Genomic DNA, 72,089 nt, shown 5'->3' with positions numbered 1-72,089 from the left:
GTCACAGTACATGGATAATAAACACAATGGTGTCACAGTACAGGGATAATAAACAGAGTGATGTCACAGTACAGGGATAATAAACACAATGATGTCACAGTACTGGGATAATATACACAGTGTTGTCACAGTGCAGGGATAATAAACACAGTGATGTCACACTACATAGATAATAAATACAATGTTGTCACAGTGCAGGGATAATAAACACAGTGATGTCACAGTACATGGATAATAAACACAATGATGTCACAGTGCTGGGATAATAAACACAGTGATGTCACAGTACAGGGATAATAAACACAGTGATGACACAGTACAGGGTTAATAAACACAGTGATGTCACAGTACAGGGATAATACACAGTGATGTCACAGTACAGAGATAATAAACACAGTGATGTCAGAGTACAGCGATAATGTAAACAGTGATGTTACAGTACAGGGATAATAAACACAGTGATGTCACAGTACAGAGATAATTAACACAGTGATGTCATAGTTCAGGTATAATAAAGATAATTTTGTCACTGTATAGGGAAAATAAACACAGTGATGTCACAGTACAGACATAATACACACAGAGATGTCACAGAACAGGTATAATACAAACAGTGATGTCACAGTACAGGGATTATAAACACAATAATGTCACCGTACTGGGATAATAAACACAGTGATGTCACAGTACAGGGATAATTTACACACTGATGTTACACAACAGAGATAATAAACACAGTGATGTCACAGTACAGGGATTATATACACAGTGATGTCACAGTAAAGGGATAAAAAACACAATGATGTCACAGCACAGGGATAATAAACACAATGATGTCACAGTACAGGGATAATAAACACAGTGATATCACAGAACTGGGATAATATACACAGTGATGTCCCAGTACAGGGATAATAAACACAGTGATGTCAAAGTACATGGATAATATACACAATGATGTCAGAGTACAGGGATAATAAACACAGTGATGTCACAGTACAGGGATAATAAACACAATGATGTTACTTTGCTGGGATAATAAACACAGTGATGTCACAGTACAGGGATAATAAACACAGTGATGTCACAGTACAGGGTTAAAAAACACATTGATGTCACAGTGCAGGGATAATACACAGTGATGTCACAGTACAGAGATAATAAACACAGTGATGTCACAGTACAGCGATAGTATACTCAGTGATGTCACAGTACAGGGATAATAAACACAGTGATGTCACAGTACAGAGATTATAAACACAGTGATGTCATAGTACAGGGATAATAAACATAATGTTGTCACAGTATAGGGATAATAAACACAGTGATGTCACAGTACAGAGATAATAAACACAGTGATGTCACAGTACAGGTATAATACACACAGTGATATCACAGTACAGGGATAATAAACACAGTGATGTCACAGTACAGGGATAATAAACACAGTGATGTCACAGTACAGGGATAATACACAGTGATGTCACAGTACAGAGATAATAAACACAGTGATGTCACAGTACAGCGATAATATACACAGTGATGTCACAGTACAGGGATAATAAAAACAGTGATTTCACAGTACAGAGATAATAAACACAGTAATGTCATAGTGCAAGGATAATAAACACAGTGATGTCACAGTACTGGTATAATAAACACAGTGATGTCACAGTACAGGGATAATAAACACAATGATGTCACAGTACAGAGATAATAAACTCAGTGATGTCGCAGTTTAAGTATAATACACACAGTGATGTCACAGTACAGGGATAATAAACACAGTGATGTCACAGTACAGGGATTATAAACACAATAATGTCACAGTACTGGTATAATAAAAACAGTGATGTCACAGTACTGGGATTATTAACACACTGATGTCACAGAACAGAGATAATAAACACAGTGATGTCACAGTACAGGGATTAAATACACAATGATGTCACAGTACAGGGATAATAAACACAGTGATGTCACAGTACAGGGATTACATACACATTGATGTCACAGTACAGGGATAATAAACACAGTGATGTCACACTACAGGGATAATTAACACACTGATGTCACAGAACAGAGATAATAAACACAGTGATGTCACAGTACAGGGATTATATACACAGTGATGTCACCGTACAGGGATAATAAACACAATGATGTCACAGTACAGGGATAATAAACACAGTGATGTCACAGTACAGGGATAATAAAAACAATGATGTCACAGTACAGGGATAATAAACACATTGATGTCACAGTACTGGGATAATAAAAACAGTGATGTCACAGTACAGGGACAATAATAACAGTGATGTCACAGTACAGGGATAATATACAGTGATGTCACTGTACAGAGATAATAAACACAGTGATGTCACAGTACAGCGATAATATATACAGTGATGTCACAGTACAGGGATAATAAACACAGTGATGTCACAGTACAGAGATAATAAACACAGTGCTGTCATAGTGCAGGGATAATAAACACAGTGATGTCACAGTACAGGGATAAAAAACACAGTGATGTCACAGTACAGAGATAGCAAACACAGTGATGTCACAGTTTAGGTATAATACACACAGTGATGTCTCAGTACATTGATTATATACACAGTGATGTCACAGTACAGGGACAATAAACACAATGATGTCACAGTACAGGGTTAATAAACACAGTGATGTCACAGAACTGGGATAATATACACAGTGATGTCCCAGTACAGGGATAATAAACACAGTGATGTCACAGTACAGGGATAATAAACACAATGATGTCACAGTACAGCCATAATAAACACAGTGATGTCACAGTACAGGGATAATAAACACAATGATGTCACAGTACAGCCATAATAAACACAGTGATGTCACAGTACAGGGATAATAAACACAATGATGTTACATTGCTGGGATAATAAACACAGTGATGTCACAGTACAGGGATAATAAACACAGTGATGTCACAGTACAGGTTTAATAAACACAGTGATGTCACAGTACAGGGATAATACACAGTGATGTCACAGTACAGAGATAATAAACACAGTGATGTCACGGTACAGCGATAATATACACAGTGATGTCACAGTACAGGCATAATAAACACAGTGATGTCACAGTACAGAGATAATGAACACAGTGATGTCATAGTACAGGGATAATAAACATAATGTTGTCACAGTATAGGGATAAAAACACAGTGATGTCACAGTACAGAGATAATAAACACAGTGATGTCACAGTACAGGTATAATACACACAGTGATATCACAGTACAGGGATAATAAACACAGTGATGTCACAGTACAGGGATAATAAACACAGTGATGTCACAGTACAGGGATAATACACAGTGATGTCACAGTACAGAGATAATAAACACAGTGATGTCACAGTACAGTGATAATATACACAGTGATGTCACAGTACAGGGATAATAAAAACAGTGATGTCACAGTACAGAGATAATAAACACAGTGATGTCATAGTGCAGGGATAATAAACACAGTGATGTCACAGCACTGGTATAATAAACACAGTGATGTCACAGTGCAGGGATAATAAACACAGTGATGTCACAGCACAGAGATAATAAACTCAGTGATGTCGCAGTTTAGGTATAATACACACAGTGATGTCACAGTACAGGGATAATAAACAAAGTGATGTCACAGTGCAGGGATTATAAACACAATAATGTCACAGTACTGGGATAATAAACACAGTGATGTCACAGTACTGGGATAATTAACACACTGATGTCACAGAACAGAGATAATAAACACAGTGATGTCACAGTACAGGGATTATATATGCAGTGATGTCACAGTACAGGGATAATAACCACAATGATGTCACAATACAGGGATAATACACACAGTGATGTCACAGTGCAGGGATTATATACACAGTGATGTCACAGTACAGGGATAATAAACACAATGATGTCACAATACAGGGAAAATAAACACAGTGATGTCACAGTACAGGGATAATTAACACACTGATGTCACAGAACAGAGATAATAAACACAGTGATGTCACAGTAAAGGGATTATATACACATTGATGTCACCGTACAGGGATAATAAACACAATGATGTCAAAGTACAGGGATAATACACAGTGATATCACTGTACAGAGATAATAAACACAGTGATGTCACAGTGCAGCGATAATATATACAGTGATGTCACAGTACAGGGATAATAAACACAGTGATGTCACAGTACAGAGATAATAAACACAGTGATGTCATAGTGCAGGGATAATAAACACAGTGATGTCACAGTACAGGGATAATAAACACAGTGATGTCACAGTACAGAGATAATAAACACAGTGATGTCACAGTTTAGGTATAATACACACAGTGATGTCACAGTACAGGGATAATAAACACAGTTATGTCACAGTACAGGGATTATAAACACAATAATGTCACAGTACTGCGATAATAAACACAGTGATGTCACAGTACAGGGATAATTAACACACTGATGTCACAGTACAGAGATAACAAACACAGTGATGTCACAGTTTAGGTATAATACACACAGTGATGTCACAGTACATTGATAATAAACACAGTTATGTCACAGTACAGGGATTATAAACACAATAATGTCACAGTACTGCGATAATAAACACAGTGATGTCACTGTACAGGGATAATTAACACACTGATGTCACAGAACAGACATAATAAACAGTGATGTCTCAGTACATTGATTATATACACAGTGATGTCACAGTACAGGGACAATAAACACAATGATGTCACAGTACAGGGATAATAAACACAGTGATGTCACAGTACTGGGATAATAAACACAATGATGTCACAGTACAGGGATAATAAACACAGTGATGTCACAGTACTGGGATAATAAACACAGTGATGTCACAGTACTGGGATAATGATCACAGTGATGTCACAGTACAGGGATAATACACAGTGATGTCACAGTACAGAGATAATAAACACAGTGATGTCACAGTACAGCGATAATATACACAATGATGTCACAGTACAGGGATAATAAACACAGTGATGTCACAGTACAGGGATAATAAACACAGTGATGTCACAGTACAGGTTTAATAAACACAGTGATGTCACAGTACAGGGATAATACACAGTGATGTCACAGTACAGAGATAATAAACACAGTGATGTCACGGTACAGCGATAATATACACAGTGATGTCACAGTACAGGCATAATAAACACAGTGATGTCACAGTACAGAGATAATGAACACAGTGATGTCATAGTACAGGGATAATAAACATAATGTTGTCACAGTATAGGGATAAAAACACAGTGATGTCACAGTACAGAGATAATAAACACAGTGATGTCACAGTACAGGTATAATACACACAGTGATATCACAGTACAGGGATAATAAACACAGTGATGTCACAGTACAGGGATAATAAACACAGTGATGTCACAGTACAGGGATAATACACAGTGATGTCACAGTACAGAGATAATAAACACAGTGATGTCACAGTACAGTGATAATATACACAGTGATGTCACAGTACAGGGATAATAAAAACAGTGATGTCACAGTACAGAGATAATAAACACAGTGATGTCATAGTGCAGGGATAATAAACACAGTGATGACACAGTACAGGGTTAATAAACACAGTGATGTCACAGTACAGGGATAATACACAGTGATGTCACAGTACAGAGATAATAAACACAGTGATGTCAGAGTACAGCGATAATGTAAACAGTGATGTTACAGTACAGGGATAATAAACACAGTGATGTCACAGTACAGAGATAATTAACACAGTGATGTCATAGTTCAGGTATAATAAAGATAATTTTGTCACTGTATAGGGAAAATAAACACAGTGATGTCACAGTACAGACATAATACACACAGAGATGTCACAGAACAGGTATAATACAAACAGTGATGTCACAGTACAGGGATTATAAACACAATAATGTCACCGTACTGGGATACTAAACACAGTGATGTCACAGTACAGGGATAATTTACACACTGATGTTACACAACAGAGATAATAAACACAGTGATGTCACAGTACAGGGATTATATACACAGTGATGTCACAGTAAAGGGATAAAAAACACAATGATGTCACAGCACAGGGATAATAAACACAATGATGTCACAGTACAGGGATAATAAACACAGTGATATCACAGAACTGGGATAATATACACAGTGATGTCCCAGTACAGGGATAATAAACACAGTGATGTCAAAGTACATGGATAATATACACAATGATGTCAGAGTACAGGGATAATAAACACAGTGATGTCACAGTACAGGGATAATAAACACAATGATGTTACTTTGCTGGGATAATAAACACAGTGATGTCACAGTACAGGGATAATAAACACAGTGATGTCACAGTACAGGGTTAATAAACACATTGATGTCACAGTGCAGGGATAATACACAGTGATGTCACAGTACAGAGATAATAAACACAGTGATGTCACAGTACAGCGATAGTATACTCAGTGATGTCACAGTACAGGGATAATAAACACAGTGATGTCACAGTACAGAGATTATAAACACAGTGATGTCATAGTACAGGGATAATAAACATAATGTTGTCACAGTATAGGGATAATAAACACAGTGATGTCACAGTACAGAGATAATAAACACAGTGATGTCACAGTACAGGTATAATACACACAGTGATATCACAGTACAGGGATAATAAACACAGTGATGTCACAGTACAGGGATAATAAACACAGTGATGTCACAGTACAGGGATAATACACAGTGATGTCACAGTACAGAGATAATAAACACAGTGATGTCACAGTACAGCGATAATATACACAGTGATGTCACAGTACAGGGATAATAAAAACAGTGATTTCACAGTACAGAGATAATAAACACAGTAATGTCATAGTGCAAGGATAATAAACACAGTGATGTCACAGTACTGGTATAATAAACACAGTGATGTCACAGTACAGGGATAATAAACACAATGATGTCACAGTACAGAGATAATAAACTCAGTGATGTCGCAGTTTAAGTATAATACACACAGTGATGTCACAGTACAGGGATAATAAACACAGTGATGTCACAGTACAGGGATTATAAACACAATAATGTCACAGTACTGGTATAATAAAAACAGTGATGTCACAGTACTGGGATTATTAACACACTGATGTCACAGAACAGAGATAATAAACACAGTGATGTCACAGTACAGGGATTAAATACACAATGATGTCACAGTACAGGGATAATAAACACAGTGATGTCACAGTACAGGGATTACATACACATTGATGTCACAGTACAGGGATAATAAACACAGTGATGTCACACTACAGGGATAATTAACACACTGATGTCACAGAACAGAGATAATAAACACAGTGATGTCACAGTACAGGGATTATATACACAGTGATGTCACCGTACAGGGATAATAAACACAATGATGTCACAGTACAGGGATAATAAACACAGTGATGTCACAGTACAGGGATAATAAAAACAATGATGTCACAGTACAGGGATAATAAACACATTGATGTCACAGTACTGGGATAATAAAAACAGTGATGTCACAGTACAGGGACAATAATAACAGTGATGTCACAGTACAGGGATAATATACAGTGATGTCACTGTACAGAGATAATAAACACAGTGATGTCACAGTACAGCGATAATATATACAGTGATGTCACAGTACAGGGATAATAAACACAGTGATGTCACAGTACAGAGATAATAAACACAGTGCTGTCATAGTGCAGGGATAATAAACACAGTGATGTCACAGTACAGGGATAAAAAACACAGTGATGTCACAGTACAGAGATAGCAAACACAGTGATGTCACAGTTTAGGTATAATACACACAGTGATGTCTCAGTACATTGATTATATACACAGTGATGTCACAGTACAGGGACAATAAACACAATGATGTCACAGTACAGGGTTAATAAACACAGTGATGTCACAGAACTGGGATAATATACACAGTGATGTCCCAGTACAGGGATAATAAACACAGTGATGTCACAGTACAGGGATAATAAACACAATGATGTCACAGTACAGCCATAATAAACACAGTGATGTCACAGTACAGGGATAATAAACACAATGATGTCACAGTACAGCCATAATAAACACAGTGATGTCACAGTACAGGGATAATAAACACAATGATGTTACATTGCTGGGATAATAAACACAGTGATGTCACAGTACAGGGATAATAAACACAGTGATGTCACAGTACAGGTTTAATAAACACAGTGATGTCACAGTACAGGGATAATACACAGTGATGTCACAGTACAGAGATAATAAACACAGTGATGTCACGGTACAGCGATAATATACACAGTGATGTCACAGTACAGGCATAATAAACACAGTGATGTCACAGTACAGAGATAATGAACACAGTGATGTCATAGTACAGGGATAATAAACATAATGTTGTCACAGTATAGGGATAAAAACACAGTGATGTCACAGTACAGAGGTAATAAACACAGTGATGTCACAGTACAGGTATAATACACACAGTGATATCACAGTACAGGGATAATAAACACAGTGATGTCACAGTACAGGGATAATAAACACAGTGATGTCACAGTACAGGGATAATACACAGTGATGTCACAGTACAGAGATAATAAACACAGTGATGTCACAGTACAGTGATAATATACACAGTGATGTCACAGTACAGGGATAATAAAAACAGTGATGTCACAGTACAGAGATAATAAACACAGTGATGTCATAGTGCAGGGATAATAAACACAGTGATGTCACAGCACTGGTATAATAAACACAGTGATGTCACAGTGCAGGGATAATAAACACAGTGATGTCACAGCACAGAGATAATAAACTCAGTGATGTCGCAGTTTAGGTATAATACACACAGTGATGTCACAGTACAGGGATAATAAACAAAGTGATGTCACAGTGCAGGGATTATAAACACAATAATGTCACAGTACTGGGATAATAAACACAGTGATGTCACAGTACTGGGATAATTAACACACTGATGTCACAGAACAGAGATAATAAACACAGTGATGTCACAGTACAGGGATTATATATGCAGTGATGTCACAGTACAGGGATAATAACCACAATGATGTCACAGTACAGGGATAATACACACAGTGATGTCACAGTGCAGGGATTATATACACAGTGATGTCACAGTACAGGGATAATAAACACAATGATGTCACAATACAGGGAAAATAAACACAGTGATGTCACAGTACAGGGATAATTAACACACTGATGTCACAGAACAGAGATAATAAACACAGTGATGTCACAGTAAAGGGATTATATACACATTGATGTCACCGTACAGGGATAATAAACACAATGATGTCAAAGTACAGGGATAATACACAGTGATATCACTGTACAGAGATAATAAACACAGTGATGTCACAGTGCAGCGATAATATATACAGTGATGTCACAGTACAGGGATAATAAACACAGTGATGTCACAGTACAGAGATAATAAACACAGTGATGTCATAGTGCAGGGATAATAAACACAGTGATGTCACAGTACAGGGATAATAAACACAGTGATGTCACAGTACAGAGATAATAAACACAGTGATGTCACAGTTTAGGTATAATACACACAGTGATGTCACAGTACAGGGATAATAAACACAGTTATGTCACAGTACAGGGATTATAAACACAATAATGTCACAGTACTGCGATAATAAACACAGTGATGTCACAGTACAGGGATAATTAACACACTGATGTCACAGTACAGAGATAACAAACACAGTGATGTCACAGTTTAGGTATAATACACACAGTGATGTCACAGTACATTGATAATAAACACAGTTATGTCACAGTACAGGGATTATAAACACAATAATGTCACAGTACTGCGATAATAAACACAGTGATGTCACTGTACAGGGATAATTAACACACTGATGTCACAGAACAGACATAATAAACAGTGATGTCTCAGTACATTGATTATATACACAGTGATGTCACAGTACAGGGACAATAAACACAATGATGTCACAGTACAGGGATAATAAACACAGTGATGTCACAGTACTGGGATAATAAACACAATGATGTCACAGTACAGGGATAATAAACACAGTGATGTCACAGTACTGGGATAATAAACACAGTGATGTCACAGTACTGGGATAATGATCACAGTGATGTCACAGTACAGGGATAATACACAGTGATGTCACAGTACAGAGATAATAAACACAGTGATGTCACAGTACAGCGATAATATACACAATGATGTCACAGTACAGGGATAATAAACACAGTGATGTCACAGTACAGGGATAATAAACACAGTGATGTCACAGTACAGGTTTAATAAACACAGTGATGTCACAGTACAGGGATAATACACAGTGATGTCACAGTACAGAGATAATAAACACAGTGATGTCACGGTACAGCGATAATATACACAGTGATGTCACAGTACAGGCATAATAAACACAGTGATGTCACAGTACAGAGATAATGAACACAGTGATGTCATAGTACAGGGATAATAAACATAATGTTGTCACAGTATAGGGATAAAAACACAGTGATGTCACAGTACAGAGATAATAAACACAGTGATGTCACAGTACAGGTATAATACACACAGTGATATCACAGTACAGGGATAATAAACACAGTGATGTCACAGTACAGGGATAATAAACACAGTGATGTCACAGTACAGGGATAATACACAGTGATGTCACAGTACAGAGATAATAAACACAGTGATGTCACAGTACAGTGATAATATACACAGTGATGTCACAGTACAGGGATAATAAAAACAGTGATGTCACAGTACAGAGATAATAAACACAGTGATGTCATAGTGCAGGGATAATAAACACAGTGATGTCACAGCACTGGTATAATAAACACAGTGATGTCACAGTGCAGGGATAATAAACACAGTGATGTCACAGCACAGAGATAATAAACTCAGTGATGTCGCAGTTTAGGTATAATACACACAGTGATGTCACAGTACAGGGATAATAAACAAAGTGATGTCACAGTGCAGGGATTATAAACACAATAATGTCACAGTACTGGGATAATAAACACAGTGATGTCACAGTACTGGGATAATTAACACACTGATGTCACAGAACAGAGATAATAAACACAGTGATGTCACAGTACAGGGATTATATATGCAGTGATGTCACAGTACAGGGATAATAACCACAATGATGTCACAGTACAGGGATAATACACACAGTGATGTCACAGTGCAGGGATTATATACACAGTGATGTCACAGTACAGGGATAATAAACACAATGATGTCACAATACAGGGAAAATAAACACAGTGATGTCACAGTACAGGGATAATTAACACACTGATGTCACAGAACAGAGATAATAAACACAGTGATGTCACAGTAAAGGGATTATATACACATTGATGTCACCGTACAGGGATAATAAACACAATGATGTCAAAGTACAGGGATAATACACAGTGATATCACTGTACAGAGATAATAAACACAGTGATGTCACAGTGCAGCGATAATATATACAGTGATGTCACAGTACAGGGATAATAAACACAGTGATGTCACAGTACAGAGATAATAAACACAGTGATGTCATAGTGCAGGGATAATAAACACAGTGATGTCACAGTACAGGGATAATAAACACAGTGATGTCACAGTACAGAGATAATAAACACAGTGATGTCACAGTTTAGGTATAATACACACAGTGATGTCACAGTACAGGGATAATAAACACAGTTATGTCACAGTACAGGGATTATAAACACAATAATGTCACAGTACTGCGATAATAAACACAGTGATGTCACAGTACAGGGATAATTAACACACTGATGTCACAGTACAGAGATAACAAACACAGTGATGTCACAGTTTAGGTATAATACACACAGTGATGTCACAGTACATTGATAATAAACACAGTTATGTCACAGTACAGGGATTATAAACACAATAATGTCACAGTACTGCGATAATAAACACAGTGATGTCACTGTACAGGGATAATTAACACACTGATGTCACAGAACAGACATAATAAACAGTGATGTCTCAGTACATTGATTATATACACAGTGATGTCACAGTACAGGGACAATAAACACAATGATGTCACAGTACAGGGATAATAAACACAGTGATGTCACAGTACTGGGATAATAAACACAATGATGTCACAGTACAGGGATAATAAACACAGTGATGTCACAGTACTGGGATAATAAACACAGTGATGTCACAGTACTGGGATAATGATCACAGTGATGTCACAGTACAGGGATAATACACAGTGATGTCACAGTACAGAGATAATAAACACAGTGATGTCACAGTACAGCGATAATATACACAATGATGTCACAGTACAGGGATAATAAACACAGTGATGTCACAGTACAGAGATAATAAACACAGTGATGTCATAGTGCAGGGATAATAAACACAGTGATGTCACAGTACTGGGATAATAAACACAGTGGTGTCACAGTACAGAGATAATAAACACAGTGATGTCACAGTTTAGGTATAATACACACAGTGATGTCACAGTACAGGGATAATAAACACAGTTATGTCACAGTGCAGGGATTATAAACACAATAATGTCAGATTACTGCGATAATAAACACAGTGATGTCACAGTACAGGGAGAATTAACACACTGATGTCACAGAACAGACATAATAAACACAGTGATGTCACAGTACATTGATTATATACACAGTGATGTCACAGTACAGGGTTAATAAACACAATGATGTCACAGTACAGGGATAATAAACACAGTGATGTCACAGTACAGGGATAATAAACAGAATGATGTCACAGTGAAGGGATAATAAACACAGTGATGTCACAGTACTGGGATAATATACACAGTGATGTCACAGTACAGGGATAATAAACACAGTGATGTTACAGTACATGGATTATAAACAGAGTGATGTCACAGTACAGGGATAATAAACACAATGATGTCACAGTACTGGGATAATAAACACAGTGATGTCACAGTACAGGGTTAATAAACACAGTGATGTCACAGTACAGAGATAATAAACACAGTGATGTCACAGTACAGGGATAATACACAGTGATGTCACAGTACAGAGATAATAAACATAGTGATGTCACAGTACAGCGATAATAAACACAGTGATGTCACAGTACAGGGATAATAAACACAGTGATGTCATAGTACAGGGATAATAAGCACAATGTGGTCACAGTACAGGGATAATAAACACAGTGATGTCACAGTACAGAGATAATAAACACAGTGATGTCACAGTACAGAGATAATAAACACAGTGATGTCACAGTGCAGGGATAATAAACACAGTGATGTCACAGTACTGGTATAATAAATATAGTGATGTCACAGTACAGGGATAATAAACACATTGATGTCACGGTACAGAGATAATAAACACAGTGATGTCCCAGTACAGGGATAATAAACACAGTGATGTCACAGTACAGAGATAATAAACACAGTGATGTCACAGTAAAGTTATAATGTACACAGTGATGTCAAAGTACAGGGATAATAAACACAGTGATGTCACAGCACATGGAATATAAATACAGTGATGTCATAGTACGGGGATGATAAACCTAGTGATGTCATAGTATGATAAACCTACACACTTGATTAGGCTGAGTGTTCTTGTGCTCTCATTTGGAAATGGTGAGTTAATTGCTGTCAGATGCCTCTGGCAGTCCTATCTCCCAGAAACAAAAAGATCCTGTAGGCGACATCCTGGATTCTTCTCTCCTCTGATGTCTGAAGGTGGGATGTGAAGCACCTTATACACAAGAGATGGTTTGCCAGTCCAGGCTGTTGAGCTCACAGAGCATTGCCTACACTAAAAACAATTGTTTCCTCTTCTCAGTTCATGACTGGATATTTACATTCTTGTTAGCTCAAAATATAAACAAGAATTTTCCCATTCACTGACAGCAAGCAAAAAGTTTTAAAATGGTGTTTAAGTTTATGCATAAAAGAATGAAACTTCCAGAACTTTTCATATGAAGCAATCAAGCTGCAGGGGTTACATTAAATTTCATTATCTATTTTCTTATCCCACACAATTTATCAGAGATAATATAATAGGAATCCAAAATTGTTATCTAGCTGGAGTATGACAGGAAACTGGAGAAGCCCAAGAAAAAGCAATGAACGAAAGTAGGGAACCACACAAACTCCATACTTGCTGCCCACTTTGCTCCCTGTTAACATTTTTATTTCCTTTTTATCATTTGTGTATATTAATATAGCTGATTACGTTTTATCCTATTGTTTTTCTTTTCAATTGATATTGATTAAGGGCAATTTCATTCTTGTTGACCATATTTTATAAGTTTATTTTATAAATTCCCCAGAAATGAAATATTTGTTTCCAAGCTGATATTTCATTATTTTATGTTTTTCCTAATAAATTACCCAAGATCTTTTTTCAAGTTCTCACACAGTCATTCTTGGTATTCTTTAAGTGTTAAGAGCCAATCTCCCATGTGTTTGGCTGCTCATGTCTGTTATAAAGGCAACATTGTGAATGTATTCCCATGACCTCCCACCTACGTGCACTATCTTCTCACTATGGTGCATTCATGACAGTGCTCAACCATATTAGTTCAATTCTAAAATGACGTGATTCTAAGTGTTTTGTAGATATATATATGTACTGCATATACACCAATCAGCCATGACAATAAAGGGGTTCTCCACTACTCAGACAATCTCTCCTTAATTACTGTATTTCCTAGTGTAAAACAAAAATAACAGATACTCACCTCTCGCACCAGCGCCATTCCACCAATGTCAATGGTGCCGTGCTTAACACTTCACTCTCCTCAAGGAGAAATATTACCCATAGATACCGGTCTGGCGCCTCTCATCCAGCCAAACCAGAACTCACACTTTGCACTGATGATTGGCAGTACCCCGAAACACAGTGTCTGGATATTGAGTTCCTGGTATCCTAGGTCATGTGATAAGGCTCGTTAAAGGGTCACTATTGACTTTTAGGATTGTTACTTCCTGTAGGTGGCACTAGAGTTCTAGTCCTCTTCCTCTTTGAAGAGACAATTTGCAATGGTGATCTTATAATGTCAGCATTGTAACCAAGCAGAGGTAGCACCCCGGGTCCGAGTTTTGACCGAAAACAGTGTGAGCAAAGCAGCTTATCAATGACATCACTGAAACAGCGCTGGTGTGAGAGGTGAGTATGTTATTTTTATTTTACACAGGGGAATTCAGTATTTAAGAGCACGTTGTTTGAGAAGTGGACATCCCCTTTATAACATCTGATAATATTTTACAAGTCACCCTCGTGCCTACAAAATATTTTGACTTATTAAGGCCTGGTTATCATAAAATCTCTTAAAGTTCCCATAGTATCTAGTAGTGAGATATTAGCAGCAAAAGCTTTAAGTCCTGTGTATTGCTCGGTGTGGCCTCCAAGGATCGGACTTATTTTTCAGCAACGATTCGATTGAGAACTGGGGAATTTGGAAACAAGCCAACACCTTAGGCAAAGTACTGTTCATCAGTAAGCATGGGGGTAAGGCTATATGCATACTGTGCATTTTTTATGCATTTTCGTGGCATTTTTTCCACCCGGAAATGCACAAAAAATGCTATGTAATCCATGTGCCAGCTAATGCAATGACAATCCTGAAGTGCTGTGCATATGATCAGGAATTTTCCTGTCAGGATTGTCATTGCGTTTAAATCTGCAGCATGTCAATTCTTTGTGCGTTTCTCCAGCCTTTTTCCCCCATAGACTTGAATTGAGTTAGTCAAATCCGCAGAAAAAACGCAGGTATAAAAGTATTTGCGGATTTGCTGCGGAAGTCAAAAAGTCAAAAACACAGTACAAAGAATGGACCACGAGAGACTACTCCTCCCATCATCCGACGGCCGCTCCCGCTAGCGGGAGCAGGTGCGGCTGAGGGAAGCAATAGTCTCCTCAGCCAGCGTCTGTGCGCTATGTTTAAAAAACCCCATAAAAATAAATCTATATTAGAATAAAAAACACCTTATTCTCAACTGTCTGCCGTCCTCCCGATGTCCGACGGCGATCCAATCACCTGGCAGCCGGCAATACACTGATGGAAGCGCGATCGCTCCTGGCAGTGTACATTGCTGCGCTGCTGGGACTGAGTTCACCGGAGTTCGTCAGCTGACGAGCTCCGGTGCCCTCACTTATGGCATCGGTGCTAAGTGCGAATTTTCTCACGCAACACTGATGCAGTAAGTGAGGGCACCAGAGCTTATCAGCTGATCTTCATGGGATGGGGGCTCCCATGTGGTTCATTTGAGGACTTTCTTACATCCTATTATGATATGCATGGGGTGGGCCACACTGGTAGCATACATAGTGCACTAGGTTATCTTGCTCCCTCTGACTATGATGTTTTCTATTGCATATTGACTTCAAAATTGGGTGGTTTATTTGGATCCATCTGTTATGCCAGTCACTAAATATGCAGGGAGCTGAAGTAGGTTTGCATGCATAGCTACTATCCTTTTATATACTGATTCCTATGTGATGACTAGTGTTGAGCCACCCCCGTAGTGTTCGAGTTCGGTTCGGTTCGTCGAACACCCTTGTGTTCGCCGAACTGTTCGTCGAACTGTTCGTCGAACACCTTCGAACACCGATAAAACCAATGGCAGGCAAACAAAAACACATAGAAACACATAGAAAACACCTTCAAAGGTGTCCAAAAGCTGACAAACTACTCAGAAGACATAGCTAACACATGGAAAAGTGACAAGCACATATACTCATGTGAAAAGAAAAGAGGTGGAGGAGTAAAAGGAGGGGGGGACACAGATATAGGCATGTCATGCCCTTCTAAAATCCAAAAAGTGAGAAGCCGACACGGCCAGTCCGTTCCTGCCCGTGCCACCTCCGTGTCGCCGGGTTTGTGCCAGAGCCGCGGTGGACCCTGACGGCCAGCCCCCCTCTCCCAATACTGGATCCTGTACGCTGGTGGGTCGAGCGAACTCCCCCTGTGGTGGAGGCAGGTCTAAGCTTTTTAATTTAAATTGTCTCTCTAATTTGAATAAATACACTTTAAATCCTTTTACAAGGATCTATTGGAGGGCAAGTCTCATGCCAGCAGGCGCGTAATTCCAGCTCCAGTAGCGTCCACTAAAGCTGCTGCAGTTAAAAAGCTTTTATAAGGATTGAGCTCGGCGGTCCACTGCAAGGCGTCCTACCGCCAGTCCCAGCCCCTATGCCTTGGGGTGCCTCCTGATGCTCTTCACTGAGTATCCCGGGGTCCCGAAGCTTTTCCTTTGAAAAAATTAAGTGTCCAAACTACAGGTGGTGTAGCTTGCTTAACAGCTTGGATAATCCGCTGACTAGCAGACACTGCTAGTAGGCACAAAGTATTTCCTGGGCTAGATGCAGTTAAAAATTTGTAATTAGATACTCTCGTTGGATGCTGAGAAAGCATTCCAAAGAGTCTCCTGGCACGCTATATATTATTCTCTTAAAAAGCTTAGGGTAGGGGTCTAGGGGACCCTTTTATAGCCAAAATCACGGCCCTGGATCGCAATGCGTCAACTAGGCTGAAGATAAATGGAACTGTAGCACCCCGAGGGCTCGGTTGCTACAGAGGTATTGCACCTCACCCAGAGGTGTAATATCTCACTCTCAGGTAAGGATGGAGTGTGGATCAGGACCTCGACACCTGCATGCATTACACCACATTGCCGTGGGGCAGGGCGACCAATATGCCCCTGAGATGGGCACGACAGTCCTTGTCCCTGGCTGGAGTGGGGGGAGGGTAGACTGAGGAAGGGGAACCCTGTAGTGCAGGAGCAGGGAGGAAGCAGTTCCTGGGTGCATTGAGAAGGAAGTATAAAAGGTGGGCACCATCTTAGTTCAGTGCAGAGAAGTCCGAGCAGAAGTGACAGGGAGCAGGGGCTCTGCATGAGCTCTGCTCCGGAGGCGGGCCTAGTAACAGAGGCCCAGGCCTGGAAGAGGGAGAAGGAAGGAAGAGGAGCGGAGAAGGCTCCAGGAACGAGGAATGAAGGGATCCCAGGGGTGCGGACGGGCGAGTCGCCACCGCACGACCGAATCCACCTGCGTGGAGGGGTCAGGCCAAAGGGGGAGACCGGTCCCCGAAACTAGTGGAGGCGGGAAACGACCCTCAGCTAGAAACCGGAGGCTGTGACATTTTTTGTGGAGCAGCCCCTCGCTACACCCGCTAGGAAGGCACCACATAGGGTCAGGGAAACTGGCGCCAAGTTTACCAAGAGGAGGCCCCAGGCAGCCGGACAGAAGCGTTGGTAAGAAAGGTCAGACAAAAGACACACAAAGGGGTCCTGTGAAGCGCTCCAAAGTTATCTGGGAGTTGTCTGAGCCCCTCACCTGGTGAGCACAGTACGATGTTGGCAGCCGTTACCTGCAGAAGTGGTCTGGATAATAAGAACTGTGAGTAAAGGCCCTGGACTGCATCACTGACTCCGTGTCGTTACTGCTGCTGCCCTGCACCATCACCCCCATCCTCCGCATACACTGCCCAGAGGCTATACTCCTCCCGTGGGGAGTTATACTACGCTCTGCTGCACCCACAACACCAGCCTCAGCGGTCTGCCCTGCAGTGGCGGTTCACTCTGACCGCAATCCATGGGTGGCGTAGTCAGACATTTAAACATCAAAACCACATAAATAGTTCCACCACTGGTTTGACCGCCCTGAGCCACGGAACCGGGTCGCCGCCACGGAGACTACAACCATCAGCATCCACCAAAAAGGGTCCGTCTCCGGGTGTCCCAAGGCCCAGGGGGCGCGTCAGAACATTTTCATCACCTTTCATAATCACCAATGGGACAAGGCAGGGATGTCCTCTGTCCCCTCTCTTATACATCCTAGTGACGGAGCACCTGCTCTCATCAATTCGCCATAACCCCAATATTATGTGGATTGAGGTGGGAGGCACCGAGTACAAGTGCTCTCTATTTGCTGATGATGTCCTAGTATATATCACTCAATCACATATATCCATCCCTGCTGTTATGGCTGAAATAGATCACTTTGTTACATGGTCAAATTTTAAAATCAATGCAGCGAAGTCTGAGGCTCTCGATGTCTCCCTCCCCAAATCCATACAGGATTCCATCCAGTCCAACTTTCCCTTTGCTTGGCCCTCACAGGGTATCAAATACTTAGGAATTCCTATTCATAGTGACCTCTGCCGTCTATGTTATCTTAATTTTGGGCCCTTTATTGAACAACTCCATACAGACCACGGTTGGCAAGTTAGAACTGTAAGATTCACTAAGTGAACCACTGGTGTTTTGTGGAAAAGCACATGTACACTGTGTTCCAAATTATTATGCAAAAAGTGTTTAGGAGTGATAAGGGAAGAATTTGTTTGTTTGTCAGTTAAACTCATTGATGGTGATGTGTGTCAGGGCTCTTTATATCACTGTAAGCAATTGCAGACACCTGTAGCTGATTCACAGTACACACGTGTGCGTGCTGATAAGGGCAAATTGAGGACTCTTTCCTACAGGCAATTACGTCAGGTTAAAAGAGCAGCGGCAAAAAAGCCTTATCATAGCAGCAGACAAGTTTTTGAAGCTGCTGGTGCCTCCAACATCACCCCAAAAAACAAGATGCAGGTTCCTTCAGAGGTTTGCAGCTGTGTGTAAGCCATCCTGTCGACCTCCTCTATCCACTGCACACAAGCAGAAACTGTTCCAGTGGGCCAAACAATACATGAAGACTGACTTCAAAACTGTTTTGTTCACGGATGAGTGTCGTACAACGCTCGATGGTCCAGATGGATGGAGTGGAGGATGGCTGGTTGATGGACACCACACGCAAACACGGCTACAGCGCCAACAAGGAGGAGGTGGAGTAATGTTTTGGGCTGAAATCATGGGGAGAGAGATTGTCGCCCCCTTTAGGATCCCTGAAGGGGTAAAGATGAACTCCATAATGTATGTGGAGTTTCTCAAACAGCACTTCCTGCCATGGTTCAAGAAGAAGAGCCGTGTATTCCACAGCAAGATCATTTTCATGCATGATAATGCACCATCTCATGCTGCACATAACACATCTGCATCTCTGCCTGATATGGGCATAAAAGGGGACAAACTTATGGTGTGACCCCCATGCTCCCCTGACCTCTACCCCATTCAGAACCTCTGGAGCATCATCAAAAGGAGTGTCTATGATGGCGGGAGGCTGTTCACATCTAAGCAACAGCTCTGGGAGGGTATTCTGTCCTCATGCAAAACAATTGAAGCAGAAACCATCCAAAACCTGACAAATTCAATGGACGAGAGAGTTCAGAAGCTCCTTTCGAACAAGGGGTCCTATGTGCAAATGTAGCATCACCTAGAATAAAGTTTTGAGTTGAAAACTGTTTGATTTCAGTTTCTACTAACCTGCTAATGCTTATAATTTCAAAAATGACCATTTTTTTGGTGTTTATTAAAATGAAAAGGTTGATCGAAGAGTGTGGGGGATCTAAGAGTGTGGCAACCCAGTAGTCAGGATTACTTTGAATTCTGACAATCTGAGGGTCATGTTGCAGGTAGTGCAGCAAGAAGGCACTCATGTGTCTTGCGCATCTAGGAGCCCCAAAATTATTTTCCGGGCTAGATGCAGCTAAAAATTATTATTAATTTTAAATCTGGTGGAGCTTAGTATAGATGGCCTAATAGAATCAGTACTGCACACTGCTACAAAGCCCAAATTATTTTCCAGACAAGATACAGATAAACATGATTAGTAGAGATGAGCGTTGTTCTACTCAAACTGTTCGCCAATCTCAAATTCGAGCTGTTTTGGGCGGTGTTCGAGCCGTTCGGCGAACGCGAACAATTTGAGAAAAATTCGGCTGTTCGAGGTTATGTTCGATAACTGTTCGTGCACCAAAATTATAACTGGATTTTTTCTCAGTAATGATGAAAATTAATGTTAATACGCAGTTTGAGTGTACAGCGGGGTGGGGGGAGGGGCAGGGGATGGATCTCTGCAGGAACAATGAAGATCTCCATTTTTTTTTCTCTTTCCCGCATTTGCAGTGGGGAGGTGCAATCTGTCAGCCTATCAGCAGCGCACACGCGGAGCGAAGTGCTTTTTTTCACACAAGCAAGGGCATGTGTCATTGGCAGTGTATGTCACATGTCCTTGCCCTATAAGACCAAGCCATTTTCCCCGTCGCCACCATTTTCTCACTGCTGCAGCTGCGTGTTAGACGGCACCGCTTTTGCTGTGTGCGCTATACCTTGTTAATTTCAAGCCAATTTTCGCACAAATCTACAGATAGCTTGGGAGTAGGGAATAGTTGTGATTGCAGTCCTTTTAAGGACTAGGTTACAGCATTTCCTACGACTTTTATCAGGCAGGTCTGTGCTCTTAAATAGATAGATTGTGGGAGTAAAGACTAATTGTAATTGGAGTCCTTTTCAGGACTAGGTTACATCAGTTCCTATCAGTTTTTGCCAGGCAGGTCTGTGCCAGTGCTGTGCAAGTTTTTTTCACAGCATTTGGCTGAATCTAGCAAAGCTAATCCTTTTTGGCCTATTGCAGAGTGTGTTAGTCAGTGGAGTAGCCTATCTGTGTTGCAAGATATACCACCTGTGTATAGAATACCAATTTTTTTACTGCACCTAGTGAAGTAAAATCTTTTGGGCATAGCATCATTCTATTAGTCCATCTATACTGACCTCCATCAGGTTGCAAATTGAATATAATTTTTTTCTGCATCTAGCTCTGAAAAAATATTGGGCTTCTAGCTGTGTGTGGGACTTGTTGTACTAGTCCATCTATACTGACCTCCATCAGGTTGCAAACTGCATATATTTTTTTCTTCATCTACCTCTGAAAAAATATTGAGCTTCTAGCTGTGTGTGGGACTTGTTCTATTAATCCATCTATACAGACCTCCATCAGGTTGCAAACTGAATATATTTTTTTCTGCATCTACCTCTGAAGAAATATTTGGCCTTCTAGCTGTGTGTGGGACTTGTTCTATTAGTCCATCTATACTGACCTCCATAAGGTTGCAAACTGAATATAATTTTTTTCTGCATCTACCTCTGAAAAAATATTTGGCCTTCTAGCTGTGTGTGGGACTTGTTCTATTAGTCCATCTATACTGACCTCCATAAGGTTGCAAACTGAATATAATTTTTTTCTGCATCTACCTCTGAAAAAATATTTGGCCTTCTAGCTGTGTGTGGGACTTGTTCTATTAGTCCATCTATACTGACCTCCATAAGGTTGCAAACTGAATATAATTTTTTTCTGCATCTAGCTCTGAAAAAATATTTGGCCTTCTAGCTGTTTGTGGGACTTGTTCTATTAGTCCATCTATACTCACCTCCATCAGGTTGCAAATTGAATATAATTTTTTTCTGCATCTAGCTCTGAAAAAATATTGGGCTTCTAGCTGCGTGTGGGACTTGTTGTACTAGTCCATCTATACTGACCTCCATCAGGTTGCAAACTGCATATATTTTTTTCTACATCTACCTCTGAAAAAATATTGAGCTTCTAGCTGTGTGTGGGACTTGTTCTATTAATCCATCTATACAGACCTCCATCAGGTTGCAAACTGAATATATTTTTTTCTGCATCTACGTCTGAAAAAATATTTGGCCTTCTAGCTGTGTGTGGGACTTGTTCTATTAGTCCATCTATACTGACCTCCATAAAGTTGCAAACTGAATATAATTTTTTTCTGCATCTACCTCTGAAAAAATATTTGGCCTTCTAGCTGTGTGTGGGACTTGTTCTATTAGTCCATCTATACTGACCTCCATAAGGTTGCAAACTGAATATAATTTTTTTCTGCATCTACCTCTGAAAAAATATTTGGCCTTCTAGCTGTGTGTCGGACTTGTTCTCTTAGTCCATCTATACTGACCTCCATAAGGTTGCAAACTGAATATAATTTTTTTCTGCATCTACCTCTGAAAAAATATTTGGCCTTCTAGCTGTGTGTGGGACTTGTTCTATTAGTCCATCTATACTGACCTCCATCAGGTTGCAAATTGAATATAATTTTTTCTGCATCTAGATCTGAAAAAATATTGGGCTTCTAGCTGTGTGTGGGACTTGTTGTACTAGTCCATCTATACTGACCTCCATCAGGTTGCAAACTGCATATATTTTTTTCTTCATCTACCTCTGAAAAAATATTGGGCTTCTAGCTGTGTGTGGGACTTGTTCTATTAATCCATCTATACAGACCTCCATCAGGTAGCAAACTGAATATATTTTTTTCTGCATCTACCTCTGAAAAAATATTTGGCCTTCTAGCTGTGTGTGGGACTTGTTCTATAAGTCCATCTATACTGACCTCCATAAGGTTGCAAACTGAATATAATTTTTTTCTGCATCTACCTCTGAAAAAATATTTGGTCTTCTAGCTGTGTGTGGGACTTGTTCTATTAGTCCATCTATACTGACCTCCATAAGTTTGCAAACTGAATATAATTTTTTTCTGCATCTACCTCTGAAAAAATATTTGGCCTTCTAGCTGTGTGTGGGACTTGTTCTATTAGTCCATCTATACTGACCTCCATAAGGTTGCAAACTGAATATAATTTTTTTCTGCATCTACCTCTGAAAAAATATTTGGCCTTCTAGCTGTGTGTGGGACTTGTTCTATTAGTCCATCTATACTGACCTCCATCAGGTTGCAAATTGAATATAATTTTTTTCTGCATCTAGCTCTGAAAAAATATTGGGCTTCTAGCTGTGTGTGGGACTTGTTGTACTAGTCCATCTATACTGACCTCCATCAGGTTGCAAACTGCATATATTTTTTTCTTCATCTACCTCTGAAAAAATATTGGGCTTCTAGCTGTGTTTGGGACTTGTTCTATTAATCCATCTATACAGACCTCCATCAGGTTGCAAATTGAATATAATTTTTTTCTGCATCTAACCCAGCCAATAGTTTTGGCCTAATACCACAGTTTGGCCACTCAGCTCTGCTCGGTTCCCATCCATTGTTTTTTTGTGCAAACAACTCCAGAGTTGTGAATTATTTAACCACCAAAATGAGTGGAAAAAGGCCTGCTGCTGGTGGAAAGGGGAATAGGCGTGTTGGGAAGGGGAAAAAAGGTTGTGTCCGTGGGGTAGGTGTTAAAGCAACAGTAACATCTGCAGAAGAAAGACCATCTTCCAGCCAAACTAAAATGTCTACTTCTTTTAGCGGACAATGTGATAAGATCCCTTTCTTACGGCCACGCCAATCGCTACAAATTCCAGATGAGGCACAAAAACAGCAGGTGCTTCAACGGATATCAAGTGCTCCTTTAAGTGGGCTCTCCTCCACATCAACTTCAACATCACAAATACTCCAGTCCTCAAAGGTGTCACCCCAATCGCACTTGCTTCCTCACAGCTCCCAAATCTCCAGCTGCCCGTCTGAGTATGAGGTAGAACAGATGGTTGAGTCTGCAGAGCTGTTTACTCATACTATAGCCTGGGAATCAGAGGTCGACTCCAGCGCTTCTGTGAATCCAGACGAGGAAATGATCTGCACTGATGCCCAGAATCTTTATGAGTCGGATCCAGGACCAGACACAGAAGGTTCTGACCATAATGTAGACCCTCATTCCCAAACTGTAACTCCTGTTGGTGGAGACAATGAGGAAGACGATGATAAGACTCAAATACCTGATTGGAGCGACAACTTTAGTTTTTTGTCAGGGCAGGAACAGGTTGGCTCTGAGGACGTCGGGTGTGATAACGCACAGGGTGATGATGATGAGGTTGGAGATCCCACTTACTGTCAACCCACAGTCAGCCAAGAGATGAGGTCAGCAGAGGAGGTGGAGGAAGATGCTAGTGACGACGAGGTCAGGTTGCGCCTTCCTGGACAGAGACGTAGTACTGGAAGCACGTCAACAACTGCATCCTCAAACACAACTCTGCCTCTCACCACAAGTCGTGGTGGCTCTTCAGGTCGCATGGGTGCTAAGCCTTGCATAGCCTGGGCATTTTTTCAGATCGATAAAGATGACCCAACTCGTGTTATCTGTAACATTTGTCAGCAAAAGCTAAGTAGAGGCCAAAAAATACATAGTTTGAGTACTTCATGCATGAACCGGCACATGGACATGAAGCATAAGTTGCAGTGGGAAGCTCAGTGTGCTACAATGCGGCCTAGCCGGCCGGGCCAACCACCATCTGCCATATCTTGTGCATCCGCGGCCTCTTCATCCTCTGTGACTGGGGGGACAGCAGTCACACCTGTTTTGGGGCGCAGACCTGCCACCTCTTTACCCGCAACAGCCAGCGTGATTGGCAGGTCATCATTTTCTTTGGAGGTGGTAACACCAGCTGGTGTTGAGCGCTGTCCGACATCGATAGCACCACCTTTGGATCAAGGCAACCTAACATGTCCTCCTGCATCTTCCTCACAGACCGGCAGTTTGCCGGGGACACCCTTATCAACCCCGTCTAAGCACAATAGCCAGCCCTCGGTCCCTCAGATGTGGACAAGTAAAAGACCATTTCCTCCTAGCCATGAGAAAGCTAAGAGGTTGAATTTCACCATCTGCAAGCTCTTGGCTACAGAAATGCTGCCTTTCCGCCTGGTGGACACAGAGGATTTTCGAGACCTTATGTCCGTCGCAGTGCCCCAGTACCAGATGCCCAGTCGGCACTACTTCTCAAAGAAAGGTGTGCCTGCGCTCCACCAGCATGTCGCACACAACATCACCGCTTCTTTGAGAAACTCTGTGACAGGGTGCATTTCACCACAGACACTTGGACGAGTAGGCATGGACAGGGGCGCTACATGTCGCTGACTGGGCACTGGGTAACTATGGTGACAGCAGGACAAGGGGCTGCTGTCCAAGTCTTGCCGTCCCCACGAGTTGTGCGTCAATCCTCTTTATGTCAAAGTTCCTCCACTGCTTCTGCCTCCTCAACCTCCTCTCCGTCCTCCACCTGCACCCAAAGCCTGTCTGGTCATGCCACAAGCTTTCTAACTGCGCAGAAGGGATCCTGCACACCTCCTTACTATGCTGGCAGTAGGGCTCAATGTCATCAGGCGGTTTTTACATTGAAATGTCTGGGAAATGTGAGTCACACAGCTGAGGAGTTGTGGTCAGCTCTGGAGAACCAATTTCATGAATGGTTGTCTCCACTGGACCTGAAACCAGGGAAGGCCGTGTGCGACAATGCTGCAAACCTGGGTGCGGCCCTTCGCCGGGGCAATGTCACACACGTGCCTTGTATGGCTCACGTGTTGAACCTGGTTGTCCAGCAATTTTTAGCCCACTATCCCAGACTAGATGGCCTTCTGCAGAGGGCACGGTCGCTGTGTGCTCACTTCCGCCATTCGCATCCCGCAGCTCAGCGACTTACATCTCTACAGAAGTCGTTGGGCCTGCCACTTCACCGGCTAAAATGCGATGTGCCTACCCGGTGGAATTCAACTCTGCACATGTTGCAGCGACTGTGGCAGCACCGACAAGCCCTGGTGCAATACGTTCTGACGTATAGCCTTGGCCAACGAGATTCAGAGGTGGGGCAAATCACGCTGGAGGAGTGGTCTCAGATCAGGGACCTATGCACCCTTCTGCACAGTTTTGAAATGGCGACGAAGATGTTTAGTGCTGACGATGCCATTATCAGCATGACTATTCCGGTGATTTACATGCTGGAGCACATGTTAAACAGAATTCGGAGTCAGGTGGTGGCACAAGAGGAGGTGGAGGAAGTAGAGGAGGAGGAGTTGTATGCGGAAGGGCTAACATCTGCAAGGTCCAGACGGTCGGCAGCACCAAGGCGGCAGGCATGTGAGGGTGGGGGAGATGGTTTTACCAGGGCGCATGGTAGCAGCCAAACTAGTGAAGAAGGTGCAGGAGCCCAGGAAGAAGTGGAGGACGAACTGATGGAAGACTCATCAGATGAGGGAGACCTTGATCACATTTCTGTTGTGCGAGGTTGGGGGGAGAGGACAGAGGAAGGAAGCATGATTGTTACCTCGCCACCAACACAACAGGGACTTGGTGCTCCTGGATGCGCAACACACATGAGTGCCTTCTTGCTGCACTACCTGCAACATGACCCTCGAATTGTGAGAATTAGAAATAATCCTGACTACTGGGTTGCCACACTGTTAGATCCCCGGTACAAAAGTAAATTTGCAGAAATTATTCCTGCCATAGAAAGGGATGCACGCATGCAGGAGTATCAGCAGAGACTGTTGCAGAATCTTACATGTGCTTTTCCACAAAATACCAGTGGTGCACGTAGTGAATCTCACAGTTCCAACTTGCCAACCGTGGGACCGTCAAGTGTTCAGCACTCAAACCGTAACAGAACCACAGTATCTGCTGGTAACATCAATTTTGCGGAATCATTTCACCACTTTTTTAGCCCATCCTTTGCAAGGCCACAGGAGACAAGAAGTCTGACACATAGTCAACGCCTAGAGACGATGGTACAGGAGTATCTCCAAGTAAACATTGAAGCCACGACTGTGTCACTGGACCCTTGCTCTTTTTGGGCTTCCAATCTGGATAAATGGCCGGAGCTAGCCACTTACGCCTTGGAGATCTTGTCATGCCCCGCAGCCAGCGTTCTGTCTGAACGTGTGTTCAGTGCTGCTGGTGGTGTGCTGACAGATAAGAGCACGCGGCTCTCCACTGATAATGTAGACAGACTCACGTTCATAAAGATGAACAAATCATGGATCCGAAACGACTTTTCTACCCCTGTGTCATCCTGGGGAGAGTAAAAGCTTGATGATTGGTTAAAATCACCCTACCAACCGTTTTAAGCTTTCAAATTACTTATCATGTTTATCTGTATCTTGGCTGGAAAATAATTTGGGCTTTGTAGCAGTGTGCAGCACTGATTCTATTAGGCCATCTATAATAAGCTCCACCAGATTTAAAATTACTAATCATGTTTATCTGTATCTTGACTGGAAAATAATTTGGGCTTTGTAGCAGTGTGCAGCACTGATCCTATTAGGCCATCTATACTAAAGCTTCACCAGATTTAAAATTAATAATAATTTTTAGCTGCATTTAGCCCGGAAAATAATTTTGGGGCTCCGAGATGCGCAAGACACATAAGTGCCTTCTTGCTGCACTACCTGCAGCATGACCCTCATATTGTCAGAATTCGAAGTAATCATGGCTACTGGGTTGCCACACTCTTAGATCCCCCAAACTTTTCGATCAACCTTTTCATTTTAATAAAGACCAAAAAAATGGTCATTTTTGAAATTATAAGCATTAGCAGGTTGTCAGAAACTGAAATCAAACAGTTTTCAACTCAAAACTTTATTCTAGGTGATGTTACATTTTCACATAGGACCCCTTGTTCGAAAGGAGCTTCTGAACTCTCTCGTCCATTGAATTTGTCAGGTTTTGGATGGTTTCTGCTTCAATTGTTTTGCATGAGGACAGAATACCCTCCCAGAGCTGTTGCTTAGATGTGAACTGCCTCCCGCCATCATAGACACTCCTTTTAATGATGCGCCAAAGGTTCTGAATGGGGTAGAGGTCAGGGGAGCATGGGGGTCACACCATAAGTTTGTCCTCTTTTATGCCCATATCAGCCAGAGATGCAGATGTTTTATGTGCAGCATGAGATGGTGCATTATCATGCAGAAAAATAGAAAAATGATCTTGCTGTGAAATACACGGTTCTTCTTCTTGAACCATGGCAGGAAGTTCTGTTTGAGAAAATCCACATACATTATGGAGTTCATCTTTAGCACCTTCAGGGATCCTAAAGGGGCCGACAATCTCTCTCCCCATGATTCCAGCCCAAAACATTACTCCACCTCCTCCTTGTTGGCGCTGTAGCCGTGTTTGCGTGGGGTGTCCATCAACCAGCCATCCTCCACTCCATCCATCTGGACCATCGAGCACTGCACGGCACTCATTCGTGAACAAAACAGTTTTATAATCAGTCTTCATGTAATGTTTGGCCCACTGGAGCCGTTTCTGCTTGTGTGAAGTGGATAGAGGAGGTCGACAGTAGAGATGAGCGTTGTTCTACTCGAACTGTTCGCCAATCTCAAATTCGAGCTGTTTTGGGCGGTGTTCGAGCCGGTCGGCGAACACGAACAATTTGAGAAAAATTCGGCTGTTCGAGGTTATGTTCGATAACTGTTCGTGCACCAAAATCATAACTGGATTTTTTCTCAGTAATGATGAAAATTAATGTTAATACGCAGTTTGAGTGTACAGCGGGGCGGGGGGAGGGGCAGGGGATGGATCTCTGCAGGAACAATGAAGATCTCCATTTTTTTTTCTCTTTCCCGCATTTGCAGTGGGGAGGTGCAATCTGTCAGCCTATCAGCAGTGCACACACGGAGCGAAGTGCTTTTTTTCACACAAGCAAGGGCATGTGTGATTGGCAGTGTATGTCACATGTCCTTGCCCTATAAGACCAAGCCATTTTCCCCGTCGCCACCATTTTCTCACTGCTGCAGCTGCGTGTTAGACGGCACCACTGTTGCTGTGTGCGCTATACCTTGTTAATTTCAAGCCAATTTTCGCACAAATATACAGATAGCTTGGGAGTAGGGAATAGTTGTGATTGCAGTCCTTTTAAGGACTAGGTTACAGCATTTCCTACGACTTTTATCAGGCAGGTCTGTGCTCTTAAATAGATAGATTGTGGGAGTAAAGACTAATTGTAATTGGAGTCCTTTTCAGGACTAGGTTACATCAGTTCCTATCAGTTTTTGCCAGGCAGGTCTGTGCCAGTGCTGTGCAAGTTTTTTTCATAGCATTTGGCTGAATCTAGCAAAGCTAATCCTTTTTGGCCTATTGCAGAGTGTGTTAGTCAGTGGAGTAGCCTATCTGTGTTGCAAGATATACCACCTGTGTATAGAATACCAATTTTTTTACTGCACCTAGTGAAGTAAAATCTTTTGGGCATAGCATCATTCTATTAGTCCATCTATACTGACCTCCATCAGGTTGCAAACTGAATATAATTTTTTTCTGCATCTAGCTCTGAAAAAATATTTGGGCTTCTAGCAGTGTGTGGGACTTGGTCTATTAGTCCATCTATACTGACCTCCATCAGGTTGCAAATTAAAAATAATTTTTTTCTTCATTTATCTCTGAAAAAATATTTGGGCTTCTAGCAGCGTGTGGGACTTGTTCTATTAGTCCATCTATACTGACCTCCATCAGGTTGCAAATTAAAAATTATTTTTTTCTGCATCTAGCTCTGAAAAAATATTTGGGCTTCTAGCAGTGTGTGGGACTTGGTCTATTAGTCCATCTATACTGACCTCCGTCAGGTTGCAAATTAAAAATAATTTTTTTCTGCATCTAGCTCTGAAAAAATATTTGGGCTTCTAGCAGTGTGTGGGACTTGGTCTATTAGTCCATCTATACTGACCTCCATCAGGTTGCAAATTGAATAAAAAAAATTTCTGCATCTAGCTCTGAAAAAATATTTGGGCTTCTAGCGGTGTGTGGGACTTGGTCTATTAGTCCATCTATACTGACCTCCATCAGGTTGCAAATTAAAAATAATTTTTTTCTGCATCTAGCTCTGAAAAAATATTTGGGCTTCTAGCAGTGTGTGGGACTTGGTCTATTAGTCCATCTATACTGACCTCCATCAGGTTGCAAATTAAAAATAATTTTTTTCTTCATTTAGCTCTGAAAAAATATTTGGGCTTCTAGCAGTGTGTGGGACTTGTTCTATTAGTCCTTCTATACTGACGTCCAGCAGGTTGCAAATTGAATATAATTTTTTTCTGCATCTAGCTCTGAAAAAATATTTGGGCTTCTAGCGGTGTGTGGGACTTGGTCTATTAGTCCATCTATACTGACCTCCATCAGGTTGCAAATTAAAAATAATTTTTTTCTGCATCTAGCTCTGAAAAAATATTTGGGCTTCTAGCAATGTGTGGGACTTGGTCTATTAGTCCATCTATACTGACCTCCATCAGGTTGCAAATTAAAAATAATTTTTTTCTGCATCTAACCCAGCCAATAGTTTTGGCCTAATACCACAGTTTGGCCACTCAGCTCTGCTCGGTTACCATCCATTGTTTTTTTGTGCAAACAACTCCAGAGTTGTGAATTAGTTAACCACCAAAATGAGTGGAAAAAGGCCTGCTGCTGATGGAAAGGGGAATAGGCGTGTTGGGAAGGGGAAAAAAGGTTGTGTCCGTGGGGTAGGTGCAGAAGAAAGACCATCTTCCAGCCAAACTAAAATTTCTACTTCTTTTAGCGGACAATGTGATAAGATCCCTTTCTTACGGCCACGCCAATCGCTACAAATTCCAGATGAGGCACAAAAACAGCAGGTGCTTCAACGGATATCAAGTGCTCCTTAAGTGGGCTCTCCTCCACATCAACTTCAACATCACAAATACTCCAGTCCTCAAAGGTGTCACCCAAATCGCACTTGCTTCCTCACAGCTCCCAAATCTCCAGCTGCCCGTCTGAGTATGAGGTAGAACAGATGGTTGAGTCTGCAGAGCTGTTTACTCATACTATAGCCTGGGAATCAGAGGTCGACTCCTGCGCTTCTGTGAATCCAGACGAGGAAATGATCTGCACTGATGCCCAGAATCTTTATGAGTTGGATCCAGGACCAGACGCAGAAGGTTCTGACCATAATGTAAACCCTCATTCCCAAACTGTAACTCCTGTTGGTGGAGACAATGAGGAAGACGATGATAAGACTCAAATACCTGATTGGAGCGACAACTTTAGTTTTTTGTCAGGGCAGGAACAGGTTGGCTCTGAGGACGACGGGTGTGATAACGCACAGGGTGATGATGATGAGGTCGGAGATCCCACTTACTGTCAACCCACAGTCAGCCAAGAGATGAGGTCAGCAGAGGAGGTGGAGGAAGATGCTAGTGACAACGAGGTCAGGTTGCGCCTTCCTGGACAGAGACGTAGTACTGGAAGCACGTCAACAACTGCATCCTCAAACACAACTCTGCCTCTCACCACAAGTCGTGGTGGCTCTTCAGGTCGCATGGGTGCTAAGCCTTGCATAGCCTGGGCATTTTTTCAGATCGATAAAGATGACTCGTGTTATCTGTAACATTTGTCAGCAAAAGCTAAGTAGAGGCCAAAAAATACATAGTTTGAGTACTTCATGCATGAACCGGCACATGGACATGAAGCATAAGTTGCAGTGGGAAGCTCAGTGTGCTACAATGCGGTCTAGCCGGCCGGGCCAACCACCGTCTGCCATATCTTGTGCATCCGCGGCCTCTTCATCCTCTGTGACTGGGGGAACAGCAGTCACCTGTTTTGGGGCGCAGACCTGCCACCTCTTTACCCGCAACAGCCAGCGTGATTGGCAGGTCATCATTTTCTTTGGAGGTGGTAACACCAGCTGGTCTTGAGCGCTGTCCGACATCGATAGCACCACCTTTGGATCAAGGCAACCTAACATGTCCGCCTGCATCTTCCTCACAGACCGGCAGTTTGCCGGGGACACCCTTAACAACCCCGTCTAAGCACAATAGCCAGCCCTCGGTCCCTCAGATGTGGACAAGTAAAAGACCATTTCCTCCTAGCCATGAGAAAGCTAAGAGGTTGAATTTCACCATCTGCAAGCTCTTGGCTACAGAAATGCTGCCTTTCCGCCTGGTGGACACAGAGGATTTTCGAGATCTTATGTCCGTCGCAGTGCCCCAGTACCAGATGCCCAGTCGGCACTACTTCTCAAAGAAAGGTGTGCCTGCGCTCCACCAGCATGTCGCACACAACATCACCGCTTCTTTGAGAAACTCTGTGTGTGACAGGGTGCATTTCACCACAGACACTTGGACGAGTAGGCATGGACAGGGGCGTTACATGTCGCTGACTGGGCACTGGGTAACTATGGTGACAGCAGGACAAGGGGCTGCTGTCCAAGTCTTGCCGTCCCCACGAGTTGTGCGTCAATCCTCTTTATGTCAAAGTTCCTCCACTGCTTCTGCCTCCTCAACCTCCTCTCGGTCTTCCACCTGCACCCAAAGCCTGTCTGGTCATGCCACAAGCTTTCTAACTGCGCAGAAGGGATCCTGCACACCTCCTTACTATGCTGGCAGTAGGGCTCAACGTCATCAGGCGGTTTTTACATTGAAATGTCTGGGAAATGTGAGTCACACAGCTGAGGAGTTGTGGTCAGCTCTGGAGAACCAATTTCATGAATGGTTGTCTCCACTGGACCTGAAACCAGGGAAGGCCGTGTGCGACAATGCTGCAAACCTGGGTGCGGCCCTTCGCCGGGGCAATGTCACACACGTGCCTTGTATGGCTCACGTGTTGAACCTGGTTGTCCAGCAATTTTTAGCCCACTATCCCAGACTAGATGGCCTTCTGCAGAGGGCACGGTCGCTGTGTGCTCACTTCCGCCGTTCGCATCCCGCAGCTCAGCGACTTACATCTCTACAGAAGTCGTTGGGCCTGCCACTTCACCGGCTAAAATGCGATGTGCCTACCCGGTGGAATTCAACTCTGCACATGTTGCAGCGACTGTGGCAGCACCGACAAGCCCTGGTGCAATACGTTCTGACGTATAGCCTTGGCCAACGAGATTCAGAGGTGGGGCAAATCACGCTGGAGGAGTGGTCTCAGATCAGGGACCTATGCACCCTTCTGCACAGTTTTGAAATGGCGACGAAGATGTTTAGTGCTGACGATGCCATTATCAGCATGACTATTCCGGTGATTTACATGCTGGAGCACATGTTAAACAGAATTCGGAGTCAGGTGGTGGCACAAGAGGAGGTGGAGGAAGTAGAGGAGGAGGAGTTGTATGCGGAAGGGCTAACATCTGCAAGGTCCAGACGGTCGGCAGCACCAAGGCGGCAGGCATGTGAGGGTGGGGGAGATGATTTTACCAGGGCGCATGGTAGCAGACAAACTAGTGAGGAAGGTGCAGGAGCCCAGGAAGAAGTGGAGGACGAACTGATGGAAGACTCATCAGATGAGGGAGACCTTGATCACATTTCTGTTGTGCGAGGTTGGGGGGAGAGGACAGAGGAAGGAAGCATGATTGTTACCTCGCCACCAACACAACAGGGACTTGGTGCTCCTGGATGCGCAACACACATGAGTGCCTTCTTGCTGCACTACCTGCAACATGACCCTCGAATTGTGAGAATTAGAAATAATCCTGACTACTGGGTTGCCACACTGTTAGATCCCCGGTACAAAAGTAAATTTGCAGAAATTATTCCTGCCATAGAAAGGGATGCACGCATGCAGGAGTATCAGCAGAGACTGTTGCAAAATCTTACATGTGCTTTTCCACAAAATACCAGTGGTGCACGTAGTGAATCTCACAGTTCCAACTTGCCAACCGTGGGACCGTCAAGTGTTCAGCACTCAAACTGTAACAGAACCACAGTATCTGCTGGTAACATCAATTTTGCGGAATCATTTCACCACTTTTTTAGCCCATCCTTTGCAAGGCCACAGGAGACAAGAAGTCTGACACATAGTCAACGCCTAGAGACGATGGTACAGGAGTATCTCCAAGTAAACATTGAAGCCACGACTGTGTCACTGGACCCTTGCTCTTTTTGGGCTTCCAATCTGGATAAATGGCCAGAGCTAGCCACTTACGCCTTGGAGATCTTGTCATGCCCCGCAGCCAGCGTTCTGTCTGAACGTGTGTTCAGCGCTGCTGGTGGTGTGCTGACAGATAAGCGCACGCGGCTCTCCACTGATAATGTAGACAGACTCACGTTCATAAAGATGAACAAATCATGGATCCGAAACGACTTTTCTACCCCTGTGTCATCCTGGGGAGAGTAAAAGCTTGATGATTGGTTAAAATCACCCTACCAACCGTTTTAAGCTTTCAAATTACTAATCATGTTTATCTGTATCTTGACTGGAAAATAATTTGGGCTTTGTAGCAGTGTGCAGCACTGATCCTATTAGGCCATCTATAATAAGCTTCACCAGATTTAAAATTAAAAATAATTTTTAGCTGCATCTAGCCCGGAAAATAATTTTGGGGCTCCGAGATGCGCAAGACACATAAGTGCCTTCTTGCTGCACTACCTGCAGCATGACCCTCATATTGTCAGAATTCGAAGTAATCATGACTACTGGGTTGCCACACTCTTAGATCCCCCAAACTTTTCGATCAACCTTTTCATTTTAATAAAGACCAAAAAAATGGTCATTTTTGAAATTATAAGCATTAGCAGGTTGTTAGAAACTGAAATCAAACAGTTTTCAACTCAAAACTTTATTCTAGGTGATGTTACATTTTCACATAGGACCCCTTGTTCGAAAGGAGCTTCTGAACTCTCTCGTCCATTGAATTTGTCAGGTTTTGGATGGTTTCTGCTTCAATTGTTTTGCATGAGGACAGAATACCCTCCCAGAGCTGTTGCTTAGATGTGAACTGCCTCCCGCCATCATAGACACTCCTTTTAATGATGCTCCAAAGGTTCTGAATGGGGTAGAGGTCAGGGGAGCATGGGGGTCACACCATAAGTTTGTCCCCTTTTATGCCCATATCAGCCAGAGATGCAGATGTTTTATGTGCAGCATGAGATGGTGCATTATCATGCAGAAAAATGATCTTGCTGTGAAATACACGGTTCTTCTTCTTGAACCATGGCAGGAAGTGCTGTTTGAGAAAATCCACATACATTATGGAGTTCATCTTTAGCGCCTTCAGGGATCCTAAAGGGGCCGACAATCTCTCTCCCCATGATTCCAGCCCAAAACATTACTCCACCTCCTCCTTGTTGGCGCTGTAGCCGTGTTTGCGTGGGGTGTCCATCAACCAGCCATCCTCCACTCCATTCATCTGGACCATCGAGCGCTGCACGGCACTCATCCGTGAACAAAACAGTTTTGAAATCAGTCTTCATGTAATGTTTGGCCCACTGGAGCCGTTTCTGCTTGTGTGAAGTGGATAGAGGAGGTCGACAGGATGGCGTATGCACAGCTGCAAACCTCTGAAGGACCCTGCATCTTGTTGTTCGGGGGACGTTGGAGGCACAAGCAGCTTCAAAAACTTGTCTGCTGCTATGACAAGGCTATTTTGCCGCTGCTCTTTCAACCTGACGTAATTGCCTGTAGGAAAGAGTCCTCAATTTGCCCTTATCAGCACGCACACGTGTGTACTGTGAATCAGCTACATACTTCTTGATTGCCAAGACACTTCATCCTGATCATCGCACAATGTTGATTGTAGTCATGCCTTGACCTAAACACTCCACAATTTGTTGCTTCTCAGCAGCCGACACATCCTTTTTCTTTCCCATTTTGGCAGAAAATGTAGGCTGCTTAATAATGTGAGAGAGCCTTCTTAAGTAGTCTTGCCTTTCATTGGACACACCTGCCAAACTAATTAGCACAGGTGTAATTGCTTAAAGTGATATAAAGAGCCCTGACACACATCACCATCAATGAGTTTAACTGACAAACAAACAAATTCTTCCCTTATCACTCCTAAACACTTTTTGCATAATAATTTGGAACGCGGTGTACATGTGCTTTTCCACAAAACACCAGTGGTTCACGTAGTGAATCTTACAGTTCTAACTTGCCAACCGTGGTCTGTATGGAATTGTTCAATAAAGGGCCCAAAATTAAGATAACATAGATGGGAGAGGTCTCTATGAATAGGAATTCCTAAGTATTTGATACCCTGTGAGGGCCAGGCAAAGGGAAAGTTGGACTGGATGGAATCCTATATGGATTTAGGGAGGGAGACATCGAGGGCCTCAGACTTCGCTGCATTGATTTTAAAATTTTACCATGTAACAAAGTGATCTATTTCAGCCATAACAGCAGGGATGGATATATGTGATTGAGTGATATATACTAGGACATCATCAGCAAATAGAGAGCACTTGTACTCGGTGCCTCCCACCTCAATCCACCTAATATTGGGGTTATGGCGAATTGATGAGAGCAGGTGCTCCGTCACTAGGATGTATAAGAGAGGGGACAGAGGACATCCCTGCCTTGTCCCATTGGTGATTGTGAAAGGTGATGAAAATGTTCTGACGCACCCCCTGGGCCTTGGGACACCCGGAGCCGGACCCTTTTTGGTGGATGCTGGTGGTTGTAGTCTTCGTGGCGGCGATCCGGTTCCGTGGCTCAGGGCGGTCAAACCAGTGGCGGAACTATTTATGTGGTTTTGATGTTTAAATGTCCGACTACGCCACCCGTGGATTGCGGTCAGAGTGAACCGCCGCTACAGGGCAGACCGCTAAGGCTGGTGTTGTGGGTGCAGCAGAGCGTAGCATAACTCCCCACGGGAGGAGTATAGCCTCAGGGCAGTGTATGCGGAGGATGGGGGTGATGGTGCAGGGCAGCAGCAGTAACGACACGGAGTCAGTGATGCAGTTCAGGGCCTTTACTCACAGTTCTTATTATCCAGACCACGTCTGCAGGTAACGGCTGCCCACGTCGTACTGTGCTCACCAGGTGAGGGGCTCAGACAACTCCCAGATAACTTTGGAGCGCTTCACAGGACCCCCTTTGTGTGTCCTTTGTCTGGCCTTTCTTACCAACACTTCTGTCCGGCTGCCTCGGGCCTCCTCTTGGTAAACTTGGCGCCAGTTTCCCTGACCCTATGTGGTGCCTTCCTAGCGGGTGGAGCAAGGGGCTGCGCCACATAAAATGTCAGAGCCTCCGGTTTCTAGCTGAGGGTCGTTTCCTGCCTCCACTAGTTCGGGGACCGGTCTCCCCCTTTGGCCTGACCCCTCCACGCAGGTGGATTCGGGCGTGCGGTGGCGACTCGCCCGTCCGCACCCCTGGGATCCCTTCATTCCTCGTTCCTGGAGCCTTCTCCGCTCCTCTTCCTTCCTTCTCCCTCTTGCAGGCCTGGGCCTCTGTTACTAGGCCCGCCTCCGGAGCAGAGCTCATGCAGAGCCCCTGCTCCCTGCCACTTCTGCTCAGACTTCTCTGCACTGAACTAAGATGGTGCCCACCTTTTATACTCCCTTCTCAATGCACCCAGGAACTGCTTCCTCCCTGCTCCTGCACTGCAGGGTTCCCCTTCCTCAGTGTTCCCTCCCCCCACTCCAGCCAGGGACAGGGACTGTCGTGCCCATCTCAGGGGCATATTGGTCGCCCTGCCCCACGGCAATGTGGTGTAATGCATGCAGGTGTCGGGTCCTGATCCACACTCCATCCTTATCTGAGAGTGAGATATCACACCTCTGGGTGAGGTGCAATACGTCTGTAGCAACCGAGCCCTCGGTGCTACAGTTCCATTTATCTTCAGCCTAGGTGACGTATTGTGATACAGGGCCGTGATTTTGGCTATAAAAGGGTCCCCTAGACCCCTACCCCAAGCTTTTTAAGAGAATCATATATGGCGTGCCAGGAGACTCTATGGAATGCTTTCTCAGCATCCAACGAGAGTATCTACTTACAAATTTTTAACTGCATCTAGCCCAGGAAATACTTTGTGCCTAGTAGCAGTGTCTGCTAGTCAGCGGATTATCCCGGCTGTTAAGCAAGCTACACCATTTGTAGTTTGGACACTTAATTTTTTGAAAGGAAATGCTTCGGGACCACGGGATACTTAGTGAAGAGCATCAGGAGGCACCCCAAGGCATAGGGGCTGGGACTGGCACTAGGATGCCTTGCGGTGGACAGCCAAGCTCGATCCTTATAAAAGCTTTTTAACTGCAGCAGCTTTAGTGGACGCTACTGGAGCTGGAATTACGCGGCTGCTGGCATGAGACTTGCCCTCCAATAGATCCTTGTAAATGGATTTAAAGTGTATTCATTCAAATTAGAGGGACAATTTAAATTAAAAAGCTTAGAGCTGCCTCCACCACAGGGGGGCTCTCTCGACCCACCAGCGGACAGGCACCAGTATTGGGAGAGGGGGGCTGGCCGTCAGGGTTCACCGCGGCTCTGGCACAAACCCGGCGACACGGAGGTGGCACGGGCAGGAGCGGACTGGCCGTCTCGGCTTCTCACTTTTTGGATTTAAGAAGGGCATGACATGCCTATATCTGTGTCTCCCCCTCCTTTTACTCCTCCACCTCTTTTCTTTTCGCATGACTATATGTACTTGTCACTTTTCCATGTGTTAGTTGTGTCTTCTGAGCAGTTTGTCAGCTTTTGGACACCTTTGAAGGTGTTTTCTATGTGTTTCTATGTGTTTTTGTTTGCCTGCCATTGGTTTTAACGGTGTTCGAAGGTGTTCGACGAACAGTTCGACGAACAGTTCGGCGAACACACGGGTGTTCGACGAACCGAACCGAACTCGAACACTACGGGGGTGGCTCAACACTAGTCGACAGGATGGGGTATGCACAGCTGCAAACCTCTGAAGGACCCTGCATCTTGTTGTTCGGGGGACGTTGGAGGCACAAGCAGCTTCAAAAACTTGTCTGCTGCTATGACAAGGCTTTTTTGCCGCTGCTCTTTCAACCTGACGTAATTGCCTGTAGGAAAGAGTCCTCAATTTGCCCTTATCAGCACGCACATATGTGTACTGTGAATCTGCTACATACTTCTTGATTACCAAGACACTTCATCCTGATCATCGCACAATGTTGATTGTAGTCATGCCTTGACCTAAACACTCCACAATTTGTTGCTTCTCAGCAGCCGACACATCCTTTTTCTTTCCCATTTTGGCAGAAAATGTAGGCTGCTTAATAATGTGAGACAGCCTTCTTAAGTAGTCTTGCCTTTCATTGGACACAGCTGCCAAACTAATTAGCACAGGTGTCTGCAATTGCTTACAGTGATATAAAGAGCCCTGACACACATCACCATCAATGAGTTTAACTGACAAACAAACAAATTCTTCCCTTATCACTCCTAAACACTTTTTGCATAATAATTTGGAACGCAGTGTACATGTGCTTTTCCACAAAACACCAGTGGTTCACGTAGTGAATCTTACAGTTCTAACTTGCCAACCGTGGTCTGTATGGAGTTGTTCAATAAAGGGCCCAAAATTAAGATAACATAGATGGGAGAGGTCTCTATGAATAGGAATTCCTAAGTATTTGATACCCTGTGAGGGCCAGGTAAAGGGAAAGTTGGACTGGATGGAATCCTATATGGATTTGGGGAGGGAGACATCGAGGGCCTCAGACTTCGCTGCATTGATTTTAAAATTTGACCATGTAACAAAGTGATCTATTTCAGCCATAACAGCATGGATGGATATATGTGATTGAGTGATATATACTAGGACATCATCAGCAAATAGAGAGCACTTGTACTCGGTGCCTCCCACCTCAATCCACCTAATATTGGGGTTATGGCGAATTGATGAGAGCAGGTGCTCCGTCACTAGGATGTATAAGAGAGGGGACAGAGGACATCCCTGCCTTGTCCCATTGGTGATTGTGAAAGGTGATGAAAATGTTCTGACGCACCCCCTGGGCCTTGGGACACCCGGAGCCGGACCCTTTTTGGTGGATGCTGGTGGTTGTAGACTTCGTGGCGGCGACCCGGTTCCGTGGCTCAGGGTGGTCAAACTTATGTGGTTTTGATGTTTAAATGTCCGACTACGCCACCCGTGGATTGCGGTCAGAGTGAACCGCCGCTACAGGGCAGACCGCTGAGGCTGGTGTTGTGGGTGCAGCAGAGCGTAGCATAACTCCCCACGGGAGGAGTATAGCCTCAGGGCAGTGTATGCGGAGGATGGGGGTGATGGTGCAGGGCAGCAGCAGTAACGACACGGAGTCAGTGATGCAGTTCAGGGCCTTTACTCACAGTTCTTATTATCCAGACCACGTCTGCAGGTAACGGCTGCCCACGTCGTACTGTGCTCACCAGGTGAGGGGCTCAGACTACTCCCAGATAACTTTGGAGCGCTTCACAGGACCCCCTTTGTGTGTCCTTTGTCTGGCCTTTCTTACCAACACTTCTGTCCGGCTGCCTCGGGCCTCCTCTTGGTAAACTTGGCGCCAGTTTCCCTGACCCTATGTGGTGCCTTCCTAGCGGGTGTAGCGAGGGGCTGCGCCACATAAAATGTCAGAGCCTCCGGTTTCTAGCTGAGGGTCGTTTCCTGCCTCCCCTAGTTCGGGGACCGGTCTCCCCCTTTGGCCTGACCCCTCCACGCAGGTGGATTCGGGCGTGCGGTGGCGACTCGCCCGTCCGCACCCCTGGGATCCCTTCATTCCTCGTTCCTGGAGCCTTCTCCGCTCCTCTTCCTTCCTTCTCCCTCTTGCAGGCCTGGGCCTCTGTTACTAGGCCCGCCTCCGGAGCAGAGCTCATGCAGAGCCCCTGCTCCCTGCCACTTCTGCTCAGACTTCTCTGCACTGAACTAAGATGGTGCCCACCTTTTATACTCCCTTCTCAATGCACCCAGGAACTGCTTCCTCCCTGCTCCTGCACTACAGGGTTCCCCTTCCTCAGTGTTCCCTCCCCCCACTCCAGCCAGGGACAGGGACTGTTGTGCCCATCTCAGGGGCATATTGGTCGCCCTGCCCCACGGCAATGTGGTGTAATGCATGCAGGTGTCGGGTCCTGATCCACACTCCATCCTTACCTGAGAGTGAGATATCACACCTCTGGGTGAGGTGCAATACGTCTGTAGCAACCGAGCCCTCAGGGTGCTACAGTTCCATTAATCTTCAGCCTAGCTGACGTATTGTGATACAGGGCCGTGATTTTGGCTATAAAAGGGTCCCCTAGACCCCTACCCCAAGCTTTTTAAGAGAATCATATATGGCGTGCCAGGAGACTCTATGGAATGCTTTCTCAGCATCCAACGAGAGTATCTACTTACAAATTTTTAACTGCATCTAGCCCAGGAAATACTTTGTGCCTAGTAGCAGTGTCTGCTAGTCAGCGGATTATCCCGGCTGTTAAGCAAGCTACACCACCTGTAGTTTGGACACTTAATTTTTTCAAAGGAAATGCTTCGGGACCACGGGATACTCAGTGAAGAGCATCACGAGGCACCCCAAGGCATAGGGGCTGGGACTGGCAGTAGGTTGCCTTGCGGTGGACAGCCGAGCTCGATCCTTATAAAAGCTTTTTAACTGCAGCAGCTTTAGTGGACGCTGCTGGAGCTGGAATTACGCGGCTGCTGGCATGAGACTTGCCCTCCAATAGATCCTTGTAAATGGATTTAAAGTGTATTCATTCAAATTAGAGAGACAATTTAAATTAAAAAACTTAGAGCTGCCTCCACCACAGGGGGGCTCGCTCGACCCACCAGCGGACAGGCACCAGTATTGGGAGAGGGGGGCTGGCCGTCAGGGTTCACCGCGGCTCTGGCACAAACCCGGCGACACGGAGGTGGCACAGACAGGAGCGGACTGAACGTGTCGGCTTCTCACTTTTTGGATTTTAGAAGGGCATGACATGCCTATATCTGTGTCTCCCCCTCCTTTTACTCCTCCACCTCTTTTCTTTTCTCATGACTATATGTACTTGTCACTTTTCCATGTGTTAGTTGTGTCTTCTGAGCAGTTTGTCAGCTTTTGGACACCTTTGAAGGTGTTTTCTATGTGTTTCTATGTGTTTTTGTTTGCCTGCCATTGGTTTTAACGGTGTTCGAAGGTGTTCGACGAACAGTTCGACGAACAGTTCGGCGAACACACGGGTGTTCGACGAACCGAACCGAACTCGAACACTACGGGGGTGGCTCAACACTAATGATTAGTAATTTTAAATCTGGTGGAGCTTAGTATAGATGGCCTAATAGAATCAGTACTGCACACTGCTACAAAGCCCAAATAATTTTCCAGCCAAGATACAGATTAACATGATTAGTAATTTTAAATCTGGTGGAGCTTAGTATAGATGGCATAATAGAATCAGTACTGCACTCTGCTACAAAGCCCAAATTATTTTCCAGCCAAGATACAGATAAACATGATTATTAATTTTAAATCTGGTGGAGCTTAGTATAGATGGCATAATAAAATCAGTACTGCACACTGCTTCAAAGCCCAAATTATTTTCCAGCCAAGATACAGATAAACATGATTAGTAATTTTAAATCTGGTGGAGCTTAGTATAGATGGCCTAATAGAATCAGTATTGCACAATGCTACAAAGCCCAAATAATTTTCCAGCCAAGATACAGATAAACATGATTAGTAATTTTAAATCTGGTGGAGCTTAGTATAGATGGCCTAATAGAATCAGTACTGCACACTGCTGCAAAGCCCAAATAATTTTCCAGCCAAGATACAGATAAACATGATTAGTAATTTGAAAGCTTAAAACGGTTGGTGAGGTGATTTTAACCAATCATCATCTACAGGGGTAGAAAAGTCGTTTCGGATCCATGATTTTTTCATCTTTATGAACGTGAGTCTGTCTACATTATCAGTGGAGAGCCGCGTGCGCTTATCTGTCAGCACACCACCAGCAGCGCTGAACACACGTTCAGACAGAACGCTGGCTGCGGGGCATGATAAGATCTCCAAGGCGTAAGTGGCGAGCTCCGGCCATTTATCCAGATTGGAAGCCCAAAAAGAGCAAGAGTCCAGTGACACAGTCATGGCTTAAATGTTTACTTGGAGATACTCCTGTACCATCGTCTCTAGGCGTTGACTATGTGTCAGACTTCTTGTCTCCTGTGGCCTTGCAAAGGATGGGCTAAAAAAGTGGTGAAATGATTCCGCAAAATTGATGTTACCAGCAGATACTGTGTTTCTGTTACAGTTTGAGTGCTGAACACTCGACGGTCCCACGGTTGGCAAGTTGGAACTGTGAGATTCACTACGTGCACCACTGGTGTTTTGTGGAAAAGCACATGAAAGATTCTGCAACAGTCTCTGCTGATACTCCTGCATGCGTGCATCCCTTTTTATGGCAGGAATAATTTCTGCAAATTTACTTTTGTACTGGGGATCTAACAGTGTGGCAACCCAGTAGTAAGGATTATTTCTAATTCTCACAATTCGAGGGTCATGTTGCAGGTAGTGCAGCAAGAAGGCACTCATGTGTCTTGCACATCCAGGAGCACCAAGTCCCTGTTGTGTTGGTGGCGAGGTAACAATCATGCTTCCTTCCTCTGTCCTCTCCCCCCAACCTCACACAACAGAAATGTGATCAAGGTCTCCCTCATCTGATGAGTCTTCCATCAGTTTGTCCTCCACTTCTTCCTGGGCTCCTGCACCTTCCTCACTAGTTTGGCTGCTAACATGCGCCCTGGTAAAACCTTCTCCCCCACCATCACATGCCCGCCGCCTTGGTGCTGCCGACCGTCTGGACCTTGCAGATGTTAGCCCTTCCGCATACAACTCCTCCTCCTCTACTTCCTCCACCTCCTCTTGTGCCACCACCTGACTCCGAATTCTGTTTAACATGTGCTCCAGCATGTAAATCACCGGAATAGTCATGCTGATAATGGCATCGTCAGCACTAAACATCTTCGTCGCCATTTCAAAACAGTGCAGAAGGGTGCATAGGTCCCTGATTTGAGACCACTCCTCCAGCGTGATTTGCCCCACCTCTGGATCTCGTTGGCCCAGGCTATACGTCAGAACGTATTGCACCAGGTCTTGTCGGTGCTGCCACAGTCGCTGCAACATGTGCAGAGTTGAATTCCACCGGGCAGGCACATCGCATTTTAGCCGGTGAAGTGGCAGGCCCAACGACTTCTGTAGAGATGTAAGTCGCTGAGCTGCAGGATGCGAACGGCGGAAGTGAGCACACAGCGACCGTGCCCTCTGCAGAAGGCCATCTAGTCCGGGATAGTGGGCTAAAAATTGCTGGACAACCAGGTTCAACACGTGAGCCATACAAGGCACGTGTGTGGCATTGCCCCGGCGAAGGGCCGCACCTAGGTTTGCAGCATTGTCGCACACGGTCTTCCCTGGTTTCAGGTCCAGTGGAGACAACCATTCATGAAATTGGTTCTCCAGAGCTGACCACAACTCCTCAGCTGTGTGACTCACATTTCCCAGACATTTCAAAGTAAAAACTGCCTGATGACGTTGAGCCTTACTGCCAGCATAGTAAGGAGGTGTGCAGGATCCCTTCTGCGCAGTTAGAAAGCTTGTGGCATGACCAGACAGGCTTTGGGTGCAGGTGGAGGAACGAGAGGAGGTTGAGGAGGCAGAAGCAGTGGGGGAACTTTGAGATAAAGAGGATTGACGCACAACTTGTGGGGACGGCAAGACTTGGACAGCAGCCCCTTGTCCTGCTGTCACCATAGTTACCCAGTGCCCAGTCAGCGACATGTAGCGCCCCTGTCCATGCCTACTCGTCCAAGTGTCTGTGGTGAAATGCACCCTGTCACACACAGAGTTTCATGTGTGCGACATGCTGGTGGAGCACAGGCACACCTTTCTTTGAGAAGTAGTGCCGACTGGGCATCTGGTACTGGGGCACTGCGACGGACATAAGGTCTCGAAAATCCCCTGTGTCCACCAGGTGGAAAGGCAGCATTTCTGTAGCCAAGAGCTTGCAGATGGTGAAATTCAACCTCTTAGCTTTCTCATGGCTAGGAGGAAATGGTCTTTTACTTGTCCACATCTGAAGGACCGAGGGCTGGCTGTTGTGCTTAGACGGGGATGATAAGGGTGTCCCCGGCAAACTGCCGGTCTGTGAGGAAGATGCAGGCGGACATGTTAGGTTGCCTTGATCCAAAGGTGTTGCTATCGATGTCGGACAGCGCTCAACACCAGCTGGTGTTACCACCTCCAAAGAAAATGATTTCCTGCCAATCACTCTGGCTGTTGCGGGTAAAGAGGTGGCAGGTCTGCGTCCCAAAACAGGTGTGACTGCTGTCCCCCCAGTCACAGAGGATGAAGAGGCCGCGGATGCACAAGATGTGGCAGACGGTGGTTGGCCCGGCCGGCTAGGCCGCATTGTAGCACAGTGAGCTTCCCACTGCAACTTATGTTTCATGTCCATGTGCCGGTTCATGCATGAAGTACTCAAACTATGTATTTTTTGGCCTCTACTTAGCTTTTGCTGACAAATGTTACAGATAACACGAGTTGGGTCATCTTTATCGATCTGAAAAAATGCCCAGGCTATGCAAGGCTTAGCACCCGTGCGACCTGAAGAGCCACCACGACTTGTGGTCAGAGGCAGAGTTGTGTTTGAGGATGCAGTTGTTGACGTGCTTCCAGTACTACGTCTCTGTCCAGGAAGGCGCAACCTGACCTCGTCGTCACTAGCATCCTCCTCCACCTGCTCTGCTGACCTCATCTCTTGGCTGACTGTGGGTTGACAGTAAGTGGGATCTCCGACCTCATCATCATCACCCTGTGTGTTATCACACCCGTCGTCCTCAGAGCCAACCTGCTCCTGCCCTGACAAAAAACTAAAGTTGTCGCTCCAATCAGGTATTTGAGTCTCGTCATCGTCTTCCTCATTGTCTCCACCAACAGGAGTTACAGTTTGGGAATGAGGGTCTACATTATGGTCAGAACCTTCTGCGTCTGATCCTGGATCCGACTCATAAAGATTCTGGGCATCAGTGCAGATCATTTCCTCGTCTGGATTCACAGAAGCGCTGGAGCCGACCTCTGATTCCCAGGCTATAGTATGAGTAAACAGCTCTGCAGACTCAACCATCTGTTCTACCCCATACTCAGACGGGCAGCTGGAGATTTGGGAGCTGTGAGGAAGCAAGTGCGATTGCGGTGACCCCTCTGAGGACTGGAGTATTTGTGATGTTGAAGTTGAGGTGGAGGAGAGCCCACTTAAAGGAGCACTTGATATCCGTTGAAGCACCTGCTGTTTTTGTGCCTCATCTGGAATTTGTAGCGATTGGCGTGGCCGTAAGAAAGGGATCTTATCACATTGTCCGCTAAAAGAAGTAGACATTTTAGTTTGGCTGGAAGATGGTCTTTCTTCTGCAGATGTTACTGTTGCTTTAACATCTACCCCACAGACACAACCTTTTTTCCCCTTCCCAACATGCCTATTCCCCTTTCCTCCAGCAGCAGGCCTTTTTCCACTCATTTTGGTGGTTAACTAATTCACAACTCTGGAGTTGTTTGCACAAAAAAACAATGGATGGGAACCGAGCAGAGCTGAGTGGCCAAACTGTGGTATTAGGCCAAAAGTATTGGCTGGGTTAGATGCAGATAAAAATGATATTGAATTTGCAACCTGATGGAGGTCAGTATAGATGGACTAATAGAACAAGTTCCACACACTGCTACAAGCTGAAATATTTTTTCAGAGCTAGATGCAGAAAAAAATTAGATTGAATTTGCAACCTGGTGGAGGTTAGTATAGATGGACTAATAGAGCAAGTCCCACACACTGCTATAAGCTGAAATATTTTTTCAGAGATAGATGCAGATAAAAATTATTTTTAATTTGCAACCTGATGGAGGTCAGTATAGATGGACTAATAGACCAAGTCCCATACACTGCTAGAAGCCCAAATATTTTTTCAGAGCAAGATGCAGAAAAAAATTATATTCAATTTGCAACATGATGGAGGTCAGTATAGATGGACTAATAGAACAAGTCCCACACACTGCTAGAAGCCCACATATTTTTTCAGAGATAGATGCAGATAAAAAATATTTTTCATTTGCAACCTGATGGAGGTCAGTATAGATGGACTAATAGACCAAGTCCCACACACTGCTAGAAGCCCAAATATTTTTTCAGAGCTAGATGCAGAAAAAAATTATACTCAATTTGCAACCTGATGGAGGTCAGTATAGATGGACTAATAGAACAAGTCCCACACACTGCTAGAAGCCCAAATATTTTTTCAGAGCTAGATGCAGATAAAAATTATTTTTAATTTGCAACCTGGTGGAGGTCAGTATAGATGGACTAATAGGCCAAGTCCCACACACTGCTAGAAGCCCAAATATTTTTTCAGAGCTAGATGCAGAAAAAAATTATATTCAATTTGCAACCTGATGGAGGTCAGTTTAGATGGACTAATAGACCAAGTCCAACACACTGCTAGAAGCCCAAATATTTTTTCAGAGCTAAATGCAGATAAAAATTATATTCAATTTGCAACCTGATGGAGGTCAGTATAGATGGACTAATAGAGAAAGTCCCACACACTGCTAGAAGCCCAAATATTTTTTCAGAGTTAGATGCAGAAAAAAATTAGATTGAATTTGCAACCTGATGGAGGTCAGTATAGATGGACTAATAGAACAAGTCCCACACACTGCTAGAAGCCCAAATATTTTTTCAGAGCTAGATGCAGAAAAAAATTATATTGAATTTGCAACCTGATGGAGGTCAGTATAGATGGACTAATAGAACAAGTCCCACACACTACTAGAAGCCCAAATATTTTTTCAGAGCTAGATGCAGATAAAAATTATTTTTAATTTGCAACCTGATGGAAGTCAGTATAGATGGACTAATAGACCAAGTCCCACACACTGCTAGAAGCCCAAATATTTTTTCAGAGATAGATGCAGATAAAAATTATTTTTAATTTGCAACCTGATGGAGGTCAGTATAGATGGACTAATAGACCAAGTCCCACAAACTGCTAGAAGCCCAAATATTTTTTCATAGCTAGATGCAGAAAAAAATTATATTCAATTTGCAACCTGGTGAAGGTTAGTATAGATGGACTAATAGAATGATGCTATGCCCAAAAGGTTTTACTTCACTAGGTGCAGTAAAAAAATTGGTATTCTATACACAGGTGGTGTAGCTTGCAACACAGATAGGCTACTCCACTGACTAACACACTCTGCAATAGGCCAAAAAGGATTTGCTTTGCTAGATTTAGCCAAATGCTGTGAAAAAAACTTGCACAGCACTGGCACAGACTTGCCTGGCAAAAACTGATAGGAACTGATGTAACTTAGTCCTGAAAAGGACTGCAATTACAATTAGTCTTTACTCCCAACCTATCTATTTAAGAGCACAGACCTGCCTGATAAAAGTCGTAGGAAATGCTGTAACCTAGTCCTTAAAAGGACTGCAATCACAACTCTTCCCTACTCCCAAGCTATCTGTAGATTTGTGCGAAAATTAGCTTGAAATTAACAAGGTATAGCGCACACAGCAACAGCGGTGCCGTCCAACACGCAGTTGCAGCAGTGAGAAAATGGTGGCGACGGGGAAAATGGCTGGGTCTTATAGGGCAAGGACATGTGACATACACTGCCAATGACACATGCCCTTGCTTGTGTGAAAAAAAGCACTTCGCTCCGTGTGTGCGCTGCTGATAGGCTGACAGATTGCACCTCCCCACTGTAAATGCGGGAAAGAGAAAAAAAAATGGAGATCTTCATTATTCCTGCAGAGATCCATCCCCTGCCCTCCCCTCGCCCCGCTGTACACTCAAACTGCGTATTAACATTAATTTTCAGCATTACTGAGAAAAAATCCAGCTATGAGTTTGGTGCACGAACAGTTATCGAACATAACCTCGAACAGCCGAATTTTTCTCAAATTGTTCGTGTTCGCCGAACGGCTCGAACACCGCCCAAAACAGCTCGAATTTGAGATTGGCGAACAGTTCGAGTCGAACACCGCTCATCTCTAGTGATGACAGCTTTGATTCATTGTGGTCAGGCTTATTAATTATGCGCATCAATGGAATATTGCTTATTTTCTACATAGCTATACATATATTTGATCACAGCACTTATTCACTGTGGTCATGCTTATTAATCATGTGCATTTAACCTATGAAATAATATTGATTGTTTATTTGTGACCACACACTTGGTGTATATTATATGTGATACATATATGTATATTCCTTATGTGTTGATAACACCATAAATGTATTTGGGCCTGATGCAATTTATGTAAACCTTATCCTGTTCCTGTGTATTAGTGCATTCCTCATCTGCAAACATGTATTGATTTTATGTCAGGTTTTAATCATGTCCTATTTGTCTTGCTTGCAATAAAATTGTAATTACTTATTTTTGGTGTGCACATTGTTAGATGTATTCTTTTTCTTCTTAACTTGGCTCATAGTTTGTACATTATGGAACACCCCATTTTTATATAGTGGCTGTGCATCCTATATACATATTGTTCTGATCTTCAGCTGATAAACTCCAGTGAACTCAGTCTCAGCAGAGCAGCACTATATACTGATAGGAGTGATTACACTGCAGTCAGTGTATATAGTGCTATCTTCTTCAGGAGTCACAACAGAGATTGCTGATATGACTGCTGTAGAAGTGACCCAGATCGTCATAGGACACTGGGATTACATCATGACAGTGGACAGGTGAGGGATATGGTTGTTTTTTATTTTTGGTTTCTAACAGGACATGAGGAATTCGGGGATTAGGCGATAGGTGAGTATACAGTGTTTTTTATTGTTAAATAAAATATTAAAACCTTGTAGAATTTTATTTTAAATAAAAGACTTTATTCTGCCTGTGTCTTTATTAGAGATGAGCGTTGTTCTACTCGAACTGTTCGCCAATCTCAAATTCGAGCTGTTTTGGGCGGTGTTCGAGCCGTTCGGCGAACACGAACAATTTGAGAAAAATTCGGCTGTTCGAGGTTATGTTCGATAACTGTTCGTGCACCAAAATCATAACTGGATTTTTTCTCAGTAATGATGAAAATTAATGTTAATACGCAGTTTGAGTGTACAGCGGGGTGGGGGGAGGGGCAGGGGATGGTTCTCTGCAGGAACAATGAAGATCTCCATTTTTTTTTTCTCTTTCCCGCATTTGCAGTGGGGAGGTGCAATCTGTCAGCCTATCAGCAGCGCACACACGGAGCGAAGTGCTTTTTTTCACACAAGCAAGGGCATGTGTCATTGGCAGTGTATGTCACATGTCCTTGCCCTATAAGACCAAGCCATTTTCCCCGTCGCCACCATTTTCTCACTGCTGCAGCTGCGTGTTAGACGGCACCGCTGTTGCTGTGTGCGCTATACCTTGTTAATTTAAAGCCAATTTTCGCACAAATCTACAGATAGCTTGGGAGTAGGGAATAGTTGTGATTGCAGTCCTTTTAAGGACTAGGTTACAGCATTTCCTATGACTTTTATCAGGCAGGTCTGTGCTCTTAAATAGATAGATTGTGGGAGTAAAGACTAATTGTAATTGGAGTCCTTTTCAGGACTAGGTTACATCAGTTCCTATCAGTTTTTGCCAGGCAGGTCTGTGCCAGTGCTGTGCAAGTTTTTTTCACAGCATTTGGCTGAATCTAGCAAAGCTAATACTTTTTGGCCTATTGCAGAGTGTGTTAGTCAGTGGAGTAGCCTATCTGTATTGCAAGATATACCACCTGTGTATAGAATACCAATTTTTTTACTGCACCTAGTGAAGTAAAATCTTTTGGGCATAGCATCATTCTATTAGTCCATCTATACTGACCTCCATCAGGTTGCAAATTGAATATAATTTTTTTCTGCATCTAGCTCTGAAAAAATATTGGGCTTCTAGCTGTGTGTGGGACTTGTTTTATTAATCCATCTATACAGACCTCCATCAGGTTGCAAACTGAATATTTTTTTTTCTGCATGTACCTCTGAAAAAATATTGGGCTTCTAGCTGTGTGTGGGACTTGTTCTATTAATCCATCTATACAGACCTCCATCAGGTTGCAAACTGAATATATTTTTTTCTGCATCTACCTCTGAAAAAATATTGGGCTTCTAGCTGTGTGTGGGACTTGTTCTATTAATCCATCTATACAGACCTCCATCAGGTTGCAAACTGAATATATTTTTTTCTGCATCTACCTCTGAAAAAATATTGGGCTTCTAGCTGTGTGTGGGACTTGTTCTATTAATCCATGTATACAGACGTCCATCAGGTTGCAAACTGAATATATTTTTTTCTGCATCTACCTCTGAAAAAATATTGGGCTTCTAGCTGTGTGTGGGACTTGTTGTATTAGTCCATCTATACTGACCTCCATCAGGTTGCAAACTGAATATATTTTTTTCTGCATCTACCTCTGAAAAAATATTGGGCTTCTAGCTGTGTGTGGGACTTGTTGTATTAGTCCATCTATACTGACCTCCATCAGGTTGCAAACTGAATATATTTTTTTATGCATCTACCTCTGAAAAAATATTGGGCTTCTAGCTGTGTGTGGGACTTGTTCTATTAATCCATCTATACAGACCTCCATCAGGTTGCAAACTGAATATATTTTTTTCAGCATCTAGCTCTGAAAAAATATTGGGCTTCTAGCTGTGTGTGGGACTTGTTCTATTAATCCATCTATACAGACCTCCATCAGGTTGCAAACTGAATATATCTTTTTTCTGCATCTACCTCTGAAAAAATATTGGGCTTCTAGCTGTGTGTGGGACTTGTTGTATTAGTCCATCTATACTGACCTCCATCAGGTTGCAAACTGAATATATTTTTTTCTGCATCTGCCTCTGAAAAAATATTGGGCTTCTAGCTGTGTGTGGGACTTGTTCTATTAATCCATCTATACAGACCTCCATCAGGTTGCAAACTGAATATATTTTTTTCTGCATCTACCTCTGAAAAAATATTGGGCTTCTAGCTGTGTGTGGGACTTGTTCTATTAATCCATCTATACAGACCTCCATCAGGTTGCAAACTGAATATATTTTTTTCTGCATCTACCTCTGAAAAAATATTGGGCTTCTAGCTGTGTGTGGGACTTGTTCTATTAATCCATCTATACAGACCTCCAGCAGGTTGCAAACTGAATATATTTTTTTCTGCATCTACCTCTGAAAAAATATTGGGCTTCTAGCTGTGTGTGGGACTTGTTCTATTAATCCATCTATACAGACCTCCATCAGGTTGCAAACTGAATATATTTTTTTCTGCATCTACCTCTGAAAAAATATTGGGCTTCTAGCTGTGTGTGGGACTTGTTCTATTAATCCATCTATACAGACCTCCATCAGGTTGCAAACTGAATATATTTTTTTCAGCATCTAGCTCTGAAAAAATATTGGGCTTCTAGCTGTGTGTGGGACTTGTTCTATTAATCCATCTATACAGACCTCCATCAGGTTGTAAACTGAATATATTTTTTTCTGCATCTAGCTCTGAAAAAATATTGGGCTTCTAGCTGTGTGTGGGACTTGTTCTATTAATCCATCTATACAGACCTCCATCAGGTTGGAAACTGAATATATTTTTTTTCTGCATCTACCTCTGAAAAAATATTGGGTTTCTAGCTGTGTGTGGGACTTGTTGTATTAGTCCATCTATACTGACCTCCATCAGGTTGCAAACTGAATATATTTTTTTCTGCATCTACCTCTGAAAAAATATTGGGCTTCTAGCTGTGTGTGGGACTTGTTCTATTAATCCATCTATACAGACCTCCATCAGGTTGCAAACTGAATATATTTTTTTCTGCATCTACCTCTGAAAAAATATTGGGCTTCTAGTTGTGTGTGGGACTTGTTCTATTAATCCATCTATACAGACCTCCATCAGGTTGCAAACTGAATATATTTTTTTCTGCATCTACCTATGAAAAAATATTGGGCTTCTAGCTGTGTGTGGGACTTGTTCTATTAATCCATCTATACAGACCTCCATCAGGTTGCAAACTGAATATATTTTTTTCGGCATCTACCTCTGAAAAAATATTGGGCTTCTAGCTGTGTGTGGGACTTGTTCTATTAATCCATCTATACAGACCTCCATCAGGTTGCAAACTGAATATATTTTTTTCTGCATCTACCTCTGAAAAAATATTGGGCTTCTAGCTGTGTGTGTTACTTGTTCTATTAATCCATCTATACAGACCTCCATCAGGTTGCAAACTGAATATATTTTTTTCTGCATCTACCTCTGAAAAAATATTGGGCTTCTAGCTGTGTGTGGGACTTGTTCTATTAATCCATCTATACAGACCTCCATCAGGTTGCAAACTGAATATATTTTTTTCTGCATCTACCTCTGAAAAAATATTGGGCTTCTAGCTGTGTGTGGGACTTGTTCTATTAGTCCATCTATACAGACCTCCATCAGGTTGCAAACTGAATATATTTTTTTCTGCATCTACCTCTGAAAAAATATTGGGCTTCTAGCTGTGTGTGGGACTTGTTGTATTAGTCCATCTATACTGACCTCCATCAGGTTGCAAACTGAATATATTTTTTTCTGCATCTACCTCTGAAAAAATATTGGGCTTCTAGCTGTGTGTGGGACTTGTTCTATTAATCCATCTATACAGACCTCCATCAGGTTGCAAATTGAATATAATTTTTTTCTGCATCTAACCCAGCCAATAGTTTTGGCCTAATACCACAGTTTGGCCACTCAGCTCTGCTCGGTTCCCATCCATTGTTTTTTTGTGCAAACAACTCCAGAGTTGTGAATTAGTTAACCACCAAAATGAGTGGAAAAAGGCCTGCTGCTGGTGGAAAGGGGAATAGGCGTGTTGGGAATGGGAAAAAAGGTTGTGTCCGTGGGGTAGGTGTTAAAGCAACAGTAACATCTGCAGAAGAAAGACCATCTTCCAGCCAAACTAAAATGTCTACTTCTTTTAGCGGACAATGTGATAAGATCCCTTTCTTACGGCCACGCCAATCGCTACAAATTCCAGATGAGGCACAAAAACAGCAGGTGCTTCAACGGATATCAAGTGCTCCTTTAAGTGGGCTCTCCTCCACATCAACTTCAACATCACAAATACTCCAGTCCTCAAAGGTGTCACCCCAATCGCACTTGCTTCCTCACAGCTCCCAAATCTCCAGCTGCCCATCTGAGTATGGGGTAGAACAGATGGTTGAGTCTGCAGAGCTGTTTACTCATACTATAGCCTGGGAATCAGAGGTCGACTCCAGCGCTTCTGTGAATCCAGACGAGGAAATGATCTGCACTGATGCCCAGAATCTTTATGAGTCGGATCCAGGACCAGACGCAGAAGGTTCTGACCATAATGTAGACCCTCATTCCCAAACTGTAACTCCTGTTGGTGGAGACAATGAGGAAGACGATGATAAGACTCAAATACCTGATTGGAGCGACAACTTTAGTTTTTTGTCAGGGCAGGAACAGGTTGGCTCTGAGGACGACGGGTGTGATAACGCACAGGGTGATGATGATGAGGTTGGAGACCACACTTACTGTGAACCCACAGTCAGCCAAGAGATGAGGTCAGCAGAGGAGGTGGAGGAAGATGCTAGTGACGACGAGGTCAGGTTGCGCCTTCCTGGACAGAGACGTAGTACTGGAAGCACGTCAACAACTGCATCCTCAAACACAACTCTGCCTCTCACCACAAGTCGTGGTGGCTCTTCAGGTCGCATGGGTGCTAAGCCTTGCATAGCCTGGGCATTTTTTCAGATCGATAAAGATGACCCAACTCGTGTTATCTGTAACATTTGTCAGCAAAAGCTAAGTAGAGGCCAAAAAATACATAGTTTGAGTACTTCATGCATGAACCGGCACATGGACATGAAGCATAAGTTGCAGTGGGAAGCTCAGTGTGCTACAATGCAGCCTAGCCGGCCGGGCCAACCACCATCTGCCATATCTTGTGCATCCGCGGCCTCTTCATCCTCTGTGACTGGTGGGACAGCAATCACACGTGTTTTGGGGTGCAGACCTGCCACCTCTTTACCCGCAACAGCCAGCGTGATTGGCAGGTCATCATTTTCTTTGGAGGTGGTAACACCAGCTGGTGTTGAGCGCTGTCCGACATCGATAGCTCCACCTTTGGATCAAGGCAACCTAACATGTCCGCCTGCATCTTCCTCACAGACCGGCAGTTTGCCGGGGACACCCTTATCAACCCCGTCTAAGCACAATAGCCAGCCCTCGGTCCCTCAGATGTGGACAAGTAAAAGACCATTTCCTCCTAGCCATGAGAAAGCTAAGAGGTTGAATTTCACCATCTGCAAGCTCTTGGCTACAGAAATGCTGCCTTTCCGCCTGGTGGACACAGAGGATTTTTGAGACCTTATGTCCGTCGCAGTGCCCCAGTACCAGATGCCCAGTCGGCACTACTTCTCAAAGAAAGGTGTGCCTGCGCTCCACCAGCATGTCGCACACAACATCACCGCTTCTTTGAGAAACTCTGTGTGTGACAGGGTGCATTTCACCACAGATACTTGCACGAGTAGGCATGGACAGGGGCGTTACATGTCGCTGACTGGGCACTGGGTAACTATGGTGACAGCAGGACAAGGGGCTGCTGTCCAAGTCTTGCCATCCCCACGAGTTGTGCGTCAATCCTCTTTATGTCAAAGTTCCTCCACTGCTTCTGCCTCCTCAACCTCCTCTCGTTCTTCCACCTGCACCCAAAGCCTGTCTGGTCATGCCACAAGCTTTCTAACTGCGCAGAAGGGATCCTGCACACCTCCTTACTATGCTGGCAGTAGGGCTCAACGTCATCAGGCGGTTTTTACATTGAAATGTCTGGGAAATGTGAGTCACACAGCTGAGGAGTTGTGGTCAGCTCTGTAGAACCAATTTCATGAATGGTTGTCTCCACTGGATCTGATACCATGGAAGGCCGTGTGCGACAATGCTGCAAACCTGGGTGCGGCCCTTCGCCGGGGCAATGTCACACACGTGCCTTGTATGGCTCACGTGTTGAACCTGGTTGTCCAGCAATTTTTAGCCCACTATCCCAGACTAGATGGCCTTCTGCAGAGGGCACGGTCGCTGTGTGCTCACTTCCGCCGTTCGCATCCCGCAGCTCAGCGACTTACATCTCTACAGAAGTCGTTGGGCCTGCCACTTCACCGGCTAAAATGCGATGTGCCTACCCGGTGGAATTCAACTCTGCACATGTTGCAGCGACTGTGGCAGCACCGACAAGCCCTGGTGCAATACGTTCTGACGTATAGCCTGGGCCAACGAGTGGTCTCAGATCAGGGACCTATGCACCCTTCTGCACAGTTTTGAAATGGCGACGAAGATGTTTAGTGCTGACGATGCCATTATCAGCATGACTATTCCGGTGATTTACATGCTGGAGCACATGTTAAACAGAATTCGGAGTCAGGTGGTGGCACAAGAGGAGGTGGAGGAAGTAGAGGAGGAGGAGTTGTATGCGGAAGGGCTAACATCTGCAAGGTCCAGACGGTCGGCAGCACCAAGGCGGCAGGCATGTGAGGGTGGGGGAGATGGTTTTACCAGGGCGCATGGTATCAGACAAACTAGTGAGGAAGGTGCAGGAGCCCAGGAAGAAGTGGAGGACGAACTGATGGAAGACTCATCAGATGAGGGAGACCTTGATCACATTTCTGTTGTGCGAGGTTGGGGGGAGAGGACAGAGGAAGGAAGCATGATTGTTACCTCGCCACCAACACAACAGGGACTTGGTGCTCCTGGATGCGCAACACACATGAGTGCCTTCTTGCTGCACTACCTGCAACATGACCCTCGAATTGTGAGAATTAGAAATAATCCTGACTACTGGGTTGCCACACTGTTAGATCCCCGGTACAAAAGTAAATTTGCAGAAATTATTATTGCCATAGAAAGGGATGCACGCATGCAGGAGTATCAGCAGAGACTGTTGCAGAATCATACATGTGCTTTTCCACAAAACACCAGTGGTGCACGTAGTGAATCTCACAGTTCCAACTTGCCAACCGTGGGACCGTCAAGTGTTCAGCACTCAAACCGTAACAGAACCACAGTATCTGCTGGTAACATCAATTTTGCGGAATCATTTCACCACTTTTTTAGCCCATCCTTTGCAAGGCCACAGGAGACAAGAAGTCTGACACATAGTCAACGCCTAGAGACGATGGTACAGGAGTATCTCCAAGTAAACATTGAAGCCACGACTGTGTCACTGGACCCTTGCTCTTTTTGGGCTTACAATCTGGATAAATGGCCGGAGCTAGCCACTTACGCCTTGGAGATCTTGTCATGCCCCGCAGCCAGCGTTCTGTCTGAACGTGTGTTCAGCGCTGCTGGTGGTGTGCTGACAGATAAGCGCACGCGGCTCTCCACTGATAATGTAGACAGACTCACGTTCATAAAGATGAACAAATCATGGATCCGAAACGACTTTTCTACCCCTGTGTCATCCTGGGGAGAGTAAAAGCTTGATGATTAGTTAAAATCACCCTACCAACCGTTTTAAGCTTTCAAATTACTAATCATGTTTATCTGTATCTTGGCTAGAAAATAATTTGGGCTTTGTAGCAGTGTGCAGCACTGATTCTATTAGGCCATCTATAATAAGCTCCACCAGATTTAAAATTACTAATCATGTTTATCTGTATCTTGACTGGAAAATAATTTGGGCTTTGTAGCAGTGTGCAGCACTGATCCTATTAGGCCATCTATACTAAAGCTTCACCAGATTTAAAATTAATAATAATTTTTAGCTGCATCTAGCCCGGAAAATAATTTTGGGGCTCCGAGATGCGCAAGACACATAAGTGCCTTCTTGCTGCACTTCCTGCAGCATGACCCTCATATTGTCAGAATTCGAAGTAATCATGACTACTGGGTTGCCACACTCTTAGATCCCCCAAACTTTTCGATCAACCTTTTCATTTTAATAAAGACCAAAAAAATGGTCATTTTTGAAATTATAAGCATTAGCAGGTTGTTAGAAACTGAAATCAAACAGTTTTCAACTCAAAACTTTATTCTAGGTGATGTTACATTTTCACATAGGACCCCTTGTTCGAAAGGAGCTTCTGAACTCTCTCGTCCATTGAATTTGTCAGGTTTTGGATGGTTTCTGCTTCAATTGTTTTGCATGAGGACAGAATACCCTCCCAGAGCTGTTGCTTAGATGTGAACTGCCTCCCGCCATCATAGACACTCCTTTTAATGATGCTCCAAAGGTTCTGAATGGGGTACAGGTCAGGGGAGCATGGGGGTCACACCATAAGTTTGTCCCCTTTTATGCCCATATCAGCCAGAGATGCAGATGTTTTATGTGCAGCATGAGATGGTGCATTATCATGCAGAAAAATGATCTTGCTGTGAAATACACGGTTCTTCTTCTTGAACCATGGCAGGAAGTGCTGTTTGAGAAAATCCACATACATTATGGAGTTCATCTTTAGCGCCTTCAGGGATCCTAAAGGGGCCGACAATCTCTCTCCCCATGATTCCAGCCCAAAACATTACTCCACCTCCTCCTTGTTGGCGCTGTAGCCGTGTTTGCGTGGGGTGTCCATCAACCAGTCGTCCTCCACTCCATCCATCTGGACCATCGAGCACTGCACGGCACTCATCCGTGAACAAAACAGTTTTGAAATCAGTCTTCATGTAATGTTTGGCCCACTGGAGCCGTTTCTGCTTGTGTGAAGTGGATAGAGGAGGTCGACAGGATGGCGTATGCACAGCTGCAAACCTCTGAAGGACCCTGCATCTTGTTGTTCGGGGGACGTTGGAGGCACAAGCAGCTTCAAAAACTTGTCTGCTGCTATGACAAGGCTTTTTTGCCGCTGCTCTTTCAACCTGACGTAATTGCCTGTAGGAAAGAGTCCTCAATTTGCCCTTATCAGCACGCACACGTGTGTACTGTGAATCAGCTACATACTTCTTGATTGCCAAGACACTTCATCCTGATCATCGCACAATGTTGATTGTAGTCATGCCTTGACCTAAACACTCCACAATTTGTTGCTTCTCAGCAGCCGACACATCCTTTTTCTTTCCCATTTTGGCAGAAAATGTAGGCTGCTTAATAATGTGAGACAACCTTCTTAAGTAGTCTTGCCTTTCATTGGACACACCTGCCAAACTAATTAGCACAGGTGTCTGCAATTGCTTACAGTGATATAAAGAGCCCTGACACACATCACCATCAATGAGTTTAACTGACAAACAAACAAATTCTTCCCTTATCACTCCTAAACACTTTTTGCATAATAATTTGGAACGCAGTGTACATGTGCTTTTCCACAAAACACCAGTGGTTCACGTAGTGAATCTTACAGTTCTAACTAGTGTTGAGCCACCCCCGTAGTGTTCGAGTTCGGTTCGGTTCGTCGAACTGTTCGTCGAACACCTTCGAACACCGTTAAAACCAATGGCAGGCAAACAAAAACACATAGAAACACATAGAAAACACCTTCAAAGGTGTCCAAAAGCTGACAAACTGCTCAGAAGACATAACTAACACATGGAAAAGTGACAAGTACATATAGTCATGCGAAAATAAAAGAGGTGGAGGAGTAAAAGGAGGGGGAGACACAGATATAGGCATGTCATGCCCTTCTAAAATCCAAAAAGTGAGAAGCCGACACGTTCAGTCCGCTCCTGCCCGTGCGACCTCCGTGTCGCCGGGTTTGTGCCAGAGCCGCGGTGAATCCTGACGGCCAGCCCCCCTCTCCCAATACTGGTGCCTGTCCGCTGGTGGGTCGAGCGAGCCCCCCTGTGGTGGAGGCAGCTCTAAGCTTTTTAATTTAAATTGTCTCTCTAATTTGAATGAATACACTTTAAATCCATTTACAAGGATCTATTGGAGGGCAAGTCTCATGCCAGCAGCCGCGGTAATTCCAGCTCCAGTAGCGTCCACTAAAGCTGCTGCAGTTAAAAAGCTTTTATAAGGATCGAGCTCGGCTGTCCACCGCAAGGCATCCTAGTGCCAGTCCCAGCCCCTATGCCTTGGGGTGCCTCCTGATGCTCTTCACTAAGTATCCCATGGTCCCGAAGCATTTCCTTTGAAAAAATTAAGTGTCTAAACTACAGGTGGTGTAGCTTGCTTAACAGCCGGGATAATCCGCTGACTAGCAGACACTGCTACTTGGCACAAAGTATTTCCTGGGCTAGATGCAGTTAAAAATTTGTAATTAGATACTCTCGTTGGATGCTGAGAAAGCATTCCATAGAGTCTCCTGGCACGCCATATATGATTCTCTTAAACAGCTTGGGGTAGGGGTCTAGGGGACCCTTTTATAGCCAAAATCACGGCCCTGTATCGCAATACGTCAGCTAGGCTGAAGATAAATGGAACTGTAGCACCCTGAGGGCTCGGTTGCTACAGACGTATTGCACCTCACCCAGAGGTGTGATATCTCACTCTCAGGTAAGGATGGAGTGTGGATCAGGACCCGACACCTGCATGCATTACACCACATTGCCGTGGGGCAGGGCGACCAATATGCCCCTGAGATGGGCACGACAGTCCCTGTCCCTGGCTGGAGTGGGGGGAGGGAACACTGAGGAAGGGGAACCCTGTAGTGCAGGAGCAGGGAGGAAGCAGTTCCTGGGTGCATTGAGAAGGGAGTATAAAAGGTGGGCACCATCTTAGTTCAGTGCAGAGAAGTCTGAGCAGAAGTGGCAGGGAGCAGAGGCTCTGCATGAGCTCTGCTCCGGAGGCGGGCCTAGTAACAGAGGCCCAGGCCTGCAAGAGGGAGAAGGAAGGAAGAGGAGCGGAGAAGGCTCCAGGAACGAGGAATGAAGGGATCCCAGGGGTGCGGACGGGCGAGTCGCCACCGCACGCCCGAATCCACCTGCGTGGAGGGGTCAGGCCAAAGGGGGAGACCGGTCCCCGAACTAGTGGAGGCAGGAAACGACCCTCAGCTAGAAACCGGAGGCTCTGACATTTTATGTGGCGCAGTCCCTTGCTCCACCCGCTAGGAAGGCACCACATAGGGTCAGGGAAACTGGCGCCAAGTTTACCAAGAGGAGGCCCGAGGCAGCCGGACAGAAGTGTTGGTAAGAAAGGCCAGACAAAGGACACACAAAGGGGGTCCTGTGAAGCGCTCCAAAGTTATCTGGGAGTTGTCTGAGCCCCTCACCTGGTGAGCACAGTACGACGTGGGCAGCCGTTACCTGCAGACGTGGTCTGGATAATAAGAACTGTGAGTAAAGGCCCTGAACTGCATCACTGACTCCGTGTCGTTACTGCTGCTGCCCTGCACCATCACCCCCATCCTCCGCATACACTGCCCTGAGGCTATACTCCTCCCAAGGGGAGTTATGCTACGCTCTGCTGCACCCACAACACCAGCCTTAGCGGTCTGCCCTGTAGCGGCGGTTCACTCTGTCCGCAATCCACGGGTGGCGTAGTCGGACATTTAAACATCAAAACCACATAAATAGTTCCGCCACTGGTTTGACCGCCCTGAGCCACGGAACCGGATCGCCGCCACGAAGACTACAACCACCAGCATCCACCAAAAAGGGTCCGGCTCCGGGTGTCCCAAGGCCCAGGGGGTGCGTCAGAACATTTTCATCACCTTTCACAATCACCAATGGGACAAGGCAGGGATGTCCTCTGTCCCCTCTCTTATACATCCTAGTGACGGAGCACCTGCTCTCATCAATTCGCCATAACCCCAATATTAGGTGGATTGAGGTGGGAGGCACCGAGTACAAGTGCTCTCTATTTGCTGATGATGTCCTAGTATATATCACTCAATCACATATATCCATCCCTGCTGTTATGGCTGAAATAGATCACTTTGTTACATGGTAAAATTTTAAAATCAATGCAGCGAAGTCTGAGGCCCTCGATGTCTCCCTCCCTAAATCCATATAGGATTCCATCCAGTCCAACTTTCCCTTTGCCTGGCCCTCACAGGGTATCAAATACTTAGGAATTCCTATTCATAGAGACCTCTCCCATCTATGTTATCTTAATTTTGGGCCCTTTATTGAACAATTCCATACAGACCACGGTTGGCAAGTTAGAACTGTAAGATTCACTACGTGAACCACTGGTGTTTTGTGGAAAAGCACATGTACACCGCGTTCCAAATTATTATGCAAAAAGTGTTTAGGAGTGATATGGGAAAAATTTGTTTGTTTGTCAGTTAAACTCATTGATGGTGATGTGTGTCAGGGCTCTTTATATCACTGTAAGCAATTGCAGACACCTGTGCTAATTAGTTTGGCAGGTGTGTCCAATGAAAGGCAAGACTACTTAAGAAGGCTCTCTCACATTATTAAGCAGCCTACATTTTCTGCCAAAATGGGAAAGAAAAAGGATGTGTCGGCTGCTGAGAAGCAACAAATTGTGGAGTGTTTAGGTCAAGGCATGACTACAATCAACATTGTGCGATGATCAGGATGAAGTGTCTTGGCAATCAAGAAGTATGTAGCTGATTCACAGTACACACGTGTGCGTGCTGATAAGGGCAAATTGAGGACTCTTTCCTACAGGCAATTACGTCAGGTTGAAAGAGCAGCGGCAAAAAAGCCTTGTCATAGCAGCAGACAAGTTTTTGAAGCTGCTTGTGCCTCCAACGTCCCCCGAACAACAAGATGCAGGGTCCTTCAGAGGTTTGCAGCTGTGCATACGCCATCCTGTCGACCTCCTCTATCCACTTCACACAAGCAGAAACGGCTCCAGTGGGCCAAACATTACATGAAGACTGATTTCAAAACTGTTTTGTTCACGGATGAGTGCCGTGCAGCGCTCGATGGTCCAGATGAATGGAGTGGAGGATGGCTGGTTGATGGACACCCCACGCAAACACGGCTACAGCGCCAACAAGGAGGAGGTGGAGTAATGTTTTGGGCTGGAATCATGGGGAGAGAGATTGTCGGCCCCTTTAGGATCCCTGAAGGCGCTAAAGATGAACTCCATAATGTATGTGGATTTTCTCAAACAGCACTTCCTGCCATGGTTCAAGAAGAAGAACCGTGTATTTCACAGCAAGATCATTTTTCTGCATGATAATGCACCATCTCATGCTGCACATAAAACATCTGCATCTCTGGCTGATATGGGCATAAAAGGGGACAAACTTATGGTGTGACCCCCATGCTCCCCTGACCTCTACCCCATTCAGAACCTTTGGAGCATCATTAAAAGGAGTGTCTATGATGGCGGGAGGCAGTTCACATCTAAGCAACAGCTCTGGGAGGGTATTCTGTCCTCATGCAAAACAATTGAAGCAGAAACCATCCAAAACCTGACAAATTCAATGGACGAGAGAGTTCAGAAGCTCCTTTCGAACAAGGGGTCCTATGTGAAAATGTAACATCACCTAGAATAAAGTTTTGAGTTGAAAACTGTTTGATTTCAGTTTCTAACAACCTGCTAATGCTTATAATTTCAAAAATGACCATTTTTTTGGTCTTTATTAAAATTAAAAGGTTGATCGAAAAGTTTGGGGGATCTAAGAGTGTGGCAACCCAGTAGTCATGATTACTTCGAATTCTGACAATATGAGGGTCATGCTGCAGGTAGTGCAGCAAGAAGGCACTTATGTGTCTTGCGCATCTCGGAGCCCCAAAATTATTTTCCGGGCTAGATGCAGCTAAAAATTATTTTTAATTTTAAATCTGGTGAAGCTTATTATAGATGGCCTAATAGGATCAGTGCTGCACACTGCTACAAAGCCCAAATTATTTTCCAGTCAAGATACAGATAAACATGATTAGTAATTTGAAAGCTTAAAACGGTTGGTAGGGTGATTTTAACCAATCATCAAGCTTTTACTCTCCCCAGGATGACACAGGGGTAGAAAAGTCGTTTCGGATCCATGATTTGTTCATCTTTATGAACGTGAGTCTGTCTACATTATCAGTGGAGAGCCGCGTGCGCTTATCTGTCAGCACACCACCAGCAGCGCTGAACACACGTTCAGACAGAACGCTGGCTGCGGGGCATGACAAGATCTCCAAGGCGTATGTGGCTAGCTCCGGCCATTTATCCAGATTGGAAGCCCAAAAAGAGCAAGGGTCCAGTGACACAGTCGTGGCTTCAATGATTACTTGGAGATACTCCTGTACCATCGTCTCTAGGCGTTGGCTATGTGTCAGACTTCTTGTCTCCTGTGGCCTTGCAAAGGATGGGCTAAAAAAGTGGTGAAATGATTCCGCAAAATTGATGTTACCAGCAGATACTGTGGTTCTGTTACGGTTTGAGTGCTGAACACTTGACGGTCCCACGGTTGGCAAGTTGGAACTGTGAGATTCACTACGTGCACCACTGGTATTTTGTGGAAAAGCATATGTAAGATTCTGCAACAGTCTCTGCTGATACTCCTGCATGCGTGCATCCCTTTCTATGGCAGGAATAATTTCTGCAAATTTACTTTTGTACCGGGGATCTAACAGTGTGGCAACCCAGTAGTCAGGATTATTTCTAATTCTCACAATTCGAGGGTCATGTTGCAGGTAGTGCAGCAAGAAGGCACTCATGTGTGTTGCGCATCCAGGAGCACCAAGTCCCTGTTGTGTTGGTGGCGAGGTAACAATCATGCTTCCTTCCTCTGTCCTCTCCCCCCAACCTCGCACAACAGAAATGTGATCAAGGTCTCCCTCATCTGATGAGTCTTCCATCAGTTCGTCCTCCACTTCTTCCTGGGCTCCTGCACCTTCCTCACTAGTTTGGCTGCTACCATGCGCCCTGGTAAAATCATCTCCCCCACCCTCACATGCCTGCCGCCTTGGTGCTGCCGACCGTCTGGACCTTGCAGATGTTAGCCCTTCCGCATACAACTCCTCCTCCTCTACTTCCTCCACCTCCTCTTGTGCCACCACCTGACTCCGAATTCTGTTTAACATGTGCTCCAGCATGTAAATCACCGGAATAGTCATGCTGATAATGGCATCGTCAGCACTAAACATCTTCGTCGCCATTTCAAAACTGTGCAGAAGGGTGCATAGGTCCCTGATCTGAGACCACTCCTCCAGCGTGATTTGCCCCACCTCTGAATCTCGTTGGCCCAGGCTATACGTCAGAACGTATTGCACCAGGGCTTGTCGGTGCTGCCACAGTCGCTGCAACATGTGCAGAGTTGAATTCCACCGGGTAGGCACATCGCATTTTAGCCGGTGAAGTGGCAGGCCCAACGACTTCTGTAGAGATGTAAGTCGCTGAGCTGCGGGATGCGAACGGCGGAAGTGAGCACACAGCGACCGTGCCCTCTGCAGAAGGCCATCTAGTCTGGGATAGTGGGCTAAAAATTGCTGGACAACCAGGTTCAACACGTGAGCCATACAAGGCACGTGTGTGACATTGCCCCGGCGAAGGGCCGCACCCAGGTTTGCAGCATTGTCGCACACGGCCTTCCCTGGTTTCAGGTCCAGTGGAGACAACCATTCATGAAATTGGTTCTCCAGAGCTGACCACAACTCCTCAGCTGTGTGACTCACATTTCCCAGACATTTCAATGTAAAAACCGCCTGATGACGTTGAGCCCTACTGCCAGCATAGTAAGGAGGTGTGCAGGATCCCTTCTGCGCAGTTAGAAAGCTTGTGGCATGACCAGACAGGCTTTGGGTGCAGGTGGAAGACCGAGAGGAGGTTGAGGAGGCAGAAGCAGTGGAGGAACTTTGACATAAAGAGGATTGACGCACAACTCGTGGGGACGGCAAGACTTGGACAGCAGCCCCTTGTCCTGCTGTCACCATAGTTACCCAGTGCCCAGTCAGCGACATGTAACGCCCCTGTCCATGCCTACTCGTCCAAGAGTCTGTGGTGAAATGCACCCTGTCACACACAGAGTTTCTCAAAGAAGCGGTGATGTTGTGTGCGACATGCTGGTGGAGCGCAGGCACACCTTTCTTTGAGAAGTAGTGCCGACTGGGCATCTGGTACTGGGGCACTGCGACGGACATAAGGTCTCGAAAATCCTCTGTGTCCACCAGGCGGAAAGGCAGCATTTCTGTAGCCAAGAGCTTGCAGATGGTGAAATTCAACCTCTTAGCTTTCTCATGGCTAGGAGGAAATGGTCTTTTACTTGTCCACATCTGAGGGACCGAGGGCTGGCTATTGTGCTTAGACGGGGTTGATAAGGGTGTCTCCGGCAAACTGACGGTCTGTGAGGAAGATGCAGGCGGACATGTTAGGTTGCCTTGATCCAAAGGTGGTGCTATCGATGTCGGACAGCGCTCAAGACCAGCTGGTGTTACCACCTCCAAAGAAAATGATGACCTGCCAATCACGCTGGCTGTTGCGGGTAAAGAGGTGGCAGGTCTGCGCCCCAAAACAGGTGTGACTGCTGTCCCCCCAGTCACAGAGGATGAAGAGGCCGCGGATGCACAAGATATGGCAGACGGTGGTTGGCCCGGCCGGCTAGGCCGCATTGTAGCACACTGAGCATCCCACTGCAACTTATGCTTCATGTCCATGTGCCGGTTCATGCATGAAGTACTCAAACTATGTATTTTTTGGCCTCTACTTAGCTTTTGCTGACAAATGTTACAGATAACACGAGTTGGGTCATCTTTATCGATCTGAAAAAATGCCCAGGCTATGCAAGGCTTAGCACCCATGCGACCTGAAGAGCCACCACGACTTGTGGTGAGAGGCAGAGTTGTGTTTGAGGATGCAGTTGTTGACGTGCTTCCAGTACTACGTCTCTGTCCAGGAAGGCGCAACCTGACCTCGTCGTCACTAGCATCTTCCTCCACCTCCTCTGCTGACCTCATCTCTTGGCTGACTGTGGGTTGACAGTAAGTGGGATCTCCGACCTCATCATCATCACCCTGTACGTTATCACACCCGTCGTCCTCAGAGCCAACCTGTTCCTGCCCTGACAAAAATCTAAAGTTGTCGCTCCAATCAGGTATTTGAGTCTTATCATCGTCTTCCTCATTGTCTCCACCAACAGGAGTTACAGTTTGGGAATGAGGGTCTACATTATGGTCAGAACCTTCTGCGTCTGGTCCTGGATCCGACTCATAAAGATTCTGGGCATCAGTGCAGATCATTTCCTCGTCTGGATTCACAGAAGCACTGGAGTCGACCTCTGATTCCCAGGCTATAGTATGAGTAAACAGCTCTGCAGACTCAACCATCTGTTCTACCTCATACTCAGACGGGCAGCTGGAGATTTGGGAGCTGTGAGGAAGCAAGTGCGATTTGGGTGACACCTTTGAGGACTGGAGTATTTGTGATGTTGAAGTTGATGTGGAGGAGAGCCCACTTAAAGGAGCACTTGATATCCGTTGAAGCACCTGCTGTTTTTGTGCCTCATCTGGAATTTGTAGCGATTGGTGTGGCCGTAAGAAAGGGATCTTATCACATTGTCCGCTAAAAGAAGTAGACATTTTAGTTTGGCTGGAAGATGGTCTTTCTTCTGCACCTACCCCACGGACACAACCTTTTTTCCCCTTCCCAACACGCCTATTCCCCTTTCCACCAGCAGCAGGCCTTTTTCCACTCATTTTGGTGGTTAACTAATTCACAACTCTGGAGTTGTTTGCACAAAAAAACAATGGATGGTAACCGAGCAGAGCTGAGTGGCCAAACTCTGGTATTAGGCCAAAACTATTGGCTGGGTTAGATGCAGAAAAAAATTATTTTTAATTTGCAACCTGATGGAGGTCAGTATAGATGGACTAATAGACCAAGTCCCACACACCGCTAGAAGCCCAAATATTTTTTCAGAGCTAGATGCAGAAATTTTTTTTATTCAATTTGCAACCTGATGGAGGTCAGTATAGATGGACTAATAGACCAAGTCCCACACACTGCTAGAAGCCCAAATATTTTTTCAGAGCTAGATGCAGAAAAAAATTATTTTTAATTTGCAACCTGCTGGAGGTCAGTATAGAAGGACTAATAGAACAAGTCCCACACACTGCTAGAAGCCCAAATATTTTTTCAGAGCTAAATGAAGAAAAAAATTATTTTTAATTTGCAACCTGATGGAGGTCAGTATAGATGGACTAATAGACCAAGTCCCACACACTGCTAGAAGCCCAAATATTTTTTCAGAGCTAGATGCAGAAAAAAATTATTTTTAATTTGCAACCTGATGGAGGTCAGTATAGATGGACTAATAGAACAAGTCCCACACACTGCTAGAAGCCCAAATATTTTTTCAGAGATAAATGAAGAAAAAAATTATTTTTAATTTGCAACCTGATGGAGGTCAGTATAGATGGACTAATAGACCAAGTCCCACACACTGCTAGAAGCCCAAATATTTTTTCAGAGCTAGATGCAGAAAAAAATTAATTTTAATTTGCAACCTGATGGAGGTCAGTATAGATGGACTAATAGACCAAGTCCCACACACCGCTAGAAGCCCAAATATTTTTTCAGAGCTAGATGCAGAAAAAAATTATATTCAATTTGCAACCTGCTGGAGGTCAGTATAGAAGGACTAATAGAACAAGTCCCACACACTGCTAGAAGCCCAAATATTTTTTCAGAGCTAAATGAAGAAAAAAAATATTTTTAATTTGCAACCTGATGGAGGTCAGTATAGATGGACTAATAGACCAAGTCCCACACACAGCTAGAAGCCCAAATATTTTTTCAGAGCTAGATGCAGAAAAAAATTATATTCAGTTTGCAACCTGATGGAGGTCAGTATAGATGGACTAATAGAATGATGCTATGGCCAAAAGATTTTACTTCACTAGGTGCAGTAAAAAAATTGGTATTCTATACACAGGTGGTATATCTTGCAACACAGATAGGCTACTCCACTGACTAACACACTCTGCAATAGGCCAAAAAGGATTAGCTTTGCTAGATTCAGCCAAATGCTGTGAAAAAAACTTGCACAGCACTGGCATAGACCTGCCTGGCAAAAACTGATAGGAACTCATGTAACCTAGTCCTGAAAAGGACTCCAATTACAATTAGTCTTTACTCCCACAATCTATCTATTTAAGAGCACAGACCTGCTTGATAAAAGTCGTAGGAAATGCTGTAACCTAGTCCTTAAAAGGACTGCAATCACAACTATTCCCTACTCCCAAGCTATCTGTATATTTGTGCAAAAATTGGCTTGAAATTAACAAGGTATAGCGCACACAGCAACAGCGGTGCCGTCTAACACGCAGCTGCAGCAGTGAGAAAATGGTGGCGACGGGGAAAATGGCTTGGTCTTATAGGGCAAGGACATGTGACATACACTGCCAATCACACATGCCCTTGCTTGTGTGAAAAAAAGCACTTCGCTCCGTGTGTGCGCTGCTGATAGGCTGACAGATTGCACCTCCCCACTGCAAATGCGGGAAAGAGAAAAAAAAATGGAGATCTTCATTGTTCCTGCAGAGATCCATCCCCTGCCCCTCCCCCCGCCCCACTGTACACTCAAACTGCGTATTAACATTAATTTTCATCATTACTGAGAAAAAATCCAGTTATGATTTTGGTGCACGAACAGTTATCGAACATAACCTCGAACAGCCGAATTTTTCTCAAATTGTTCGTGTTCGCCGACCGGCTCGAACACCGCCCAAAACAGCTCGAATTTGAGATTGGCGAACAGTTCGAGTAGAACAACGCTGATCTCTAGTTCTAACTTGCCAACCGTGGTCTGTATGGAGTTGTTCAATAAAGGGCCCAAAATTAAGATAACATAGATGGGAGAGGTCTCTATGAATAGGAATTCCTAAGTATTAGATACCCTGTGAGGGCCAGGCAAAGGGAAAGTTGGACTGGATGGAATCCTATATGGATTTGGGGAGGGAGACATCAAGGGCCTCAGACTTCGCTGCATTGATTTTAAAATTTGACCATGTAACAAAGTGATCTATTTCAGCCATAACAGCATGGATGGATATATGTGATTGAGTGATATATACTAGGACATCATCAGCAAATAGAGAGCACTTGTACTCGGTGCCTCCCACCTCAATCCACCTAATATTGGGGTTATGGCGAATTGATGAGAGCAGGTGCTCCGTCACTAGGATGTATAAGAGAGGGGACAGAGGACATCCCTGCCTTGTCCCATTGGTGATTGTGAAAGGTGATGAAAATGTTCTGATGCACCCCCTGGGCCTTGGGACACCCGGAGTCGGACCCTTTTTGGTGGATGCTGGTGGTTGTAGTCTTCGTGGCGGCGACCCGGTTCCGTGGCTCAGGGTGGTCAAACCAGTGGCGGAACTATTTATGTGGTTTTGATGTTTAAATGTCCGACTACGCCACCCGTGGATTGCGGTCAGAGTGAACCGCCGCTGCAGGGCAGACCGCTGAGGCTGGTGTTGTGGGTGCAGCAGAGCGTAGCATAACTCCCCACGGGAGGAGTATAGCCTCAGGGCAGTGTATGCGGAGGATGGGGGTGATGGTGCAGGGCAGCAGCAGTAACGACACGGAGTCAGTGATGCAGTCCAGGGCCTTTACTCACAGTTCTTATTATCCAGACCACGTCTGCAGGTAACGGCTGCCCACGTCGTACTGTGCTCACCAGGTGAGGGGCTCAGACAACTCCCAGATAACTTTGGAGCGCTTCACAGGACCCCCTTTGTGTGTCCTTTGTCTGGCCTTTCTTACCAACCCTTCTGTCCGGCTGCCTCGGGCCTCCTCTTGGTAAACTTGGCGCCAGTTTCCCTGACCCTATGTGGTGCCTTCCTAGCGGGTGTAGCGAGGGGCTGCGCCACATAAAATGTCACAGCCTCCAGTTTCTAGCTGAGGGTCGTTTCCTGCCTCCACTAGTTTCGGGGACCGGTCTCCCCCTTTGGCCTGACCCCTCCACGCAGGTGGATTCGGGCGTGCGCTGGCGACTCGCCCGTCCGCACCCCTGGGATCCCTTCATTCCTCGTTCCTGGAGCCTTCTCCGCTCCTCTTCCTTCCTTCTCCCTCTTCCAGGCCTGGGCCTCTGTTACTAGGCCCGCCTCCGGAGCAGAGCTCATGCAGAGCCCCTGCTCCCTGCCACTTCTGCTCAGACTTCTCTGCACTGAACTAAGATGGTGCCCACCTTTTATACTCCCTTCTCAATGCACCCAGGAACTGCTTCCTCCCTGCTCCTGCACTACAGGGTTCCCCTTCCTCAGTGTTCCCTCCCCCCACTCCAGCCAGGGACAGGGACTGTCGTGCCCATCTCAGAGGCATATTGGTCGCCCTGCCCCACGGCAATGTGGTGTAATGCATGCAGGTGTCGGGTCCTGATCCACACTCCATCCTTACCTGAGAGTGAGATATCACACCTCTGGGTGAGGTGCAATACCTCTGTAGCAACCGAGCCCTCAGGGTGCTACAGTTCCATTTATCTTCAGCCTAGGTGACGTATTGTGATACAGGGCCGTGATTTTGGCTATAAAAGGGTCCCCTAGACCCCTACCCCAAGCTTTTTAAGAGAATCATATATGGCGTGCCAGGAGACTCTATGGAATGCTTTCTCAGCATCCAACGAGAGTATCTAATTACAAATTTTTAACTGCATCTAGCCCAGGAAATACTTTGTGCCTAGTAGCAGTGTCTGCTAGTCAGCGGATTATCCCGGCTGTTAAGCAAGCTACACCACCTGTAGTTTAGACACTTAATTTTTTCAAAGGAAATGCTTCGGGACCATGGGATACTCAGTGAAGAGCATCAGGAGGCACCCCAAGGCATAGG

Source organism: Phyllobates terribilis, unplaced genomic scaffold, assembly GCF_046119375.1.
Source record: "Phyllobates terribilis strain yellow unplaced genomic scaffold, ASM4611937v1 Scaffold_3__8_contigs__length_932513732, whole genome shotgun sequence".
NCBI classification, from domain to species: domain Eukaryota; kingdom Metazoa; phylum Chordata; class Amphibia; order Anura; family Dendrobatidae; genus Phyllobates; species Phyllobates terribilis.
This window is presented reverse-complemented; position numbering follows the sequence as displayed.